The sequence below is a fragment of the Ambystoma mexicanum genome, chromosome 3p (assembly GCF_040938575.1).
Source record: "Ambystoma mexicanum isolate Mex_15411 chromosome 3p, UKY_AmexF1_1, whole genome shotgun sequence".
In the NCBI taxonomy this organism is placed as follows: Eukaryota; Metazoa; Chordata; class Amphibia; order Caudata; family Ambystomatidae; genus Ambystoma; species Ambystoma mexicanum.
The window spans coordinates 199,925,324-199,997,412 of NC_090925.1; the positions used below are offsets into that span (position 1 = coordinate 199,925,324).

General features: G+C 46.4%; 1 protein-coding gene across 1 annotated transcript; it reads right to left on the reverse strand.

Moving 5' to 3' along the window:
- Positions 1-14,176: 14,176 nt before the first annotated feature.
- CDCA3 (cell division cycle associated 3) lies at positions 14,177-56,290 on the reverse strand. Its single transcript, XM_069650635.1, has 6 exons — positions 56,056-56,290; positions 35,937-36,118; positions 27,827-27,962; positions 26,764-27,657; positions 23,762-23,892; positions 14,177-15,190 (listed from the first exon to the last, which is right to left on the reverse strand). Exons 2-6 carry the CDS (start codon positions 36,054-36,056, stop codon positions 15,056-15,058), a joined length of 1,416 nt encoding a protein of 471 aa, XP_069506736.1. The 5' UTR covers positions 36,057-36,118; positions 56,056-56,290; the 3' UTR covers positions 14,177-15,055.
- Positions 56,291-72,089: the final 15,799 nt, after the last annotated feature.

Genomic DNA, 72,089 nt, shown 5'->3' on the forward strand with positions numbered 1-72,089 from the left:
CGAACCCTGCTTCAATATTATGCAGCATCCCAAAAACAGCATCATATTTCGAAGTGGTCGATTTGAAAAACGCATTCTTCTCCATCCCCTTGGCAGAAGAAAGCAGATACCTGACAGCATTCACATTAGGGGGAAAGAGATACGAACATTGCAGATTACCACAGGGATACTGCGAAAGCCCAAGCATATTCAACCGCATACTACACGAAGACCTGGGTAATTTATCAGTTGAAAGCACAATCATTCAGTACGTAGACGATTTGCTCGTCTGCGCGCAGAATGAAGAAACATGCAGAAAAGACTCAGTAACATTCCTGACGCTGCTGGCGAATAAAGGGTACAAAGTGGTCAAGGAAAAGCTACAATACTGTCAGAAAGAGGTACTGTACCTGGGGCAGCTGATATCAAAGGACGGAAAAAGAATCATCCCTGACAGAATGGAAGCAATAAGGTCAGTGAGAGAACCCACAACAGTGAAGGAGATGCAGAAATTCTTGGGAATGTGTAACTATAGTAGAGCATGGATATTAGATTATGCAGCCTACACCAGACCATTACTGCAAGCACTCAAGGAGGCCCAACAAGAGAACAGGAAAATAGAATGGTCAGAAGAGATGAGCGACTCATTTAAGTCACTAAAAGAGTTGATTGAGTGCTCCAGTACTCGCCAATCCTGATTATGAACGCAAATTTTACCTGTTCTCACACTGTAAGGGAACCCTTATGACAGCTATACTGACACAAAAGACATCCCTGGGACACAAACCATTTGCTTACTATAGTGGCACATTGGATGCGGTGATGCAAGGACATTTCACGTGCGAGCATTCTCTCGTCGTCGCCGCCGCGTTCGCCATTGACAAAAGTGCCACAATAGTAATGGGGTGCTCTGTCACGTTGTTCGTGGAACACTCATTATTTGCGATACTTGAGAGATCAAAAAGTACACCGACCACACAGCGAGCAACTGCCTATGAAATAATATTGTCCAGCGCCAATATCCACGTGGTACGGTGCAGGACAGTAAACCCGGCAACATTCATCACAGAACCATGCACACTAGAGGACATGCAAGAACACAATTGTGCAACTTACACAGGGGAAATAGGGGAGGACACGGTGGTGTGCGAGAACGCCCTGAGCGAGGGAGAAGTGTACTTTGTGGATGGGTCAGCATCGATTGACATGGACACAGGAGAGAAACATTTGGGATTGGCAGTGGTGAGGTTAGAAGAAGGCGAGTATGAGATACTAGTACAGTATCGCCTTCCATCACATTTCTCAGCACAAGCAGCTGAACTTATTGCCCTAATAGAAGCATTACATGCAGCTAAAGGTTGTGCAGTAACAATATATACAGATTCAGCTTACATGACGACAACAGTACATGCAGGTCTAGCAAGATGGGGGCGGAGAGGATTTTGAAGAGCAGATGGGACCCCAGTGCAACATGCAGAACTACTGAAGGAGTTGATTGAGGCCCTAAAAGATCCAACAGTGGTAGCAATAGTGAAGTGCCAAGCACATATGTCCAACACAGACGTTGTCTCTTTGGGGAACGCGGCAGCGGACGCTGCTGCCAAGGAAGCCTCGTACTTTGAAAAACATGAAGCAGGTGACATGAAGCATTACAACACAAGACAAGCGAAGAGCTCCCAGAAGGATACAATGCCATGCCCATATCACAAATACTAGAGCTGCAGGAAGGGGCAAGTGGTGATGAAAAGATGGTGTGGGAAAAACAAGGGTGCAGCCAATAGGCAACAGACTTAATATGGTGACAAAATAACTCAGGGAAAGTAGTAATGTCGGTCAAACTATTAGAGATAGCATTTCAGCAATTACACTTTCCAGCACACAAGACCAAACAACACATTGCAGCAGAGATACAAGACTACTGGTTTGTGCCCTGTCTCCAGGAGCACATATCCAGATTGACAATGGAGTGCACAACGTGCCAGATATATAACTCTGGAATGACGCTACGTACACTCAGGGGAACAATTCCAAAACCGATAGAGCCCTTCAGAGAACTGCACATTGACTACGCGGATATGGGGGAAAGGTGTAATGGGGCACGCTACATGATAGTGGTTGTATGCCCATTTCCGAGGTGGGTGGAAGCAGGCCCATGTGCACGACCTGATGCTAAAAGCGCTGCAAAGTTCCTAGTAAGGGAAGTGTTCCCGAGCTGGGGAATTTGCGACGTAATTCGCTCAGACAACGGCACTCACTTTGTGAACGAGCTCTTCAAAGAAGTGACCACATTATTGGGAATAAAACATAAATTGTGCTCAATTGATCATCCTCAAAGTAATGGCGTTGTAGAAAAGATAAACGGACTGTTAAAAGGGAGACTGTCAAAATTGTGTTCTTCATTAAAGAAAAACTGGATCTACCGTTTGCCCCTTGCGCTGTTTGAGCTGAGGAATCAGCCGAGCAAGGCCCACCATTTGTCCCTGCACGAAATCGTGACAGGGAGACGGATGCACACTGCACATTCCCCACTATGCCAACAATCAGACGCACACAGAAGCGCCACGATATTGGGAGATGAGTTCACAGAATATCTGAAGAAACTAACTAGGGCAGCGTGCGCAATCTCAAAGCAGCTCTCTCCACCATTCACAAGGGAAGAAGGAAACACAACAGGATCACATGTAGAACATGAAGTACAGGGACAATTAATGCCAGGAGAGTTCATTTATGTCAGGAGCTTTGTGCGCCTGTGGAATGCCCCACGGTTCCACGGACCGTACAAAGTGGTATTTTGTACCCCTACAGCTGTAAAAGTAAAGGGGCTCAAATACTGGATACATTTGACGGATGTGCGAAAGGCATATAATAGTGTGCAGGAAGAGGTGGATGAGGGGGCACAGACAACAGCAAACAATACTAATGAAAATGAGTGAACATGAACATGTGAATGGAGGAATGTAACTGACAGATAAAATTGTTAACGAGAAACATATTACAGATTATCGATAAAGATAAATGATTAAAAAAAACAATTTAAGTGTAAATAATAATGTGAAGAAGATGTATATTGTCTGCTCCCTTCTCTGTACATCCCAACCTCCCTCCCCTACCCAAACCCATCTCCCTTCCATGACCTCTTGGCACTGGTAGTGCCAACAAAAATGTTAACATACATGCACTTAATGCACTTTTATATCTCAAACAGGAACTACCATGGCAACTAACGGGCAGCCTGCAATGGATAGATTTATTAGATATAGAGAATTTTTAGCTGAGAGATGTAGATATTCGTATGAGTGTGGATTGTCTGTATGTATTACATTATTTTTTACAATATTGTTTGGCCTGGTTCCGTATTGGTTTATAGCGTTCATCTCTATCGAGATGAACGAGGGGGGAGGGATTAACGGGATTAATATGACAAATGAAACAGCAATTGTAAATACTAAAGAAGGTGATTTTTTTTGGTATGGGACGGATCTAAACTGGTATGGGGGTATTACACGACACCACCCAATGTTGCTATCTCGCCAAATGACAGCACAACTTCCCCGCCAAAAGTATCTAATTACAATGCCCATAGTTTAAATGATTGTAACCCCTCTGTTATATCATGGTTATACAACACCCCCACCAGCGCGCCCACTCCCACAACAGAAAACACACTGCTAGATAGTAGGAAGAAAGAGAATGAAAAAATGACAGTGAGATATGAAGCATTATATGATGACTGGGCAAAGGGGGGCGAGAGGGAGAAAGGGGGGCCCACACTGTCCATCGCCCATGAAGCTGGGAAATACCTTAGAAAAAGAAATAACAGACAGAAAAGGGAGGCAGGGAGGAGGAAATATGATGAATATTATGGGTTGGGATTGGACAAAATGGAAGACCCACGACACCCCACCAGACAAATGTATGCGGACATGAGTGCAACGGCTAAGCAAACAACAAATGAGAGCTGTTATGTCTGCTCCCTCATTCCCCATGCTTCAGGTACACCCAAAGTATTGTTACCCAAAGAGTTGCCTATTGTCGATGCCCAGTGTCTCCTTCATCTTACGCTGTGCAGAATTAAGAACACCTTCCAGGCACATGAGGTGACTTTTAAAATGCTGCAGAATGAGAAGACCTGTTATCCGAAGGCGGTAGGAGTGGTATGTTTGGAGGAGCCATTTTTTATAATACAAGGGATACTTCTTTCAGAAAATAAGTGGAAAGACGAAGAGATAATGTGCAAGGCTGAAGCACTGCGAGGTGTGGCACCAGAGAAACTGCAATGGATAGAAGAGACATGCACACCAGTATGGAAAGAACACATCTCAAAATTGACTTGGGTAACGGCCATTGAAAAACCCTTCAAGCTACAGAAAGAAATAAACTATGAACTGTGTTTCAAGGGAGACGGGAAAACCATCATGGGGGTAAACAAAAATTGTAACAAGACCCTCACCATCCCAGATATGAGAAAGGGGACAGCAGCCCTCATGAACACTTATTGGGTATGTGGCAATCAGGCATACCTACACCTCCCACAATCCTGGGGTGGCAGCTGCTCATTAGCCACCCTACACTCCACACTAATGGTGATCCCGGAAAGCCACATTGATGGGAGCAAGAAAACGCGAGAAAAACCTCAGCAGAATGAGGCCCAGCCAACTGCAGAGTCACAAGTATATGTCCTATTTTCCGGGAACAAGGAGGAGGTGCTGTCCCGAAACAAACGATCATCGAACTACATATCAAAAGCATCATCAGAACTGCTGGCACAGATCCCAGATAGATACCGATTAGTCAGCTCTGCAGAAACTTTCTTTGCCTCACTCATCCCAAGCATCCAGGCGCGAGCAAACGCAAAGTGGCTCCAAATCACACGCTGGGAGCTGATCCAGCTGGCAAACGACATTGAAGAAGGGTTGAACGTCATAAAAGTGGAACTGCGGCTAATGACCATGCAAAATAGGTATGTCTTGGACCTGTTGACAGCAATGGACGGAGGTGTTTGCTGAAAAATTGGAAGTGTCTGCTGCACTTTCGTACCTTCCGAAGACGCAGATAACGGTTCCCTGTCCCATGTGATCGAAGCAGTACATAACCTAGGAGAAAGAATGAAAATGGAAGGTGGAGCAGAAGAAAGTACATGGTTCGACAACATCTTCTCCTGGGTCCCATCGTGGCTGGGAATGACTTAAATTTTTGATGCCGGCTGTTCCTCCTTTTTATTTTTTTGCCTGTGCCAGGTGGGTCTTCCATGTTGTGCTAACGCAGTACCGAATGGTGCAATGATGATGGTGACGATGGGCAACGCCCGCGGTACGATACAAACTATGCAGGAAGTACAGGTACAAACAGGAACAGATTACACATCAAGATTCCAGATGGTGCCCATGTACCACGACAAGGATATAGTAGATAAGTTATGGCACACTACAATTAAAGAGCCCCGTATACTTGAATGGTATGAGGAGGTGTGGGTGGACTTAGAACGGGAGAGCGGTTGTATATACCTGACCTGCACCCCAGATGAATATGCCAGGAGAGGAGAAAGCCTGCGAGGGGTGTGCAGGGCATGGATGCCCATAAAAGGCACCCCTGCATGGGATGACGCTATAGCCGACGAGGAAGAGTGCAGGAGATTGGAGGATTTAAAGTATTCGTTACTTAAGTAACAAAAGGGGGAAATGTATGGGAGGAGTGGTCCAAGAGACCCCCCTCCCCTGCATCCTCTCCCCCCAGTGAAGTCCATGGCTCGCCAGGGGTCCCAATTTAGCTAGGCCCTGGAAACCATTTTGTGAAATAAAGATGGTTTAAGCCCTGTGCACCGCAGCGCGGCCCCCACCCTTGGAGAGTTTCAATTATCCCTGTGGCCGCAGCTCTCTGGCAGATCCGCTGAGAGCCCGTTCCCACGAACAGACGGACGTGAGCTAGTGTTAGATACCAACACTAACATTTCACCTTCTGCAGTGTATCGCTGTTTCCAGTATGACCCGGCCAGCAGGGCCTGGGTGGAAAAGAACTGTAAAATGGTCCCCTGACAAAAGCAGAGTCCCCAAATACTAATTAGCAAACCACGTGTGATGAAACTTTTCTCTCCACGACCTCTCTGACTAAAAACCTGTAACCTCCATAAAAATGGCAGAATGTGTGCTTATATGACATTAGGGATGAAGAACCCACAACCCTGTAGCTATGCGCAAACAGTAAAAGTGCGGGGGTTTTTCATGTTTTGTGTTTTACCAAGAAGCCTGCACCCCAAGGTCCCACGCCATAACTGAACTAATGCTGCTAGAGTGCAAGGGAAGACAAATGCAACCCTATTGGGAGCTCACGGAAGGGGTGCATGAAAATGCACCATATGTATGTCCAAGCTCTCCATGTGTCACTGCCGTCAGTCTTATTGGCGGGTTGTTCCTGCGCGTTCCACCAACCTTACTACTACCGCACATGTATAGACATGTAACAAAATGTTGTGGTTGTTAAATACTTAGCGTGTAAGTAATGCGTTCGAATTGGCCATATGAAAGGCACTAACAATGTCAAAAACGTGAGCTTTGAAAAGACTATGAATATTGTATATTATGTAAATGTTTATGTCTCTTCCACCTAAATCTGCAACACACGAGGAAAATACCTTTGTGAGCACATGCAAGGCCATTCCCACTTCCCCCCCGTGAAGCCTGCCAGACGAAAAAGCAGAGGCCTGTGCTGCTCTGCATTACCTCCCCAATTCGGCTGGAGCCGCTTCAAACATTCACATTCCCCCGCAGCGCCCAAGGCCACGGCCGGCCACCTGAATTTATTTACAACCCAGCAGTAAACCCCGGCCTAAAAACACAGATCCAAAGGCGCCCTTTCTTAGGCTCCACGACCCACTGGCTCACCTTAGGTTAATGGCCCCTGTAAAATTAGGACACCCAATATTATGGCAACACTACAGGAACACATCCATAATGACTTCTAACAAGACATAACGTGGACCGCCTGTCCCATGCCCTGAGACCCAACCTTGCGACCTATGATACCCGGTCAACAGGACGCTGGTAACCATGTATTGATGTATCGCCAAAAGACCCCACTCTAGGTGCATGTAGGTTCTTATGACGCATTCTGAAAATATATACGCCTGTCTTTGCTATTGTCAGACAGAGCGCTCTCGGAGTTTGCAAAGTTCTTTGCATGCCCTATTCTGATTGATAAACTCCCATTTAAGCTCACCCGCACTTTGTCCTGGCCTTATTCCCCATCCTGGGAGAGTCCATTATTGTCTCTCATTGTGGGGAGGATCGTGCCATCTGGGGGACGCTCGCCTTCACCTTCAAAAGGAATCTGCATTGTATTCAAAGTCATCCACTGCAAAACTCAATCTTGCCTTCATGGCAAACTCAAACCAATCACTCACACAAACACCAGACAAGCCAGTCATCACCTTCTAAATATTCCACCCTGCAAACTCACAGGCACACAAAAACAAGCATTTACACACTGGGAATCAAAAGGCATGGAACCACCGCTCTCATGACATATGCACTGCATCCTCCATCTCCACTTAGGTCCTCAAAACATACCCGTTTCCCCACACAAAACCCTGCCCTCCCCCCACCGTAATTACTTGTCTATCCCAATCTTCCTATCCTTTTCTGAAAGCATTGCAAATTCTTTTTTCCAATTCCCACCTTTCCAAACATTGAACCATTTAAGTCTCTCGGAGACCCTATAAGTAGGCTTATAACTAAACAAAAATTAAAATAAAACAATAGTATTTCTTTAAGAATAAAAAACAGCAACTGGTGGATCGCAGCTGTTACTAGATAACAATGGTCTCCAGGCATGTAAAACTGACTGCAACTTCTTTTGCGGAGCTATGCATTTTGGGAGCAGTTTTGCTGCCTGGCCTAATACAAAATGGAAAGGAGCAAGAACTACATAAAAAGGAACACGTATCATCTAGCACATTGAACCATGGTCTGGAGAACGAGTTGCTATGTAGGACTATGGCATAATGTGAAATGTTCCTGCTCTAGAATTATCCCCATAGCAGGGATTGGGGACATCACAGGGGCTCAGATGCTTGCTCTTCTAGTGGTGCATGATAACTAGCAGTGGAAAAACTGCCTACATACACCCTTACTAAAAATCAAAAATCAAAATGGATACCACCTCAGCACAAAAGATACCATCCAGACTAAATAGTTCGGGCCGAGCTATGAGATGAATGATTAACTGCAACAATACAAACCCCACTGAATCAAACAAAGACCCATTGCTAAAATTCCTGCATCCCTTCAAACTGGCAGACTTAACTGAAAACTAACATGCTCAATGCACAGAAACTTCGAAACAAGAGCGGAAATCCTACCGGATGAACAGCAGTGTGTCAACATAGAACCTTTTAATTTTCGACATATACCTAGTAAAGTTGTCCAGGCTAAAATGCCAACTTGCTTCAAGGCAGCAATTAGTCTAAGGTAATCCGTTTTTATAATCAAATGCCAGACTTGCCGGGAAATCTCCAGTTTGCAATTAACCAAAGAGTGGCATATCGCATTAATAACAAAAAAAACAAAGGGGATGTGCGTGCTGCAAAGATGGCCTGGGATTTGTCTGCCTTAACATTGGCCTGATCAATAGGTCATAAGTAGCGACAGTAACAGTTAGAAATACTAGCAGAAAGAAGTATCGAGATGTACTCTGTGGCTCTGGAGTACCTCTTTCAGCACAAGTGTGCCTCTTAATGTTGACGAGGATGGGATCCAGGAATCCCAGAGGGAGCAGCACCTGTAATGAAGGACAGAAAGGTGAGACAACTGGAGAGGAGATATCCAACCGCCCCCGCTCCTCCAAAAGGTGAGCTGACCCCTGCGCAGAGTGACACAGCAAGTAAAGGCAGGCAGGCAGGGGCCCAGCTGGGGGCAGGAGCAGAGCATTAAGGACCCTGTGAGTGGTCAGGGTCACCCCGAGGATCAGGACACTCAAGGCGGCCAATGGGCCTGGGAGACAAACATCGCCAAGGAAACCAGAGAGGCTGTAAGGAGCAGCCAGAGGACCTTGAATAGAAATTGAGTCATCTGCAAGTGGAAGTCAGTGGGTCCCATGACCAGTGGGGATGTCCTGCTGAGTGAGGGGCACAAGGAGCAGTCTTGAGAGAGGCCGAGCGCCTCTCTCAAGACTGTGGAGAAAAAAAACACAATTGAAATTGCCTGAAGAGGTCTGGGAGAGATCCATCTGGCGGTGGACAGTTGCCAGGCCTACAAGGGGCAAGTGAGGAGATAACAGTATACAGGGAATTTTTGGGCTCTAAAGCCACTATCCCATTAACGGAGAGTTGAGAGTCCCATTCAGCAGTGTCCTTTGCAAGACCGATGGGAGCAGCATCAGAGCTCTGCTCTCCTTTGCGACCTGGGAGCAATGATGGAGTCAGCGGTGTTGCGCTCACAAAGTATTTCCAGGGACGTTGAGGCACGGTTGGAGCCCTCCCTCGACTTGGCTCCCTTGGATAAGCTCTCTCCCCCAGCTGCTCCTGAGCCTGCTGTTCTGTACGCTGGTATTGCCCCGGAGAGAAGATGAGGCAATGAGAATGGCGTGGTGGTGTCGTGAATTCGCTCGACCCTCTCGTGCCAAAATGAAGTGCGCAAGCGTTTTGTAACGCTGAGCTCTCCGTCCTGCTTCTTGTACGTAGAGTGGACCTATTTGCTTCACTAGTCCGTGGAAGTGGTGATCCAGACCGGCTGCGACCAATCCACTTGTAAGGTAAGTCTTTTGGTTATGATTAATGTTAGTTTTCTTATAATGTCTTTTGCCTTAATTATTAATAGTCATTATTGCAATGTCTGATCTCTTCCCCAATAGGTGTCAAGATGGCCAATCGGAGTCGTGGAGCGAATCCGGGGAGTCCCTTGAGGATAATGGAGCTCCCGAATTAGCTGGTAAATTGGCCTTTATTATGTAACTCTAGACTCCGGTATGGCACGGCCAAGCGTTCGTTATTTATATGGTTTCTAACCTGTTGTGTTCTTTTTCCCTTGCAGGAGAAGACTGGCGGCTTAGAGCGGAGTTTGGAGGCTCAGGAGCAGCTCTGCGGCTGCAGGATGAAGGTACCGCGAAGATGAAGAAAGGAAGTGGAGCTCTGCATTGCTGGAAGGTCAGATCAGGTGAGGAAAGGCTGTGACTCAGATAGCAATGGGATGCAGGTAAGATGAGCGGCTGGAATCAGGTAAGGAGCACCTTCAGCGATGGAGTAGCTGGATTCAAGTAAGGCGCCTTCAGCAATGGAGTTGCCGGAATCTGGTAAGATTCATCTTCCGCGATGAAGTAGCGGGGTCCAGGTAAGATGGTCTTCAGCGATGGAGCAGCTGGAATCAAGTGGATGAACAGGTAAGGATAGCAGTAAGCTTTACGCTGCTGAAAGCAGAATAACACGAAGCAGAGGCATGTGGGTGGGTTGGCCTTAAATAGGCTGGCCCTGGCCCCTCCCTTTGGCCCCCCCCATGTGGCTCCACCTTGCCCCTCCCAGGGACTCTTGCACGTGCCTTCCAATGATAGTCTATTTCCATGCCCAGCCCTGATACACGTGCCCTAGGCACAGAGTGCGTAAAGCACACTTTTCCATGAGCCTGGCGCCAGGACAGCGTCCATTTGGACCCTGGGGGTGAGGAAGGCCTGGACCCTGGTCCAATGGCAAGGATAGCGGTCACGGCACGTCACAGAGGACGTTCAGAGGAACAGTAGTGGAGAAAAGAACCCAGCTACGTAGCTCTCGCAGCATCCGGAATTTTTTGATGTATGGAAGAGCAGTCAGAAAGAGTGCAGGCCCTTGAAGAGGTCGTCAGTGGAATGAGAGTGTGCACAGCAGGAGAAGCAGGCAGCAATGGAAGGTGCTGTTGATGTGCGCATGGAAAGGGGATAGCGAACGACGCACCTTTTACAGGCTGGTGGCAGTAGCAAGCAGCAAAGAAGAATTTTTGTTTTGTGGCAAACGCCACTGAAGAACAGAGGTACTGTGGTATCTTTTAAAGTGCACTGTGACAATTTGGTGGGCTGGCTGTTTCAATTTCAGTTTTGGTATCTTGACAATTCTTTGGATGTGCTAGGAGGTGCACCTCATCTAGAGGCAGTTGCCCTTGTGACATACTGCAGAACTAGCGAATGGCAGCATCAATTTGTTCGCTGAAGTTATTCCGAATCCCTGGCACCCCTGCGTTTTATATATATATGTGCAAGAAATCACTGTTACAGGAGTGCCAGGACTGCCCAGAAACGGGCTCAGTGAAATACCTGGCCCTATTTTATGCCGATGACACGGCTATAATATCAACAAGCCCATCGGGTCTGAAAAAAGGCCCTTTTAACATACACGGGTGGACCTGAAACTTGAGTTAAATACAGAAAAGTCTAAGATTATGGTGTTTTGGCCCAGTCTACGCAAAACGAGGGTCTGTAACCTTCAAAATTAACAAGGTTACTCCAGACCAGGTTAGCCATTTTGATTACCTGGGAATCAAGTTCCAGAACCTGGGAGTTGGGTGCCACAAGTGGTAAAAGCCAGTATTTGTATGGAGCTATAAATTCCTTTTTGTGCGGCATGGTAGAGGAACAGTTTCGCTTGCTCTGAATCTATTCCAAAAATCAACCCAAGCAAACTCGCACGGCGCAGAGGTTTGTGGCTATACGACTAACAAGCTACAATGCTGCAAGAGACATTTCTTTTAAAAAAGCTGCTATTACCCTCAGGTACCCCATCCCGTTTAATATATCTTGAGCTGGGCATTTTACCTGCGACGGTCAGGACGAAGTATGAACCAATCCAATATTGGTTGAGATTGTGGAGCAAGGAAGGATTGCAACCTTATTGCGAGGCCAAGTTACATTTGATGTGCTTGGAGTGAGGGAGAAGTATGAAAGGTTTCATCCATGTAAATACATGCCCATTTGAACTGAACCCGAGTAGCCTTTGGGAAAATCTAACTCCCTGCCAGGCAATAGGGGGGAAAAAGGCTGTTCATTTTGCCATGATCTGCCAGCTAAGGAGTGACTTAATTCATGATGCCTTGAAATACTCCGTTTTTGATTATGTCAGTTGTAGAATGTCCAAAGGTGCTATAGCTTGTGCCGATTTTATCAGCCTGGCTTATGAAAGATCTTTATACCTCCGTTTCACATAGACCGTTAGCGTTTGCAAATGCTACCTCTCTGGAATCCTCAAGAGTCCGCCCTGTGTCTGATGTGTGAGGCGACAACAGAAAATGTAATGCACTGCATGCTGATCTGTCGAAACACCCTGAGGTCGAGCTGGAGTTACTCGAAACCAATTTTCCCCTCGGCTGGGATTTGCCAGACGAGAGGCGCTATCGTACCCGAGCAACCCTCAAAGTGTGTTGTATTGGCCACGCCATGATACATCTACAGAGCATGGCTACAAACAGTCAGAGTGGTTCACAAATGTGCAGGGAGAGGACCTTGAGGCTGCACGTTTTACTCTCCTTATGATGTCACCTAGAGCAATTGCAATAAGAACAAAATAATGTTATGAAGGTTTTACTGTTTTTTTTTTTAAGTATTTAATAATGAGTAATGTATAATTATTATATATGTGTTGCTTTTATGGTCTCACAAGCGAAATAAAGTTTCACTACTGGTAACCATGAAGAATGCTGAAGTACGGTATAGAATCACAGTGTCAAGACAAGCAAAGAGCAAACGTATTGATGCTCGATCAGAAAATGTAAATTTATTTATTTTTAAAAAGGTGTTGGATGCCAGAGAACAACTAATTAGCACTTTGGTGTGTCAGGAGACACTCGCCTTGAGTCACATAAAAAACTAACAGAAGAACAAGCAGGCCTGCTACTTTGCCCAGAGTCTGTACGGATTCCTGTGTCACTAGTCATGCTCAGACTTGCAGAGCAAATTCCAGTGGCACTTCCTCACCCAACGCTTCTTCACCTCTGCTGGACAGCTTGAGCTCAGAACACACTTTGGGGCAGCAGTCCAGTATAGCAGGAAAAAGGTGTTCCGGGATGAGTTAGAGTATTGGGGTCCAAAAGCACTGCACATTAAGCCCCAAATGGAACCTCCAGTAGAGACCAAGAACTTGTACTTGGACTCCCCTTTGATTCTGTCAAGTATTGGGCTTAAATCAAACACTCAGGGCTTTCCAGAGGACATATGCAAGGGTGTTAAAAATCAATTGACTCCCATCTAGCAGAGCCATGGCACACTTACCTGTAAGCAAAAGATTAGATAACAGGGGGGGGGGGGTACCGAGAGGAGTACCAACACAAGGCTTCGATTGCTTTCCCCGATTATGAACTATATGAACTACAAGGTACTGGAGTGTCAGCCCATGTAGAAAGGGGCATTGTAGGAGCCTCTTGGCGGCCTAGAAAGAAAGTGAATTGCAAAACGTGCCATCAAGTGAGCACGTATCCAGCACTGGAGGCAAAGGGAATGCAAGTCAGTTTGGAGAACTGGGCTGCTTAGTTAGGAACAGTCTCCAGCATGCACGGACATCAGAAGGGAAGCAGACCACGATTGGGCAAGGACTGAAGTGTGAGTAAATGCAGAATAACTTCTAGCTAACAAACATCCAGGGAGAGGGGCTGGGAGTCTAAAGAAACTAGTGCAGGGTGTAGGCAGGCACATAGGAGCAGGGTTTTCTCTCCAGTGCATGCGCCATTAACTGCCTTTCCAAATCATCTTGCCAGACAAGCTTTTCTGTAAATTTCTCCTGTAGCCCCAACGTCCCAGAAGTCTGGAGGAACACCCGTCCACCTGCAGCAGTGAAAGTTGTACATAGTACAGACACGTCCTGGAGCACACTGGCGGTATTCGACTGGCAAGAAGAAGACCACGAACCTCTGGTGGGTCTTTAGATCATGAACCAGGACAAGCAAAGGAGCAGCTGAAGTGGAGTGTGACCCGTGTAGCAACATATACCGACAGATCCATCAAGCAATTGCTCCAGACCACAATGAAAGTAAAAGTAGACCAAAAAAGTGGACGCATCATGTCCCCGTAAGAACTACAGGATACAATTAAAACCATGCTTTGGAGTTCACCACCTCCTCAATATTAGAAGATACAAATAGCCCTCGCCCACGTTTTTGGAGCAGGGGTTACTGCATTAATTCCCAACAGACCCATTAATCCATGATAACGGATCTACCACAACACTGTAAGACTTCTTGAACAACAAATACAAAAGTGGATAAAATATTTGTTTATTTAGTTCTACATAAGATCACTTTAATAATTGTAAAATGTAATACACATTTATATTTCATTTTTTATTTTTTTTAAAGTTCCTTGAGAGGTAGTTCAGATCCCCTTAGGACAGGTGAAAGAGGGGATAACGATAGACAGGAAAGAATGGGTATTCAAGATCCCTTAGGGCACACACTGGAACTCAAAACAGCCAGCTAAGCAAACACACCGATTAAATCCGAAATGACACAGAACTCTGGTCCCAGCAACAGATTAAATACAGCCCGAGATTGAAGTGTAATCTAAACCATCAAGAGACACACAATTCTGAGAATGTACAAGAAAGACAGCTGGGGTGGATTTACATTGCACCATAAACAGACTGGCCAAAAGTTAAAGATCTAGGGAGTCTGCAGGAGTAAAAACCATATCCCTACTTAGTGCACATGGCCAGGTTTAAGTTCCAAGAGGTCGCCCCAGGCTATACACAGACATGCCAAAGGAAGGAAACCAGGTTTGGGAGACACGCTCATGAGCAAGAGGGGAGAAATTAAAGTTTGAACAGTCAGACGAATAAATGTTACGAAAAGAGGTGCGAGCATAGGCCATACAGGAGTAGCCTCAAAAGTAAAAAACAAAAAATAAATCACAAACATAAGAGCAGAGGACAGTATCTTAAGGACAGAGTACCTGGCATATAGTGAGCGGGTGTACAGCTGAGACGCACAGGATCGACTATTTACAGAAGAAGGATCTGAAGGAGAAACGATGAGACAGAAGCTAAGAATGAGATGACACACAAATGATAAGGCTAGAGAAAAAGACTCTTCTATACAAGAAAATAAAGGCATCTCTGTGGAATCCCCTGCAGCCCATGTTCTCAGTTCTCCAGCGAGTGGAATGGAGCGTTCTCCTTATTGTGAAAGTCCTCCCAGCCTCGTACAAGCTTCAGGGGGCGGCTCGTAGAATCCAAGCGCTCGTTCACACTCTCGGACAGCACAGGAGGCCTCTTCACCTGGAAGATGAACATTGTGAATAATAATAACATGAGATATTAAAACATTTAAACAGGAAGGCATCAATGGAAGTTAAACAAATTAAAACCATAAAATGGAATGGGACCTACTTATGGCGAATGAGAATATAGAGTGAGACATGCCTCCAGCGATAGCCTGGGAAAGGGGCTGCGAAGCGTCAACTATCGATTATTTCTATCAGAGGATCGGTTTGGGAGTTGCCCTCAGTGCAAATAATGACAGAAACGGATTGTGAAATTTGAAAGGGGGAGGGGGTGCTGGCTTAAATCCTAGCCTGCAATTCTCTTTTGATACTGTTTCCGATTCAGAGTGGAGACTTGTGTGTGATCCCTCAATTTCCCAGAATTTCTATGGCACTTTAATTCTCCGAAGACTAATGGAAGTCAGTAAAGGCTGTACCATACACATATCTTTGATGATCTTATATCGACCCGGAAAGAGTTGAGGCAGGGCATAAGGGCTTTGAAAAATAAATGTCTTGGTACGTCAGTGTTTATGCATGATCTCAGGAAACTGCGTAATGATTACAAAAACTGGTCAAAGTCTCAAAGGTACCTGCACCATTAAAGGAATGGGGAAATGATGTCGAGTGTTGAGACAGGCCAACTCCCGTAATGTTTGGTCACTTGCAGAGCTCTGACTCAGTAGTATGCAAAGCAATGTAGTAATGGAAATATCTTGCCAGGTTTATCTGACGAACCTTTATAGGAAAGCTTTGGCGTTTGAGCTCCCGCCTGGCATGTCATGGTCATTACATCCGACTAGGGAAATAATAGCTGAATTGATTTCTAAATTCTTCTCCCCTAGGGCCGCAGGTCCTAATGGCCTAACTAATCAAATACACAAGTCGGACATAGATCTATGGTCTAGAGTGCTACTGACCTTCAGAGATGGTGAAGAAAAAGCGCCTGCCAAAATCTTGGCGCTTGGCTATTCTGGTCCCCATCTAGAAGGGCAGACCCAGTAAGGTACCACCCGGTCGCCCTTCTGGACACGGACAGCAACATTTTTTTTGCCGGGTTGATATTGGGATAACTGGATTCGTGGTCTGTGGGCAGAGCGATCCTGTACAGACACCAAATAGGGCTTCATAGGCGTCTTTCCACCTCCCTGAATGGTCCGATTATGAGTAATTTTGCAGCAGCTCTTTCAGGTGTGGCCCCATCCTGTTGAAAGCTCGAGACACAATAAATACGGAGGGGCGTGGCTACGAGAGCCATGTAGGAGGACGCGTTCTGGAGGAGCTCCCGAGATCCTGCAATGATCCGGGCAAACAAGTGCGTTAGGACGGACCGCTGACGAAACACATGCCGGTGTGTGAATGTGTGGGCTACGCATGGTGAACTTCTGGATGGTGCAGGAGTGACGACGACGGAGATCGGTGCGGATGAGATAAGGACACCGGGGACGCAGGGTGACACAAAATGGCCGACCAGGGTCCGGAACAAAGGAAGAAGTGAGCCGCACGGTGAACCAGCGGAGGAGGCGCACTGCGCGCACATTTGTCACTTGAGCAGACTACAGATTCCCTGGGTCATGTCGAATAGGACGGTGCGGCCGAAGGCGAAACAGCCCACCCTGGATGACTTCACTAGGACGTCCCCGGGCCAGGACACCACCAAGAGCAAGGATGCGCTGGCCGCGAGCGGCACGATGACTTCGGGCACCAATCAAGAAATCCTGGCGGCGATTGCAGACCTAAGGGCAGCCTGGGAATCTAAGCTTGAACTGGCCGTCACCGAACTAAAAACGGCGCTGGACCTCAAGGTCGGAGAGGTTCAAGAAGACGTTAACCTGCTCCGACAGGATGTCAGGGCCTTGGCGGAGCGCACAGAGTCCCTTGAGAAGGAAGTCGGCCCGAATACTGCGGATTGTAACTCCCATAAAGCCGACTTGCACGCCCTGATACAAAGAGTGGGCAACCTGGAGAGCAGAGCAGAGGAGGCGGAAGGACGAGCCCGTCGCAATAACATCCGCATCGTGGGCCTGCCGGAGGGGATGGAGGGCCGTGACCCTACGGAATTCATCGAATCCATGTTATTACAAGAGATACCCGGAGGAGCCCTATCCCAAGGATTCGCAGTAGAGAGGGCACACAGAGCCCCAACGAGGAGGCCGCCGCCGGGGAACCCGCCTAGGCCTATCATTGCTAAAATTCTCAACTACCGCGACCGGGAGAGGATACTGGAACACTTTCGAAAAGGAGGAACGATCATACGAGGAGCGGCAAACATCACGGCTTACCCGGATTATACCCTGACTGTACAGCGCAGCCGCATGAATTTCGGGTCAGTAAAGCGGAGACAGAGAGGCAGCCCACAAATATATGTTACTTTATCCCGCAAAATTGAAGGTCATTCATGCACATAAAACTCTGTTTTTTGAGACCGGAGGATGCCATGGGATGACTCGATGCACAAGGATGCCCCCAGGAGTCAGAAGTTCGGACGAGGAAGGGCTCGGAAGAGATACGGGAGGAATGAAAATGGCGTCGCAAGATGGCATGGCATTTGGGACTTGGATATAGTTGTTTGTGAAACCTTCGGTAGAGAAGGTCAGATGATTGCACTGTTTGTCATGGGCACTGTGATTAATGTTTACTTAACGGGAGCCTTACGGAACGATTCTTCTTACCCCACGATAGCTTTAGTTGGGTGGCCATTAGGGCGACCTCACCCTACTGAGCTCTGTGCATCGATCGGTGCTTGCGGGGCTAGATGTGGGGGTGCCCGAGCTCCGAAGCTGGAGCTGGGCAGCAGTTGGGGTGTGTGATGTTGGGGAAGGGACGGGAAGTTGGGGTTTTGCTGTGTACATAGTTAAAGGGGGTTTGAGCTGGTACGAGGAGCTACTAGAACGAGAGGCTATCTGTATCACGTGGGCAAAGGGGAGTCGCTACATGGGAAACAGGAAGATACGCATGTGCCATGGGAGACCTTAAGATCGTCACCTGGAATGTCAGGGGACTTAACAGCTATTTAAAAAGGAACAAGGTCATGATGTACCTTAAAAGACAGAGGATTGACATTGCGCTGCTGCAGGAGACACACCTGACCCAACAGAAGTTGGAACTGGTGGGGAAAAAGTGGAGAGGCACAGTAGTGGGCTCTCCGTACTCTGCCTATGCTAGGGGAGTGCTGATCTGAGTGGCACCGCATGTTCCGCTCAGACTCATACAGGAGGTGGTGGACACGGAGGGCAGGCTGGTCATGCTGAGGGCCTTGGTAGAGAACAAAGAGGAGTGCATTATCAATACATATGCCCCCAACCAAAACACTGCCACGTACTTCAGAACCCTATGTACCCACCTGGGCGCGTGTGTGGGGGTAGCGATTATTTGGGGAGGGGACTTTAACTGCGTGCTCGACCCAAAGGCAGACAGGTCTGATGAGATGATTGATCGGCCCACCCCGGCGGCCAGGGTATTACAGGCATTACTGGAGGACTTTGGGTTGGCAGATGCTTGGAGACTGAAACACCCTAATGCCACGCAGTACTCTCACTACTCTGCTCCGCAACACTTACATACGAGATTGGATTATTTTTTTGCCACGCCAGATGTGGTGATAGAGACCACCCAAATAGAATATAGTGCAAGGGTCCTGTCGGACCACTCGCCCCTGGTGCTGACCTAGGGCGCGGATACCTCCGAGGCGCTTAGAGACTCAGTCTTCAGGGAGGACATCAGGGATGCGATCTTGCAGTACTTTGAGGTGAACACGGGCAGTGTGGATTCAGCGAGCACACTCTGGGAGGCTTTCAAGGTTGTGTTGCGGGGTACTGCCATTTCCAAGTCAAAGGGCCTGCAAGGTGGGGTTCTGACAGAACTAGAGAAGGCGGAGAAGCAACTGGAGCGCGAAAGCGACAGGGCAGGAGGGGACGCGGAACTAGTACTCGAGCTGCAGCAAAGGTGTGCGGAGCTTTGGGAAAGGCTCTGCAACCTGAACTATAGAAAATATGTCGAGAGGCAACATGCGGGTGGGGACAAAAACTGGCCGCTTGCTGGCGTGGTTATATAAGAGCGAAACCCCCAGGCCCCCGATTAGGATAATAACTAGAGAGAACGGGGAGGAGGTTGACACCCAGGAAGGAGTCAATGAGGCATTTTTTGACTATTACAGAATACTATATGAGGACAGGGGAGGGGGAAGACCAGGAAGAGATCAGAGAAACATTGAAAGTCATGGAACTACCTAGGATTAGTGACGAAGAAAGGGAGGAACTAGACGCACCCATTACCCTGGATGAACTAGAGGAGGTGGTGAAACAGCTGCCCACCTGCAAGACCCCGGGCACGGACGGATTCCCGAGCGAGTTTTATAGAGTATATAGGGCAGAGGTACTCCCCCCTATGCTAGAGATGTTTAATGAGTCTTTTGAGAAGGGTCGGCTATCGGATACGCTTAGAGAAGCACTAATCGTACCGCTCCCCAAGCCCAACAGACCGGGGCATTGTTGCGGCTCGTATAGGCCGCTGTCAATGTTGAACCAGGACAGCAAGATCCTGACGGCGGTCCTAGCTAATAGGCTACGAAGGGTCATCAGTAAATTGATACACCCGGATCAGACAGGCTATGTCCCCAATAGAAATATAACTCACAACACAGGCGACTCCACCGGGTGATTGAAGAGGGGAACAGAAGCGATGAAGAGATGGTGGTGGTGGTGTCCCTAGACGCAGTCAAGGCTTTTGATTCGGTGAAGTGGCCATGGTTAATGGCGGCCCTGGAGGAATACGGGAAGGGGCCGGGTTACGTTAGGTGGGCGGAATTGTTGTACAGCGAACCACTGGCCAGAGTGCGTACGGGATCAGTGATATCTAAGAGGTGGCAACTCAGTAGAGGCACCAGACAAGGGTGCCCCTGGTCCCCGATGTTATACATTCTAGCCCTGGAGCCTTTAGCAGTGTACCTCAGACAATAATATGACCTGGTTGGCATTGAAGTGGGAGGAGAGAAACACCTAATATGCTGACGATTTGTTACTGTATTTAAAATATCCGGAGGAAAATCTCCAGTACATTCTAGAGGTCATGGAAAAGTATGCGGAACTGTCCGGCATAGCGGTAAACCCCTGAAAATCGAGCATGTTTCCATTAGGGAGCTACACAGGAGTCCCTCTGGAACGATTGCCAGTGTTGTCCGTGCCTTGGGCAGCTGATTCTTTCCGCTACCTCGGAATAGATGTATATCACACTGTGGAGGGGGAACACTTGCACAATACCGAGGTGGCTGTGAAGGAAATCCGCACGAACATGAAGTTTTGGGAGAAGCTGCCGCTGGCGATGATGGGGCGGGGGGCGATGCTCAAGATGGTGGTCCTGCCTAGGCTGTTGCACTTTTTCAGTAATATACCATACCTGATACCCAAGAAGTTCTTTGCCAAACTTAACAGCATGTGTAGGGACTTCCTGTGGCACGGCACCCGCAATAGAGTGGCGCTATGGAAGCTACAGAACTTCCATGATAAAGGGGGCATCAAGCTGCCGAACTTTGAGGCCTATTATGTAGCCAGCCAATTGCAATATGTAATTAAATGGCTTTCTGATGAAGAAACTCCTGCATCTACGCTGGTTGGGCAGGACTGCGCCCCGTTTTACAAAAGAGATCATCTGGGTTCCTAGACTTGAACTGAATGAACACCCGAGTAGGTTGTTGCTTGGGTGGAAGATGTGGCGCAGAGCATGCCAATTGATGGAGAGCCCGTACCCGTGTTCCCCACAGGTGCCGCTAGTTGCCTTAACTAAGGGCGACAGCCAGCTTAGGATGATAATCAGGACCTATTGGGAACCGGTTGGGCTGGCCACATTGGGAGATATATGGCAAGAAAGGGCTATTAAAGAATTCGAAGACCTGGGAGAAGAGACAGAGTTGCATGGGGGCCAATATGTTACGTATCTTAGGCTGGTGCAGACCATCTGTAAAACCTGGCCGGAGACTGTGCTGGCGGAAGAACCAGACGCTCTAATTGGAACGATATATGACATATCGGAGGGAGGGCACGAGATCTCTAGACTATACGAGGTGGTGATGACCCGGGTGGGGAAGGACTTTATGGACTTGAGGTTGGACTGGGAAGCGGAGGTGGGGGCGCAGTTGACCGATGGGATGTGGGAACGGGCCATGGGATACCATAAGAAAGTGTCCAGGAATGCTAGATTGCAGCAAATACAGCTATACATTACGCATAGAGCCTATATGACCCCAAAAAGAATATCCAAGTTTGCCAACGCAGGAAGACAAGCAGGTCCGAAATGCGATGAGGAAGACGCAGACATGACACACATGTTCTGGTCCTGCCCAGTGATTGAAGCTTTTTGGGGGGGGGAAGTGGCACGGAAACTAGCAGACAAAGGGGTCCCGCTAAATATAGATACGGCCTGGGCCTGCCTGCTGGGAGGGTTTCCCAGACCACGGAACACAAAACATCTTGGGAAACTGAGGGACCTGGCGTATGTGCTTGCTAAAAGAAGGATAGCCATGAGCTGGAAGCAATGCCACAAGCCACGGATAGCGGTATGGTGGCGGGACTTGCAAAAATGGGCGGAGGCTGAAACGGTGGTATGGCAGGAGGCATGTAGCAATTGCGGGGAGGAAGATGTAGGTAACCTGACGGCTTGGAGGATGTTAATTACAGGACTGTTTGGCACGGCAGTTGACTCTGCAGCTTCGGAAGGAAGCGACACCCAGCCACACGTAGCGGATACAGAACCGAAAGGTTGATAAGCTCTTGAGCGGGGGGGGGAGATTGGGGAGCAGTAACGGGTGTTAATTGAGGTTTACGGTTCTATTGTACTTAATGCTGCAAGTTTGGTTTGTATTGTTTATTCTCAAAATAATTTTTTTAAAAAAAATAAATAGGGAGCGCATGTAGGGAAATTGAAACAATGGGGCTTACCCAGGTCATTGTTGGCGATCATTGTAGATCTTCATTAACGCTCCCAGCTGCAAGAAAGATTAGCTATGCAGGGGAATCTGTCTGCACCATTCTTGACAGAGAGGGGTGCGGCTGGGGTGCATAATTGCCCTGTCGCTTTAACCTGCATTTAGCAGTCTGCTCTGGTCGGTCTGAAGAGAAGTACAGAAAGAATTAACTGGATAGCCTATGCAGACATAGTCCTGCTACACTATCGACCCCACCGCTCCCCCCATAGGTCTCCAGCACATGTTAGTAGCTCTAGGAAACTAAGCAAGGTTAAAGGAGATAAATCCTGCCAAATCGAATATAGTGAAATTCAAAAGACCTCTTAAGCATGCACCAGTCTTCAGCTGGACACTGAATGAGCAAAAGACTCCAGTGGTTAATGAACTAACATATTTAGGTTTCACTTTTCCCACAATGGCTCAACTAGTCTTGGAATTTGAGGGTAAACTAGTCCCGTTATCTTGTCAAATGAAGAAACTATTCCAGGTTTATTGCAAATTATCCTTGGCCCCCTCAACCCCTGGTACAGTTCTATATAGGCAAGGTAATCCCATGCTTGATGTATGGATTGGCCTCAAATCCATAAGCCAGAGTAACAGACTGGACTGGACTAGATGGGAAATTGTGGAAGTAGGTGTTAAATCTGACTCAGTTTTTCCATAGCTTGCCTGGGGTCTGAGTTAGGCCTACAGTCCGTGTGATTTCAAATAGACTGGATGGTTATCTCACTATATAGGCAGATACTTGCTCCGCAAAAGCATTCTCTGTATGAAGATATTAGAGACTTTCTAACAGGGTTGAAGATGGATGTAATGGGGATCCTGCAGAAGTGCGAGCGCACTGAAAATGATCTAGTTATGAATCCTTTAAACTAGAAAGAATCTCTAAAAAGGATGGATTGGATTTATAGAAATTCTGAGATGAGCAGCCCATCCCTAGCACGGTCGTGGTCTTTACACGATAAACCCAGAGGCCATCTGCCCACATATTTCAGGCGATTCCGTAAGTCACGTTGGCGAACAAAACTTCTAAGATTTCGTCTGAATTGATTGCCCACGCGAGAATCCAGTTCATACGATACAAGCATGTATGCGAGGATAACCTTTGCCTTTTGTGTGCCAAATCAGGAATTCAGACACTAAAGCACATAATGATCGTCTGTAGTGGCACTTGGGGCCTGGGACTTCGTGGACAGGGGTCGTGGTTGTCCTCCATGAATTTCTGGGAGAGAACGATACCTGGGCATGAAGTCCGTTTGACTATCGAGGTTCTAAAGTGTTGAAAGAGCAGGGTTTTGTTTCTTTATAATTCAGGAGTCACCTTTTTCTACAAATGTATTTAATACTATTTTTTGTAATGTGAAAAGTTGAATGTTCGTCTAAAAACAAGAAAATGGCATTTTCTTTAATGATTTAGTCCCTCTGGTTACGTTTTTTGTAAGCTTGTTTTATCCAACTCATAAAGAACAAACAGAAAAGGAGTCGGACCACTCAGATTGGAAACGGCGAGCAGAGGTGTACACACTAGTTTCAGCAGGGCGTGCTCAATCCATTGGGATTGTAAATCCTGCAAATTTACTACAGATCTCCACCGGCGGTTCTCCACAGAGGGATTACTACATAGATCACCTGTCTGTGGGCGATGGTGCTGGGGGAATTATCATCTCCAAGGATCTTCAAGGGGGACCGTCCATTGTTCGTCGACATCGAAAGCACTTTTCCAGTTGCCTTTCGGGGTCTTTGTCGGAGCTGTTTTCCGCCTGCAGAGGGGGGAAGGAGGCAAGAAATCAGAGGTCAATAGCATCCCCTACCACCAGCTACTCCTATACACAAAACACCCCTCCGCCCCCTCCCAGTGGGGTAGACAAGTAAAGGAGTAGCAAGGCTCCATAATCCACATTAGGGTATGTGCTCCTCTTGGAATTTAATGGACAAGAAAGACATGACTACCATATAAGAGGTGCCAGTCATTAGCCCTGCCCCGACTTCCAACCTCATTAACAAAACGTATAAATTAAAATATCCAATCATTTCTGCACATATTTTGAAAAATATGAACATTAACAAATATGCATGGAGTAAAGAAATCCCTATTTGAAAAAGTCACTGAAAACAAAAACAAAAAAAAAACTGCTAAAAAGATTTATTGCAGTGTCCTCGAATTGCAGTTTTACTTTTATGTTGGTATCAAAGTGGCAAGCTGCACTGTACAGACTTAATCAGTTCAAAGCCACCAATGTGGAGTCGATCAAGTGGAATAGGCTGTATGGACTGATAAGAGGAAGAAGGAAAAAGTAGGCTACCCCCAGGAAAAGTGAGCAGAGTAGTCATCTACCTGGCATAGAACCATCACTCTCCAAGCCAGTACAGGTCGTGAATCACTGGGGTGCCAGGGAAAGGAACTAGGCCATGGAGCAGCGATGCAGAGGCTTTGCCACAACGCACACTCCAGCAGGAGAGGCAGAATCGCAGGGTCCCCCCCCCCCCCAATCATCTGTAGGAACTACCCTCTAGATGGGCTGAAGTCAGCGTACGTTATAAACCTCCGATGCCCAAATGGCACCAACACATGGTTCTCCTACTCTGCGTGACAATCCTTTGCCCAATCAGCGTTTGAAATACAATTTAACGGTTCACCTGAAAATCTCCCCTTCCACCCCCCCACCCCCAATTCTTTCATCCTTCCATTTTACCGTTGGTCATGCTTTTTAGCATGGAGCAAAAACACTTTTTAAAAGAAAAACTAAATTAACATCATGACTGGACTTTTCTGCATTTACTGTTGGTGTTTTTCAGTGTGCTAATTTGAGGACAAACCCGTCTAATGAGTTAATCTAAATGGTTCAACCATCGCCCTCCGCAAGTGATCACAGGCTACAAGGAAGAGAGGACAAGGAATCTTAACTAGCCCGGCAGTATCCTCAAACCAGAGATGATTTTAGGTGCCTCAAATGACCACAATTATAAGGCTTTCCGGACCATGTTCAAACAATGGTTCAACAAACATGACAATCTACTAGAACTGGTCTACCTCAAATTATAGGGGCCTGAATCAACTTTAGATAATGCATGCGAACCCATATCAATGTGTGCAATTGCACAACACATTTGCAGGTAAAAGGCTTTATGAATTAGATGTTAATTTTAGGATTACTTAAATTTGTGGCCCTCTCCCGCCGGGCTTCCTTTTCCAGATTGACCGGCTAATGCCGTCCTTCAGTTCGAAACTACTCCAAACTGGTTCATCCCCGGCTGTGTGGCCTCCAGCTCTTCACCCCTCCTTGATCACCTAAGCGACCAGCAACACTATATTTTGTTGTGTGTGCGCGCGCGCCATATAGGAATTTATAAATAAAATTACACAATTCTAAATGCATAGTTACAAAAGAAACCAAACAATTAGAGGACGCTACTACAAGCCATTTTCTGTTGCTTGCAGTCATGGATTAGGATTAAACAAGGGGCAGGTTGGGAATTAAAGATTGAAAAACACTAGTTTCTACTTTAATGCCTTTAAAGCGTGTTATACGATGAAAAAGTCAACTTTTCTTTCTGTAGGATTTACATAGTTCAAGAACACAGACCTTTTGGCCACATGCGTGCATGTCTGCCCTCCATATTAGTTTTGAGACCTACGCAATAGCAGGTGCAAGACAAGGTGAATTTACAAAGGGAATCGAAGATGATCTTTTTGCAGTGAATAGACGAACTTTCGTTTAAGGACATAATCCTGGTCATAGGACAGCTTGCCCCACCTGACCTTGGAAGGTAGTTAAAATGCAGCTCTCATTGTTCAGAAGGGTTTAGAAAAAACCATTCCTTGGGGCGGGCAGAGCAGGAAGCAATACCATTAAGCCCCTTTCACTCACCCCACACCTCCATCCCTTGCCCTCAATCCCTCATTGCCACCGGATCAACTAAAACTGAAGTGATCTGCAAACATCTATTCTATTTATTTTGAAAAGAGATGCAGGAAGAGGGGAAGCAGAGACGAAAGTGTGACACTCACCTGATCATGGAAGTGCACCTACTCAACCTTGGGAAGAGCAGACGAAACCATCTTTGAGTTCTGGATCATCAGGGGTGCAAGGCTCTGTGCGTGTCCATTTCTGGAGAGTCACCCTGCCACTTTGCTGTGGAATCAGACTGAACTTTTACTGGACTCTGAATGCTTTCCTCCATACATTCTGTAGTGCACTGAAAAGGATAGCCAATCTTTTTCTGTCTCCACATATTTTTTGCATCCAACCCCACTACCTAGTTTTAAGTGGAATGTTTAAAGGCTTTTTGTATTAACTGTTTCCGCCCTGAACATGGAGCCACTGCTTTGAATCCCAACGGAATACCTGTGTAGGAGAAGCAATGTTCAAACAGCGACATAAAGTGGGATGGCGGGAATGCAGAATGGTCCCGTGCCAGAAAGACAGTGTGGTCCTAAGAAGCCAGAATAGAACGGGGTCTGGGCAACCAGTTGCTCTGTGGGTAAACGGTGAGAAACTGTGCAGAGGGCAAGAATGTATGGTCGTAAGGACTAGTAACTAAACTCTTTACCTCCACGGATGGTAATTCCCACCATGCCCCGCCCCCATGGAAGGTGCCCTATGAATTAACAAGGATAAGAAATGACGTACCAGTAGGCCTGCTGCTGGGTGAGGATGGTAGACGCGTTCGAGGCACAGCGTCAGTGTTTTTCCACTCCTCTGCATCAATGTGTATGCTTTTCAAGCCTTGTTCCTGAGGCATCGCCTTTTTATCTTGCCCACTGATGCAGATTTGTTCCACAAACCCTGCTGCAAGGGTGCATGGCATCTTTTTGGCTTCGTAGGCATCTTCTACCACACTCTTAGTTTGTACAGAGACTTTTTCACACAAGACATTGGGATCATTTTCGTCAGCTAGTTTGCTCACATCCGCAAGCCTCAAAAGGCCGAGAGCCAGTTCCACCTCTTCCTCCCGCGAAATCTTCCGCTTGCTTTCCTCGGCAGCGAAATCACTGTCTGCCAGAGGAACGCGGTCGCAGGCCTGCTCCACAGTCTCTAATGAGAAATCAGGCTCCATGTTCTCAGCTGGTAACCCCAGATCTACCCGTTGCAAGCAACTTATATCTGCGATTTCTGCAGAGGCCTCAGTGGGCGTGTCCTCAACTGATCCAGCAACATCTGCAAGTCGCAAGAGGCCCATGGCCAGCTCCACCTCTTCTGGGGAGGCTGTGGTCTGATGCTGTTCAGCTCTGCCCTGCAATAATCCTGGACTGGTTCCGGTGGCTTGTTCAGCAGCCAGCTTCGTGCGGTTTGAAGAAAGTGTGATCTCTTCAATTTGTTGCAGGTCTGGGGCTTGCTGGTCCTCCGACGCTTGCAGAATTCTCTCCACTTCCTCCTCGGTCTCCAGTAGAGGTTTTGAGTTCTCATCAACCTCTGCCTCAAAACCATGCAGGGGTTCCTGGTCCTCTTGGTCTATACCGAGCTGAGCCTCATCCTCGTAGGCAAAAGCTTGACTGAGTTGCTTGACTAAGTTTTGCAGGGTTTCTGGAAGGGGAGAGAACGAACGAGTGAATAGAGAACCAAGTCATTCCCATCAACAGTGACACTAGGATAACCAAAGGAAGCCACCACCCTTTCTTCGTTAAGGGGGTACGTGGGGTATGGGGAGATAAACAGCGGTATAGATAATAAAGTGGAAAGAATGGACACTTACCAGTCACAGTGGGTTTCAAGGGAGTGCGTTGGATGCCGTGGGTTGGAGAACGAGGGTCAGCGGTACAGGGGCCCGATACCTCTTGGCCATCTTCCTCAGCAGCCCGAGGGGTCACGCGAGTGGAGGACTGCTCGACCTGGGAGAAGATGCATGGAGATTGTGAGTGAAGCCATATAATAACCTCCAGGATGCAAGCACATGCACATTAGATCACCCTCTTCAGCAGAGATGAGCAGAAAGCATAAGCACAAGGCGAGTCCCCAAAGGACCACACACACACACACACACAAAAAAGGCCCAGGAAGGCTTAAGCGGGTAAGGGTGGACATAGCCTAGTAGTCCGGTCCCATGGGTTGCAGAATTTGCATATTGTGCCCTTCTGATTCACAGTTGAATACAGGACAAGCTATAGTTAGTATATAAAGGGATTTGGGTTCAGTAAAGAGGCCACATAAAATGAAGGGGCAGATGAATAGTTCACCCATAGTTTATAGCCCTCCCCCAGCTAAACATGGCACAGGTGAGAAACGTGACTCACAGACATCCGTACCACCCTTATCCCAGACAGGTACAGCAGGAAATGGACACAATCTAAGCAGAAGATGGCACGAGTAACCAAACTAATGTTATGACAAAACATGTGCATGCACCGACTAGACATGAAGCACATATGCCCTCACCATGAAGGAAAAGCATTAGGTGAAATATGCAGTTATACACAAAGAATATTAACGGCATCCATTTATACATGAAGAACATAACATAAGCAATATATATGCTGAATGCAACACTAATAGCATGCGGGTATAGCTCACCAACATAGAAATGCAATAGTAAGGGGCAGCCATCTTTTCCAAAATGGAAGCTACAGTAAGCCTTTTAAATTCATAAAATCCTCAAGACTTACAGAAGCATGCAATGCTGAAATCACAGAAATAACAGATCTGTTCATAAATAGTAGAAAATACAATCTCAGCAGAGCTTTTTTATAACTAGACTTGGCACAGGATTAAGGGAAGAGCTAGGGAGTTACAGGGAACCAATCAGAGCGCAGGCAGACAATGGTCTAATGTGCACGGGCACGAGTACTATGAACTGCCTCGTTTTATTTTCAAGCAAAACAAAATTCAGGTAAATCTTAGCTTGCAGCTATAATGCGGTGATGCAATTGAGGGGAGGGAGAGGTCAGGATGTCATGTCAGAAGTGGGTGGGGTGGATTTCAGTTTCAGGACCCATGTTAGCCAGTAATATCACGCGGATGTACGGAGACTATAGATCTTCGTATCAATTAGTTGATTTGATGTGCCCCAAAATGTAATCAATGAAGAAGTTAATGTGTGTGTCAAGAGTATAAAAATGAAACTCCAGTTCTCAACTCCACACAGAGCAGGGCTGCTGTTGAATTACCTCTCACAGCTGCAAGGGGTTAAATAGACGTTTTTTGTTTCCTGCACGGTGTCTACTGTTCCATGGAGTATTTATTATCAGGTTGTATCAGCAAAATGAGACCTCAACAATACTATGCAAAGTACAGTAATAGCCTTCAAAATGGTCGACATGTACAGCAGAAAATAACGGATGTTGAAAAAGCCCTCTTTTGTGCAAGCGTAATGCAACAGGCCGAGCTTTTTTAATCGCAAGCTTTAATCAAGGGAGTGGTCTCAGACATGTGTTGGCTCACTGCCCAGTACGGATGGGTGATCTACATCCTTGTGTGCTCAGGCAGAGCATTGCGGTAGTCTCCTCTGTCCATCAAATACAATCCTGGAGAATCCGAAGCTATGGAGACAACTGCCTCATCTTTTGCTTCAATATGTCGATATGGATTGGTCAGGTTCCACCCACACACATTCACGGTAGAAATGGAAGCATATCCTTGCGGAGAGAAGAGCCTCTTGCACTGGAGTTACAGACCTCTGGACACTGGCCTAGGTTTCCTCTTTGTTCGAGTGTGGTGTATGTTGCTTTGGAACCCGATGGTCGGGGATTCCCGATTGTTGGAGGGGGTGCATGGGAAGGGGAGTCATGCTGAGCTATACCCCTGCCAATTGCTGACACTTGCTATTGTAGAGCAAATGCTATGAACAAGTACATTTTCACTGGTTGCAAAAGGCATTCCTACCAACACAGGGAACTGGGCCCACGGGTTAGAAGTGACCGACTAGAGACTTTCTGAAGCGAGGTCTTCCCACTCCTACACAGGCCCTGACTCAGGAGGAATATTGGGCCATTAAACCGAGAAATGTGCATGTCAAAATAAAAGGCTGCAGGTACGACTGAGGTTGGGGAAACGCCACCCCGAGGGGGAATGGTTTCAGCAACAGTGCACCTTAAATCTAGGCCTCGAATGCATGAACAAAAGGCACGCGGTACCATTGCTCTGGGGAACAGATGCTCCATCCAGTATCACAGAACATAAAAGCAAAGGAGAGAATGTTACTCTTGTATCCCTAGAGCTAAAGCTACTCCCCACCCCAATAGAGAAGAGGGCTGTGCTACTCTTTACAGAAGAAAGTGGTAACATTTGAACCGATTTTTGTATGCCAGAAAAACAAAATGATATTTTCTGCCCAAACCCTGCCAAAACACAACCACTATCCTAATCGCGGCAGAGACGGCAGTGGTGAACTAGGCACGCAAGGACATGCCCCCCTTGTCGTTCCTCTGAAGACTTCCTCTAGGCCTCCAGCTTGATAACCAAATGTAGGATGCTGCAACTGCATAGCACTAACTGATTAAAACATTAACGTAAAATTGAATCCGCTTGTCTCTTTGCCTTCTTAACAGCTTCATCACCTCCATTGATGAGCATAGTATGTTGACAATTCTGCCAACTCCTCAAAATGTTCTTCTTAGTAGATCATGGATCTCACCAACAGTGTTCCTCCACCTTGTGTTCCACACCAGCACAGACGCATTTGTAATCCATGGAATGCAACTGAATAATTCTGCAGATATTCATCATCGGTTGTGCCATTGCCCATTTTAAGGGGGTGAATTATACATGCTTTGCCCAACGTATTTATAGAAACAATGCCACTGCCAGGTTGCTTTATCGAGCAATATGGTGGTTTCCACGTCCGCTTTGACCACAGAAAGAGAACATGTTCATTTGAAGCCAACTGTACACAAATTAATCTAAGTTGATTCTAAAGCCAAAGAAGTGTCAGGGAAGTAAGGCATCCAATTAGCTTAGCCTCACACCCTACAGATCATTGCCTCTTGGCAAAATCAAGGAACCAAAATAATAGAACTAGAGTGAGTGTCCCATTAAAGAGCCTTAAGATCTAATTGGAATCATCATAAAGAATGGACGCCCCGCCCCCAAGCTGGCAGCCAGTGCATAGGGTTTACAGAAAACAACGGTGGTGCAGTTCATGTGGAAATCGTATGGTGCTAAAATGCCACAGATGATGGGGTGTGTTGTGAATTCGTCGCATCAAGTAGTGTCACTTATGGTCGCATCACGAGAAAGCCAGAGAACCAGCAGAGCCTGAAAAAAAAGGAAACTGGCAAAGCCAACAAATTTGTTTTTTGTATAGGCATGACAACGGTTTGTAGGAACAGGACTTTAGTGATAATAAAGCGAGTGGGCAAAGGCACATTTAGTTAGACATTTTTTATTTCACCAAGAGCACATTTCCAGAAGCCATAAATTAATTACTTCTCAGAAGACTACTTAGAAAGAATACTTGCAGCTCCTCCTCCTCTGCCATCATCTACAAGCCACCTGGATCTACCACCCTCTTCCTCTCTGAATGGGCCGATTTCCCGTCCCCTCTACTCACAACCACCTCTAAACACCTTCTCATAGGCGATTTCAACATGCACCTCGACGCCTCAATCACAGCAACCAGTCTCTTCCATGACCTTACGATACAGTTCACACCAAGTTGCAGTTCGGGTCTCCCTTAAATCGGGCTCAGACCACTTTCAGATGTCAAAGTTTTTCGAATGTGCGTGTTTTTTGCTTACTGACCACCGCAGGACCACTCTGACCTCAACGTTCACCATTTACTTTCACTCTTGCCGTTTGGTCGCCCTTTTAGCTTCAAACAATGCACTTTTCACAGAGACTTTTGAATGGGCTACTTGTTTCACCGGACCACTCCGTTACTTAGTATTGCTTATCTTGCAGCTGTATTTCAGTTTGGGTCTGCCTTTCCGCGTGTTCATCCACACGCGTGCAGCCTTGACTTGTGATAGTATGTGCTACTTGATTCAGTTTAACACACACACACCGGTCTCTCAGGTCGTTTGCCATCTCATCAGCTGTGTGTGCTTCTTTCTTGTTTGGCGCTTTCAGAGTCAAGGTTAGTACTACAGGCTTAACCCCACCTCCTCACTCTTCCGTTCACCAGGGAGTGTCGCTGGCGTCCTTGAAACACAATGCAATCTTCACTTGTGGGATCTGGCCTTCTCTACACGTCTTTCACTGTCCGTCAGAGGCAACCACCTCCAGTAGGAAAGCCTTGGTGTTTAGGGTCCATTGCCCTTGGCTCTGCTCAAGTAGTTGTGCCACATCTGAAAATTGGCTCTCTCACACCCACACTCCCTGAAGACTGTCCAGCACTGGGCCCTCAAGGGCTGGGGGTGGGTCTGGGGAAGAGAACGAGAAAATATTTATCTTCCCAGGGACTAGCTGGTGAGATACCCTAGGTTTCTCACAAAACCAAGACAATGGTAAGCACCATCCAACAGCTCATTTTAGTAGGCAGAGTTCTGACTCAAGGTAACCAGAAGGGGAAGCACAAGGAGACGGAGGCCGGATACTCTGAGAATGGCCAGACAGAAGAGGTTTCATCCCCATAGGAGCGGTGAGCCATCACAAACGGGCTTAGTAGGAGAAGGAGTACAACAGGGCAGAAACCAAGGCGCCAAACCGGTCCCAAGAAAAAGCTCAAGAGAACAGTGCAAGAATCCTGAACCACATCCCCAAGACCGCAAAAACGACGAGAGCCTGGAACTCGTGATACCGAATGGGGACAGAGATCACTAGTAACAATTTGGAGAACCAAGATAAAATTGGAAGCATGAGAGGAAAGGTTCGAGGACGCACCAAAGACGTTGGCACGGTTGCAAGGTGAAATACTAGGTTAATAAAGGGGGGGGAGGGGAGTGGGGCGTCGTAACCCGGTAGAAGACAAATGAAACAAAGAAACATTGACATGCAAGGAGATCAAGTTAAACATAGAAAAAACAGGGAAGCAGGAAGGAGGGGGGGCGGATGGGTGCAGTAACCACAGTTTCAAGGAAATCACATTGAAACAAATGCAACTGCGGGTAAATCAAAGCAGCAGTGGTAACACATAACCAGGTAAATATATGCTGGGATTTGTAGTACATTTAATGAAGCAGCAAAATGAGAAAAGAACAACCCTGGTGCAGACTGAACTCACAATCTATTAGTGAATTGTAGGAACGGATGCAGAGAGACCAAAACTGGGCAGGAACCTAAAGAATCCATACAGGGAACAAGGCGTACGCACACTCCTCACCACCACCACAACAACAACAACACACAGGAAGCAGAGTAATTGCATGCAGGGAACCGTAGGGAATGCAACAATCATTCAAAAACATTATGTGCAGGCTTTTCTTGTGAAACAGATACAGCTGCAAAGACCAAACTGCACACGCATCAAGCGAGCCAGGCTGTGGAGAACAGCACATTGAAAAACTCCCTAGAACGTGGGCAATATGCAATCGTGAGCCATATGCTCAATGTGCATAAATAAACAACAAAAAAAAAAATGTAAACTTCCAGCAGATGTTCTCGAATCTGAAGTCGGATTGGTGGCATTGCTAGAGAGACAATACGTATTTCTGCATGGGTGGACGCTCTCCGGCAAACAAAAACACCTCTTCCTGATCAAGAACCAAAGGGACAAAACTCCAGCCAGATATTCATACCACACTGGTAGTTATTGCCTTGAGGTCTAAAGAATCTCCACTTTCCAGAGATGGGGGTAAGAGGTGTCCTCAGAGTTGGCGTTTGCCAGTATCCCGCAAAGGAAAGCACGGGTTTTGTGGTCCGTCATCGGAGTCGGTAAACAGTGCAACTACTCAGATGTCTCCTTTCAGGATAACAAGCCTCCTAATCCTGAGCAGCAACAGCGTCCCAGACTTAGAAGGAAGCAGCCATACTGCAGGGCACTTATGCTTGACCACCATGTAATGGAAGTCGGTTCAGGTAAAGTGGGCACACTGGGGATGCGGGTACTACAAAAGGCAGAGGGAGTTCGAGCTTTTCCCAGTGCACTTACCCGAGGTGATGGCCCATGCTCTGGAAAGGTCTTTGGGTGTAATCCGGGTTCTTTGGACACCACCCCCAGGACCTTAAGACTACTGTTGCAGTGGAGGTTTGGGGTATGGGAGTAGGTGGGATGGGGGGAAGAAAAAAAAAAAAATAATCACTTGTTGCCACAGTAAACCTGCAGGGCTCAAGGATCCAGCCCCACTTAGCTGGGTGGCGGCAATCAGGACTTTTGGCAGCATATTCACCTTTGCGTGGATGCACGGAAGCAGAATGAGGTTCCAGGGTACTTCAGCAAAGCCCCTGTAGGGGGGGGGGGGTCTCCATTCCTAGAGCCCCATGAATCTCCAGTGACATAACAGTTCAGATCACCAGTGGCCAGCAAGATGAGAAAAGAACACGCCAACTACTTACACACAGCCACTGTCAGAGCTTGGTGCTCCTATGGAATCTCAAGGCCTGAATGAAATAGGACCGTTCCTCACATGCCGAACAACTTCATTTTGAATGTGTTCCATTTCAAGCCATAAGATTATTTCTTTTGCTATGGAAATGCAGTAAAAAAAAGGTATTTGGATGCATCTGGATGACAAGCCAAGCTGGATCAACAGTTACCACAAAAAGATTATGGATATCGGTCACGAAATTGACAATAGGCCATGGCATACTCCACTTGAGAGGTTCAGGGACTCTAAGGCATTCCATAACGATTTAGCAGCCAGTTCCAAAAAAAAAAAAAAAAAAGATGCCCTTCTTTGCAGATGGCAGCAGAGTTATAGGACCAGACACACTGCCCTTTTCGACCGTGGTTTTTATCCGGATTTCTGGTCTCCACGCAGAACTTGGTCACAGCTGCAATTTCACGCTAAGAAGAGAACATGTCCATACTTCACACTTGGGATGGGTGCCCCCTTAGCTCAGTAATGACAGGAGGTAGATCAAGCCTTTGAGGAATATATATGATACGATAAAATACGCCTGTACACAAGTGGTTCTAGGCGCGAAAGGGCGACGAGCCAGTTAGGATGCACCTGTAGGAGAACCACCGAGAAAAAAAGGCGACTGGCCTTTTATAGTTTGTGCAGTCAGCCATTTTGATTTCAGTGGCATCCATTTTGTAAGGTATGTGATGTTTCTTTTGGGAGGGCAGCTGGACAACATCTTGGGTTTTGCAAACACAGCTGTCTTCTGCTTAAACAGAGCACTAATAAAATGTCCTCGTTGAACAAGGTTGTGTAAGTGAAGGAATTAGGTGGGGGAATGGTTAACCTACCTGTATAAATTGCTTGCAGAATTATGACTTCAAGACTTTGTTTACAGCCCTGCATGGTTGTGCAACACCTCCAGGCAGACAAAGGGATTCTTCTTTGAGCAATTGCCTCAGTCGTATATTCTTTCATTTTTCTGATTATTCACAAACCCACCACAGGGCGAACTGTAAGTGTAGAGCACTTAAAGGACACGTGGGCTATGCAGAACTAACCACTGTGGGGGGAAACTGGGATTTTGAAATGTTTAACAACCTTTTAACATTGCGTATTGTTGTAGCAATCCTCAAACAATGCTAACTGTCATGTTCAACTAGTGCCTTATTGCCATTGCTCGGTAAGCACCGTTTGGTTAATTTATATAGCACTCCAAACCCAGAGGTATCTAAGGAGCATGCCCCAAACTTGAAGGCTTTACCGCCAAGTACCTAGCAGAGCTCACTTGCATAGTTCTCACCTCTGAAGTTTCCCTTCTGGCATATAGAAGCAGTTTAGGTCAGACAAGCAACTACATCACTTCACCTCACCATTCCCAACATCACCCCATCCTTCTCAAAACCAGCCACCCCCAAATTGAGCACACACCTCAATAGGAGTGCGCGGAATGCCAGAAGTGGGAGAGCGAGGATCCGACACATGAGAGAGATGCTTGTTACGCAGAGGCCTGGCAGGGGTAATTGGCTGCTTACTGCCGGCAGAACCCATAGCGTTCCTGATGTTTGCGACACGCAAGATGACAAAGACCTTCGGGTGCTGCGTCCAGTGGCCTGAAAATGAGAAAAGAGCAATTAGAACTTATAGGGGTGGGGAGGAGTAGCAGAAACAAAAATCAACACCTTACAATGAAAGCAAGGCGCAGCTCACCTCCCACACACTAGCGCGCTGGCCACTTCTCTTGTACATCAACTCAAGCAATGTGTTGATCCCACTCTGTGGGATGGGAGCAGCATTTCAAGACGCAAAATGGGTGCAGGAAAATTGTGATGGCTCCAGCTTTATGGTCACCCTTGCATTGTCCCTCCACTCAGACTGTCCCTCCTCCCCTCCTTGCACTCTCAACAATCTTAAACCAACAGCATGTAAGGGTGATGCATGCCCTGCAATAGTAATAAAAGCATGCTCTCCCTTGCCGATTGCTATGCAAATGCCTCTTTACGAATGCTTGGATTACTTCCCCTACTTACGAAGCCTGGCATGTGCCCAAACACACCAGCAGAAAAAGGCGTATTAGTGATAGGCCGGTAATGTGTTGTAAGCCAGGATCGTGTGGCATAGAGGCAAGTTGTGACATCTGAATGCAAATGGGATCTTAAATAGGTGGCAGTCCGGTTTTAGGGAGAGCCATGGCACAGAAACGGCTTGATTAGATTTGAAATCTAGACGGCTTCAGATTATGGGCAAGGGGCAGACTGCTCTACTTCTGTGGTTGGACCTTTTCCGCCGCCTTTGACCTGGTGGACCATGTCTTGTTGGTCACCAGGTGGAGGGAAGTGGCTGGTTTCTCAGATAGTTATTCTCTTTGAGTAACCAATGGTGCATAGTCTGCAGTAAGGTTGCCTCATGGGGCCTGTTCAACACTCTCTAACATTTTTACTGTGCCTTTAACCTACTGGAAGATAATAATGTTGCTTTTACCAATAATTCTGATGACACGTAACGTGTCAGCCCTCAGTCTGGTTAAGTATAAAAATGATGAAAAAAAAACATTCATAAGATAGATGGATCTATCCAATCCTGGAAGCTTAATAATGGTCTGGAACTTTATTAAAAAAAGACTGAGTTGAGACAAACATACGTAAACTGGCACTTCCAAGTTGCTGGATGCAACATCAGAACTAAAGACAGTCACAACGTTGGGGGGTGCATTTGTATCAGAATTTGAACATGAGGGCCCAGGTGAGTAGCCTGGTCTCTTCTGCATATTATATTAAACTGCTGGTACAGCTTCGTCCATTCATCTCTAGAGCCAATTGTGAAACTGTGGCAAGAGCTAGAATTGGGTCAAAAACGGATTATTGTAGCAGCTTGCTTGTGGGTATAGCCAAATCAGAATGCACTCCGCTTCAAACCATACAGAATAATGCGGCGAGAGTGATCACAAGTTTTCAGAGGGGAGATCAGGTATCCGACGCCAGGCGTAATCTACACTGCCTGCTTATAGGAGGCAAGAATTAATTTCCACCTATTGCGGATTACGCATATAGGTTTGCTTGGGCTCAGCCCTCTATATCCGAGTGACGTACTGGTGAGTAAAGAGAGGAAACACCAGTCAACTCAAAATACCAGCCTGCAACTAGCCCAAGTGAAGAAATGTGCATTCTTTGTGGTTGCTGCTAGGGCTTGGAATGCCACCCCTCCCGATCTTACGGAATTAAGATCGATTGCAATGTGCAGAAAGAAGTTGAAGACTTGCTGGTCTGATGATGCTTTCCTACGGCTGCACTGAAGTACTGGTGCTTTCTTTCATTGCTATAGACTATGTGCTCGGTATTGTAGGACTATGTTATTTTTACAGTTTTATTCTGTCTGCGCCCTTATGCCCCAGGGTCATGTGGTACGCTTTATAAATATATTAAAGTAAAGGGAACATTAGCACATGAAAATCGGCATGACATTAACAAGCCAAAAAAACCACAAGCAAACCGCCACACTGTTTTGTGACCATTCTCAGAATGCTTAAAAAGGCAAGTTATCACAGCGCAGGCAAAAAGGACAAGTCAGATTCCAGTTTAGACACGTGTGAAAACTGCAACAAAACATTCAGGAATCATTCAGATGATGGCGTGGTAGCCCACCTTTCATGTTCAACATCGTTCTAAAAAGTGAATCTCCCATTGAAATGTCAATGCGGCATGGGAAACACTTGAAAGGACATGGGAGCGAGAGGAAAGGCCCACGCTGTAGCTTCAGCGCCCTCTGGGCAATTATTAGAAAACGCATTAATGGAAATTAAAAGACAAGGCAACCTTTGAGCTCTTTCCTGCTAGAAAGAATGTGTAGACCACCGTTACCGCTTCCTAAACAGGTTCCTGTACCAGTGATTGAAGGCAGTTCATTTGAAGAAAAAAAAAAAAAAAACTGTACATCGTTAAGATCGTCGCGGGGAAGAGTTTTTGGCTGAGAATCATAAGCAACACGGACAATACGCACATTAATAGGAACATAGGGTCATAGGTTACCCGGAAAGAGTTCTATTGCCACAGACATTTTGCCAAGCCCTTTAACAATGTTATTCGTCACTGGCCCCTTAAGAGCACTGCCCCAGTAATAAAGAGCCAAACCATTTAGCAAACCCTTCATATACCTTCATCCCGCTTGCCAACATCAGCCAAAACATCACGACTTCCCTACACACCCGAATATAGAGCCCGTGAACAAAAACAGGGTTTACACAGAAGCAGGCCTCTGGAACCCCACCTGCATTGTCAAGGAATGTGTTGGATTGTAGACTACTACAGCTTTTGCCCTTTACCTAATGGCTGGCATCCCATCTGAGGCGCTCGTTTGTACTAATGGCACTGTCCACATCAGCCTCTGGTCGGCAGCAGTGTGCCCATGCAAATCTGCATTCCCTAAAATCGGCATCAGGCACTCTGCCCTCCAAGCCTCTTGGCGTAGGCCCTCCCAGACTGATGTGCGCCGAGCATTCAGGAGTCACTCTGCCTGCCTGCCGTATGCTTACCCTAAGAGGCGCTTAGAGGACTTGCAAATAGCATAATTGTGTGTGTTTAAAATAGCCATGTGGCCTGAAAGTGATGCAATGCACAACACTAAAGATTTTGCTTCACACCAGTTAAAAAGATACAGTGGAGCAGGTCCACATTGCAACTCGCTGGATAAAGTTTTTTGCTACGTGATCTGGGCCGATGAAGATTTAATTATAAAACAGATTCTCCGTGGATGTATGTGCATTTGGTAATTATAAGCTTGAAGCAACAATTGTTTGGTGGCGCTGGCTTTGGCACAGAGGAAGGGAGGCATTGCCAGTTGTTTAAAGGCCTCCTGAAGGCACAGCTCGGAGCAAGACCGATTGATGGTGAAGTTCCCTGGACACAACCACCAGCAGCAGTTCAAGGGGCACCTGGAGCACAAGCATAACCCCAGAACAACGACTTCAGGCGTAAACGCCAGACCAACTGCTACATGGTGGGGTTTGGGGGGCGAGGACCCCTAGCGGAGGCTAGCCAAGGTTCCATGGGAAGAGCCTCGGCATAGAGGGAAGGTAATCCACTTGGAGGTAAATACAAAGAATAATGCAGTGTCGCCAGACCTCAGTGGCCACATGGGGCGCTCTTTGTACATTCCCCACAGGCCAGAGCTGCATGGTCTGCAGTCCCTGCGGCATCCCTAGTTGTTGCAGCTACATCCCTGCCCCCTTTCTCTGGCAGGCAAGTAACAGCGCCCCCCCAATGTTGAGCCTTAAAATAGATATGCAAATTGTTGACCTTCAAGTATAGTTCGCGCCGAGTTGGCCGAGCAGATGTGTGTATCTTCGTGAATTCGCTAAAATGTTCAACGATTTACAAGTAGTAGTTTGTCATTTATATAGCGCCTTTATCCCATTAATATGGCCTCAACGTGCTTGTGGTGCGAACGCCCTTGGGGATCGAAGTGCAAGGTATGGGGAAATTGACAGAGGCTTAGAATGCATGTATACATTTGGCGGGGATTATGAAGTTAGGTGGGCTGGCCGAGCTCCAGTAAGGAACCCATGAAGGTCAGGCATGTGGATGGGTGCGGAGGTGTTCAGGAGAGTGTTCGAGTTCAAGAGAGACTTGTTATGTGTCCAGCTAGACCACATTTTGTCGTAGGTCATCGCTGCATTCCTATGTGCGTGGGAGGGTAGCCATTCGTGCGGCAGATGTCCACCGAGGTGGTGCGTGAATGGCCCAGATGGAACTTTGTCTTTGATGTAGCCGTTTGGTCAAATCGTCTAATAGATAGCCTACCCTCAAATCCTTCAAGTGCAATAGACAGGCTACCAGCATATATAATTCTAGGTGCAATTTGAAGGATGCCTGCATATATCTTGTACGTGCAGTTAATTGGCTGTCCTCATAAATCTTAGCGCAATGGATAGGCTAACATGTAGTCTTGGGAGGATAGCTCAGGGGCAACACGCTCGCCTTAGAAGCAAGACGACACGGAGCAACAGGTTCAATACCGGGGTCATCGCTTAGACTCCTCTGGGGAGTAAGCGCATTATAAATATATCTTCTAGGTGCAATACCAAGGCACAGTGAAAATAGACAGGCTTTCCTAATGCATCTTCTACGCACAATAGAATGGCTGTCCTCACAATCATCAAGTGCTGTACACATTCCGTCCTCCTATACCTTCTAGATGCAATAGGAGTCCCTATACCTTTCTAAGTGCTGTAGACAGGGTACAATCAAGAAGTCTTCTTAATGCAATGCAAGGCTACCTGCATATGCCTTGTGTGTCATTTCCTTGGCTAACTCAAATCGTCTAAGTGCAACATATAGGCTACTCTCATATTTCTAAGCGTAATAGGCAGGCCATCCCTAAAAGCTTCTGGTGTCATAGACTGGCTATCTTTGTAAAGCGCAACACATTGCCCAAGCTATTCAAGTGCAAAACCGGCCTGCCCTAAAGGTTCCTGAGAGGTGCACTTAAATTTAGGCCAGCGATGGGGCAGCATGGTGGGGGCGCCAGCGTGTCAGGGATCGAACAAAGCTCCTCCCATTTCTGAGAGCTATCTTGACCTTGAGAGTATCCACTGAGCTCATGACCAATTACCAGGTGCACCATCAGGTGGTCGAAACGCAAAAAGGAAGGCCTTTTAATCTAATTAACTAATTGTGTTGCTTGGGTGTGAACTTGTCGATGCCAAGGATCACGAGGAAGATCGACACAAGCAATAGCAGCCAACCTGGTTGTCAATAAGGGGCTGCCATTTTGTACATAGGGGCCCCAGCCATGAGAACGAGGAGATGATATGGTCTACTGTTTGCGTCATGAGTGATGTGGTGGTTCCTTAAAACGCCTTTAACTACGTGGCAGCAGGGTTCGAAACCCTCTGCTGGCATTGGTTTTTTTTTTTTGGAAGAAAAACAAAAAAAATAAACAAATAAACGCTATCCTTGCAAAAGGTCAGGGCCATTTGCACGATACTGGCCCTTGCTAGAGAGTATGGGGATGTTCGAAATGTATTTTCCATTAACTGCAGTAAATGGCAAATGCGAGTTTCACTGTGCATTCCAGTCCCTTTGGGGGCGAATGCATTTTTTCTTGGGTCGATTATGTAAACTAAGGAACTAGCCCTACAAGTCTAGTGGGATTTTTAACAATTTGCAAGGCCTGAAGGTGATGAGCTTTTTTTTCTTCCTAGGGGGTTGCATTTATTCTGTGTCTGGTTGCCAGGATGTCTGCCACACACCAATGCTTGTTCAATGTGTGCAGAGTCGGAAGGTCACCACAAGGAGAAAGGGAGGAAAGCTCTGCCTGATCAAGCAGGGCTGCAACTTGGTTTCAACAGCACCCATTCCGGGCTCTAAACTCAGTAAATGAGCACATTGACGGTAGTGAACTAGAGAACAGAGTGCAGGTTGCCAGTTCCTTGCTTGTAATTGAAGTTCCACGTTGCTAGGAAGCAAGAGGCTGCTTGCAGGACCAGCACAAACAGCCATCTGCTGCTGACGAGGAGCCCCCCCCCCCCATGCTGGGCCTGCCCACATCTTGCCCATGCTAGGTTTGGGCCTAAAAATTAAAAAGCAGAGTTATAGACCTGTGCCCATGTTTTAGCTTTCTCCCTGTGCCATTTCCCCCTCAGTCTTTCTCCACTCCTCGATTGCCTTGCTCTTTTCTCCATCGTGACATTTTCACTCAGGCTTTTGCTTTCCTTTCGTCCCCTCCTCTACCCTCGACAGCCCTTTTGATTTGTCTCTCAAGACCTGTTCCCCTCTTCCCCATATAAACTTGTTCCCATGTGTTCCTGTCTCCACGTTTCTATTCCATCTACCTTTCAACCTGTATGCCCCTCCATATGTCCCGATCTAGACATTTCTCATTATCGTCACAGAAACCCATGCAATTTAGAAATTGTTTATTTTATTATTAAGTGTCCTTGCGAGATCCTCATCGGTTGAGTTATGTGCTATGCAGCTACGTTGCTCCGCTCAGACTGTGGGCCCTTGTGTGCGAAAGCCTTGCGTTTGTATGCACCTGAAAGATGGAGGAGGTGCTGGCTGGGATGTGTGCAGGAATGGGAAAGGTGGTGGCCCGAGTGCATGTGAACGGTTGTGCTACTCGGGTATGCGAGGCTGCAGCGTTTGTACATGCCACCACTTCGGCTCCATCAAGGCATCAACATCCAATATTGCGAATCCTGGTGTTTACAGTCTAGATGAAACATAAGGGTAATGTGTACTGCCAGGTAGTGGGACCTCAATATGGTTCTAGAATTTCACTGGTAGGGACATCAGTTTTTGAGACTCCAAGGGAGCCTCGGATGTTGCAACAAGCAAGCCAAGAGAAATACACTTCTGATGTGCAATGTAAACGGTCACTGATACAATGACTATATGTGGAACAATATTGCGTTTTTTCGTGCAACTCTCGTGGCCAACCGGCCCGTAAAAACAATGCAGCTCCTGTGCATGCCTACAATAAAAGACTTGCACTGGCGAAAACAGAAAACAGATGGAGGTACGGTTTATTGATAAATAGGACTTTGCTAGGGAGAATTTCATTGGGTTAAAAAAGAAGGTTAAGAAGCGATATTAAAAAAGAGCTGCCGTGCACACATTTTACAACGGGATGCTGAATTTATGCTGGCAATATTGCAGGACACAAATATGGGGGCGTTTTGGGAAACAATAGGCCTGATCATGGGCAAGCAACCACCCAGATAAATGCAGTTTCAGAGGCGAATTGGGTGGATCGTGTCTCAGCTCTATATTCTAGTGAAAGTACATCTGTGGAGCACTGGGTTAATTGTGGCGAGTTAGGCACTAATCAGTTGGAGAAAGACCAGAAAATGGTTATGGAAGTCATTCGTAAAGCAAGGGACTCCAGGGCACACGACCCTAATCATTTCACCAATAAACTATTCAAGAAGGACCCGGTTTTGCGGTCCTTAGTTTCATCTATCCTGTTAAGGGAAATTTTATGGTGTGAAACGATACCCAGAGTACTGCCCATGTAATAACTGTGTTTAAGAGAGGTTTGAACACCGACCCAAAGAATGACCGCCCTATTACCATCTTGGATGCAGATGGTGAGGTCTTTGCATCCCTCTTATTAACACACTTGGAATCTTGGGGTAGTAGGCTGAATAAACGTCAGACCGGTTGTAGAAAAGCATGAATCTTAATGTAATAACTTCAGACCCTGCTTGGTCTGGTAATTACAACTCGGTATTCGTGTTGTCATTCTACCTGCCTGCCAAGTTTGAAAGAGTAGACCGTCATCTCCTTCGGTCTAAACAAGTCAAAAGGAAAATTCCTGATGGGCTATTGAAAAAGATTATTGGGTTTCACAAGAATAGCGCAGTCCAGGTTGGATTGGACCAATGTGGACAGACTTCCAGGAAGATAGAGACTCGTTCTGTTTTGAGGCAGGGTGCATTTTGTCCCCTGCCTCTCTAATTTATATGTTTCAGATGTGTATGAATATTTAGATCCTGTATACATTTCCCCTCCAAGAATTGACCAGTTTGGCATTACCTAGATAGCTTATGCTGTTTCGCTTTCATTTGATTGTACCCCAATTGGCATACACAGGCTTTTAAGTGCTTTCTTGAAATTTGCAGAGGCTACTTCTTTAGTAGTACTCGCAAAGACTAAGGTTATCCAGTTTACCAAGAAAAGGAAGGTTCTGATGGAGGTTGGAGAAGGCTAACTCGACACCGGTTCACAACTTGGTGCATTTGGGCTGTGCTATTTGTAGTAATACTCATAAGTTATTTATGGACCTGCAGTGAAAACAGAAGGCTGTGGTATTGTGCAATCAAATGATAAAAATCAACCGACAGTATGGCCAAACAAGCCTTCACTGAATATGAGGGGAACCTTGCTCCAAAACTGGTGAATGGGGCGGAGCTTCTCTGCCCAGAGGTTTTGAGCTTCTTTGAGAGGACAGATTGATGCATGGTTTTAAGAGTTTTGCAGCAATTCACTTTGAATTGGGACTTGGTTCTCTGCAGGCTTTTAACTCTGTATAGAAGTATATTAAATTCTGCAGGTAATACTTTGTATGAATAACTGTTTAAGGGGCTGCATAAAAAAAAATAAAAAATAAAAAAAAAGGTACCTTGGCGGCATTGGAAAATGTATGTGACTCGATCCTTGTGGAAATAAGTACAAAGTTGGAGAATGTTCTGAACAGGTAAAGCGATCCCTTTAGCAGTGGCATTGGGTCTCCACTATAAGTAAATTACATGAGTTCCCATCTACGCAACATCTGAATTGGGAGCATAAGCAATTGGGGGTGCAGATGAGTTGTGCCCCCTACCTGAATGCATTCCCAAATCATTATTAGACAGGACTTTTGATGATTTAGAAGACATGTATTCCTCACGAGGGAAATTCTACTGCAAGGCTCCATGATTTCTGAGGAGGAAGTCCCATGTCGTTTTTGCAGGGACAAGACAGAACTGGTAACAATGAAGCATATATTGGTTTACTATGAAGCTGTAACTACACAGTGCACTTTATTTTTCAGCAAGATGGTGAAAAGAATTAGATTTATGGATGGCGACTCATACTGGTTGTACAGTCTTGGTGAATTGGTTTTATAACAAGTTTTATGTCCTAAATGAATTATTGAGTTATTACATTTTAATATGATATAAAACGTCTAAGTATTTGTTTATAAATGACACATTTTCTTAGGGCTGGCTAGTTGACAAATTGTATTTGATATAATCGGTTTGTAAAACATTGTTTATGGTGTAATCCAATTTGAGGAGTTCATGAATATAGAATACCATGAGTGAGCCGATTTGAGTAACCCAGACTGAACTGAATCACTAGTTAGGACTTCGAATTTTGCCAAAAATTAAACTGTAAAAAAAGAAAATAAAAATTGCCCAGATCACACACTTTAGTTAAGTGCTGAACCTGGGATGAGAACAGTCTCTGCAAAGCAGGTACTTGGATCAAATATCTGCCCAATAGGAGTTGGTAGTAAGGTGTTTGGCCTTCAAGAACGTTCCTTTTTATGGATTGGACATGAGCACTGGAGAAATCAGAAACCACCTAAAGGGATATACACGTGCATACCAGTTAACTATGCACATCACCATTTATCACCTAGTATCAGCCACCTACTTTATCAGTGTGAGATTAGAGAAAACTATTGCATATCCCCAAGACTCATTGCCAGTTCTCCTAACAAAGGTTATGCCACAAGCCGCCAATTGGCAACTGTTACTGATATAAAGGGGCTGGGGTAAAATTGTGGTACCACAAGCTGCATCCATCCACCTGGCATCATGAATAATAATAGTCGGCCTCAAGCAATGCAAAGGATTTAAACATCACAAGACAAAGTGTGGCAGGGTACACTACCAAGGCGCCAGTAGAAATATACAGCATCCCTACTCCCCACCTACCCAGTCTCAGGGGTGCTCCACCTTCTGCATCAGCTACGTCATCAAAAGCAGAAACACGTAGGGGGGGGGGGAATCTGAGATTCAGGTAAGCAGATACATCTTCTTTATTAGTACATTACAAGTAAACCCAACCAGATACTTCCAAGGCTCCTTCTCAGCTGACCAAGGATTATACATCACCTTCTTATTCTGCATTCTGCTCAACAATCCCCACATTCTTACCTTAACATTCCACAATGGTACACTGCTCCCTTTTTTTTTTACAATGTAAAAACAAAAACCTAAAATGGTTAATTAAAGGAACGCTCTACAGAAACAAAAGCAACTGTATATAGCACAAATGAAAAACAGGTAGGGGAGAATGCAAATGAATAGGGAGCAAACTATATACAACAACCAGTACTAAAAACAAAGTTGGAGAAAATACAAAGAAACAGTGTACACATGGAATGCTGTACATTGAAACATGGTGCATGTTAAAATAAATGTAGTCTTATTCAACACTTCCACAACACCGTACTGGGCGAGTACTAAGTTCTCCCTGAGCCTTTTCTTTGTGGACCAAGCATCTTGACCAATACCTTTTTGTGGACATCGCAATTTTGCACAACGGTAGTCTTCCTTTCACAAAGGATCTCGGAACTCACTCCTCTCCTGATCTGCAATTCTGCAGGTTTTACCAGACACTTGACATTCCAGACTCTCCCATCCACTTACTTTACCGCACCATGGAATCTTTTAATGACCTCCATTAGCTTAGGCCAGCTTGTAGCTCCTTCCAACCTAATGCGAGGGAGTTACTCGTACCCAATCCCCTCTCTTGACCATACAGTCCTTCGTGGCATTTCTGACATCAAAATAAGCCTCATTATTAACATGCTTCTTGCCCTTGATCACATTCAAAATCAATATTTTTCAAGCATGCTCTACCTAACAAAGCTGGACAAACCCTGGAATTTGGGTTCCTCCCACCTTAAAACTTCAAAGGGGGATACGCCAGTGGTGGCATGAGGGGTAAACTCATAAGCCACAACCGTGTCCTTAGCAGCCTTCTTCCAGTCACCACCTTCTGAAATGGCAGACTTTATGCTATCCTTGATAACCCCATTAAATCTTGACCATTCCATTAGTTTCGGGATGATATATGGAACTGGTTTTGTGTTCCAAGCCATTGTTTTTCAAAAACACTGCCATTTCCTCAGAAATGACCTGAGCGCCATGATGTTACAATAGTAATGGGATAACATTGCCTCATGAAAATCTCATCAAGAAATGTAATGTCTTTGGTACAGATATTTGCACCCAAGCAATGTCTGCCCAATGTGAGAGCATGTCTATTAATACGATACAATAAACAATGACATCTCACAGGTCCTATAATATCTAAACCTACTCGTTCCCAAGGGATAGAAGGAATGGACATGAGCGTCATGGGCTCTACCCTTGCAACACAACCTTTGGCAGTGCTTTCACACTCCGTGTACTCCCAGCCACCAATTATCCTGTCTTATTAGCTGCTTTGTTTTGGACATGCCCCGATGTCCTTCGTGTGCCACCTCGAAAGTTCTTTCCCGAACATCTCCGCTCAGTACCAAACCATCTTTTATTAGAAGCTCATCAAAAACACATATGATTGCATCCGGGACCAAACATTTAATTTGGTTACTCTTCACACCACCTTCAAGCCTTTCTTTGAAATTAATCATCACTGCATCAGTTAACATGGCTTCGCGACACTCACTCTCCATTGCCACCTCTTGGAGGACACTCAAAACTTGATCTTCCTCATCACCGTCATCACTCATCGTCTATCGCATTCGTCAACCTTGAAAAATACTGTACGCTGCCTTGTTCTTTACACCCGGAAGATACTCCATCTCCCAGTTGTATTTTTGCAAACCTGCAATCCACTTGCAGATTCTGAATGACACCTTATCCAAGGCCTTCGTGGTGAGAATCTCCTTCAAAGGTTTGTGATCAGATCTCACTATAAATTTCACACCCCACAGAAAATAAAACTTTTCAATTGCCCACTATCGCTAGTAACTTTTTCAGTTGGGGAATAGTTATTTTCCGCACTCAACACCCTAGATGCAAAAGCAACCGTACACTCTCACCTCCCCTCACACTTCTGAGCGAGCACAGCGCTTAAACCGTGATTGCTGGCATCTGTTGTCAGCACACTTCTACTGCTTTGGATCAAAACTGCTCAACGTGGAAGCTTTTGCGTAGGCCAATTTTAACTCCTGAAATGTTTGTACACATTTTGCAACTTCACTGAAACTGGACGTCTTTCTTAACCAAACTTCTCATGTGACTTGCTCACCATCACTGGAATACATTTGGCACCCTATTCAGCCATGGCAAGGAAAGAAACGATCTTCTCCTTGTCTGTTGGACTGGGGAAATTCACAATATTGTTTACCAAATCCATTTTCAGTCCAATACCTTGTTCAGAGATTTTGTGGGCCAAGTATGGAATAACTGGTTTGCTAAACTTCAATTTGTCCTTGCTCAAAGTTAAACCTGCATTCATGAATAAGTCCAGCACTTTTCTCCAGCATAGACTAAATCGTCATCTTGAAAGCACAGGACTCCTTTGTCATGGAAAGGTTGGTACATAAAGCGCTGAAAAACAGCTGCAGGGGACACTAAACCGGAGGGCATGCAGCTACATTGAAACAGGCCCTCTGGAGTAATGAATGCTGTTAACATTTCTGGAAGAAGGGTGTAGAAAGATCATGTGATACGCAGACTCCAAATCGAAGGTAGTCCTAACTTTCGCCCTTTTGATAGTTACTAACACTTTAGATATATTGGGTAAAGGATGCCTGTCTGGTATCACATCAATTCACAGACCCAAGATCAATACAGAGCCTTAACTTTGTTAGGTTTATGCACTCCCAGCAAAGTAAAAACCTACTCCAATGCCTCAATTACCCCTAGCATTTCCATTATTTCCAGTTCAGCATTTCCATTATTTCCAGTTCCTCCTTTACAACAGCTCCAACAGCCAATGGCAAAGCCCTCAGTTTTTGTACAACCGGGACTGAATTAGCCTTCACTCCAATTCTGTGCACGAAACCCTTCAGATTACCAAACTCTCCACGAAAGACATTGTGCTGCTACAATGTGTTCACACTTTCTATTGCGTAAACCGCCTCAACAGCATAAGGGTTTAGCTTCAATCGTCTCTGGTATGACCAACAAAGAAGTGAATTATTATCTTTCTTTGAAACATAAACTTCCCCTTGGCAGACCTGTCCTTAAATTTCATAATCACCCAAAACCAATCCTCAAGCTCCATCCTTTCCCCTCCATATGCAACTGAATTGAAGTCCACAGAATCGAGGAAAAACTTTCCTTGTAATTGGCAAGTAAGTATACTTTGCCCGAGAATCAATCACCATACTAAAACCTACTCCTTCAATTTTGATGGAGGACATTGGTTTCTCAACGTCAGCATCATCCATCATGGTGATAACATCATTGTATTCTACACAAGGCATGTACATTCATCCAAATTTTCACACAACTCAACATTCTCAGCCCTGGTTCTGCAACAAGATGTAAAACGGGTTCTCTCCTGTTACATCTCTTGCATACAGCCTTGACAGATGGGCATTTGTCACTACTCGCAAGATGAAATTGACTGTCACAACAAAAACATGTCTTCCTCTCATCTCTCCTGTCAGCTTCCCTTCCTTCTTTGTGTTTTCCAATTCTCTTTTTGCCTCCATTCTTTCTCATGTTCTGTTTCTTCTAGTCAGTTCTTTTGGATTGTACTGCCGAGAGTTCCATAACATCCTCAGTTCTTTTCTCTAGCTCCTTCAGACATTTATGTGCGTGTTCTACCTCCTTTGCTACTCTGAGTGCTTCATCAATTGTCGGATTACTTTTGGACCACAAAGCCTCCCACACCTCTTACTCACTGCACTCATAAATTGGTCACAGTCTTTCATTCAGAGTTCTGCCAAATTCACAAGAGGCTGCCAAACCTATTATTCTACTGATTGTCCATTCTGTGAAAACAAGTTTGCAGCGCATAAGCCTTCGAAATTGATGGAGGTTGCCACGACAACCAAATGCAGTGCGTGTACGTACATTTAGACACCTTTGTGGCGCACAGTCGACAGAGGGTGCCACGACAACCAAGATGGCGGCATGTTAACTTACGTACTAGGGTCCTTTCCTCTGAAGGAGGATTGTGTTTCGATCGCATAACTTCAGTTCTTACGTAAAAAAGTAAGGGAAGTTTATCTTTGTGCTTAGTTTGTCTCAAATAATGTATTCTGCATTGTCTGGTGCGAGTGTAATGATGAGGCTTGTTTGTGCTCGACTTCCCGAATTGAAGTTGTTGAAGCTGTGGAGTGTGCTTATTCAGCACAGGCGTCGGGTGTCGACACCCAGAATACTTTGAGTGCTTTCTCAGTGTGGTGTTGGTTAACCGAGTACCCTGCCGTGCTGGAAATGGTGCAAATGTTATGGTGGGCAGACAGTAAACTGCAATTGGAATGGTTAACATATTTGGGGGCAGAGTTTTGTTTATGGTAGAAGTGTATGGTGTACTGTGTTTTGGGAGATCCGCTGCCTGTGCCCTGTGGGGTACCCACGTATGTTGTAATTGAGAGGCAAGGCATGTAATAAGCGGCATCGCAATTTGCGATATAATACTGCTGATTTGCTGTATATTTAATCAATCATTTCGCACCAACTGCGATATGATTTCTACACTACAAAAAAAAAAGTTTTAAATAAATAGTGCCCAACACAGCAGGCGAGGCAGAAGCACCCGGGCTGGCTAAAAATATGCATCAATGTTATGCCGAGCCCGGATGAGGCGTCATCACGCAAGAGGTGGATCTCAGCCCCCCTCTCACTCTTGGTTCAAAGGTGTAGGTGTGCTTAGGGGAGATTTGGGTTGGGGAGCCAGGCCCTTTTGCAGCAAATGTGGTGCTGGGTGTTAGCAAGTGGCTGACAATATTTCTCCTGCCCGTTCGGGGGGGGAGAGTGGGGAACTATTATTGCCAGCCACTCACTAAAACCAGCACTTCCAGCAATAACGCAGCCTGCTGCAAGAAGGCCTTTTGCTTTGAAAAAGGCTTCTTTGAGCAGCAACAGGCCCGGCTGAAGATGAGTGCCTGTGCTGCCGAGGACGGAAACAGTGGTGCACAGTCAGACTGGGGCATACAATTGTCTCGGGCACCAACGGAAAAGTGCTCCACAGTTGCAGATGGGAGTTAATTCTTTTTGTGACGCTATTTGAATAACCCAAGGGGGAGGTTTCCGATAAAATGTGATGCAAATTGTACATTTTAGAAAATACTTATTCAGCAACACTGGTCAAACCTATTAGCCACATTGAGTAAGCAACTCAAACTGGCCCACATTGGCAAAAAAGGTGGGCCACTTTAACCCAAAAAACAGGCCCACACAAGCATTTTGCGTTTTTGGTTAAGCCACGGGCCTCTTGCCCTATAGGCCGGTCAGAGTCTGCAGTGGTGCATGGAGGTTAGCTGCCGAATTTATCATGAGGCAGGCAGCCAGAGCCAGTAGGAAGCTTTACACTGGCCATAACTTGAGCACTGAAAAGCGCATATTAAAAGCCCCAGAACGAAAATCGTGACTTTTTTTGCTGTGCTTTACAGACTAGAAACATGGGGGCTCGAGGCCTCTCATTTGCAAGGATAGAAAGGCCCTGATGCAGTCCCTAAATGCAGGGCTGGGTGTTAGCCAAGTGGCTGGGTGGGAGGAATATTATTTCCAGCCACTTTCTAACACCCAAGCCCCACAGTAACAACAAAGGCCTTCTGCAAGCAGCAGGCTTTTCAAAAGGGCTTCTGCAAGCAGGCTTTTATGTGCAAACAGGCCTGGCTGAAGATTTGTGTCCCCCGGCACCCCTGCTGAGAGCGAAAACAGTGCAAGGAGGTTAATAGCTGCCAAATATCACAAGGCAGGCAGGCACCCAGCAGGGAGCATTACAGTAAAGGGATACAGCTTTTTTTTTTTAAAAAAAAAATCTGAGCACTGCAGAGTGCATATTTTGGCCCAGAACGAAAATGGAGACCATTTGCTGTGCTTAAGTGACTGCATACTGGAAACATGGGGGGCAGTTGCTGGACCCCCTCCCCCAGAGGCTTGCAGCCTCTTTGGTTTGTAAAGGAGAACAAACCATTGATGATGTCTATTCTCTCTCTGTAAATTGTGTTGTTGGGTTTTTGACTCATGCAATTACAACATAAAAAATCCTCTAGAGATCTTTCTCTATGATAACAATTTCGAAGAGTCGTTTTTTCAAACCAATTGTGGGAGCCCTTCGTGTACGAGTACCCTTGAACCTATTCATTGGTGTATTTTGTTTCAGTGTCATGCTTTGCCAGGAACCAAACTTAACACGGATCCTTTATAAACAAGACAAATAATTTCCAGGCTTTATCCTGGGGTTTTAACTACGACAACTGTAGCCGGACCATAACTTTTGTTTCCTTTCATACAAAACACAACGTTCTTTCTATGGTGTCCTGCTCAGCCAGGGTTATAAAGCACTCCTTAAGCCCCTCCTTATTTATACGCCAAGCTTTGTGCCGAGTTCCCTAATTGTTTGGCAGGCAAAGTTGAAAACAACTAGGATCCAAGCAACTGTGCACCGCTCAGTAATCCTTGTAGTGCTTCCTCGATCATCTATATGTGGAGAGAAAGATCATATAAATAAAAGTATGCCAAGAAGCATTTCTCCAGTAGATGAGAGCAACAAAGAAGATGGCACAGTTTCTTTTGTGATCTGACTTCCTCAGACCCTTTCTCCTCTTTGTGGCAAATCTTCAAAGACTCATTGGTTCACAGTTAGCCCACACCCTCTGAAAGTTTCCCACAATGCATAAATACTCAGATCCCTTTTTAGATCTGTAATTTATGTTAGTATGCATTTGTACAGCGCTGAATCACCAACATAGTAGTTTGAAAGTACCAATTGCTTATCCAAGCGATATTGTGTCACTGCCTTGGGTCACCTGACCACAGTCTCCTAGGAAGACTAGCATGAGCAAGGGTACAACCTTCTGCAGAACCTAGAAGAGGGGCTGAAGAAACATGAGGGAGAGATGGTTAACTAGCAGACTCACTTTGAAAGACAATAGTATTACGGGGTCTTGTTAACAGAGCTACATAACCTCCAGGACTGACCTGGAGACTAGGTTCTCCACAAGACAGCGGGCGATCTATAGGATTCCTGGCAAATATTTTATGGGGGACAGGAAATAATCCCTTCACTGGATTCGAACCTGTGTATCCTATGAGACACCAATGGTGTTAAAGACCATTCTGTTCAGTGAGCTATCTTGCAAACTGAATATTAAAGGGAGTTTTTTTTTTACCCGACAACCCACCCTTCACTACCACTGCCACTGCCACCCTGCTTTACATTTTTTTACAATAGGTTGGCTTTTGAGGGGCTGTTCAGTTGTGGCGACACTAGATCCATAAAGCTCTCAAAATAATGTACTTATTTGTAGGTTGAATGTTCACTGAATATGCTGCCGCGTCCTGAGTATGGTGGTAACTGAGCCTACTAAACCACCTGTAACTCTACTGTCGAGTTTTTGGTAGATATCTGCTTTACATATTTCTATAGGGGCTCATAGATTTGTCACATTGGTTTATTATGATTTGCCCACCTCAAGTAAAACAGAATATTCTTAATGAAATTCATTGAACATATTTTTGCCAATTAGACCAGAGAAAACATTTTGTCAATTCCCTAAATTGTGGGCTGGTAAGTGTGTTATCCTGGGCCAAACAGTTGATGCTTCTACGCCTCGAGTGCCAGACACACACTGTAAACAGCAGCAATATCACGGTCTGATTGCTAATCACCACCCAAAATACAATCATGATTCACAAATATAATGTGACTCGTGGGCTTTCCTGTCCGTCAAAAAACATTTGGCAGCAGTTCCGGAGATCGCCTGCTTCTCCTGGGAAACCTAGGGCCCAATATAGAGGTCTGTGTAAAAATAGAAATGTGTTGTTCCAAGTAAAAAAAAACAACATTTCTTTAACTGCACCATATTCTGGGACCGATACAGAGGTTGCGGTGAACAACATGTAGAAACATGAAATGTGCCCCCCCCCAAAAGCACCCACATTCCTTCTGAGGATGACGGGAGGAGTGATTCGAAGCAGCCAAGAAAACAAATATAAAAAACGTGTAGATTTAGTGCTACAAGGTTACCATACACAGAGCACCTACGGCCCAAATGCAAAAAGCACAACGCACATGTCTACAGTACAGAAAGTGACGAGCTTGTAGATCCTAAGTAGCACTTTCTGTAATGTAGAAATGTGGCACTGAATGGGATAAGGAAACATTTCAGCCAGTCCTCGCGTTAGACGGTCTGCTTGGTACGCGCGCAGTCTGCCATCTTGTAGTCTTTTATTTTAATAATTTTAAAACATTCTCTGCATACAAAATTTCATTTTTTTAACGGAAAAGCAAACATTTCCTAATTAATGCTGCCCGTTTTCTACACCAACAACACCTCCAGGGCACTGTTAATTAACACCTCTTTAGGCTGGGGTAAAAAAGGGCGCTTTTGGCCTCAGAATACAGTCCTTGCATGCGAGGTGGTTGGCAAGGCTGTTACCATGCCATAAATTTGCAGGAGTGGAGGACTTCGTGTATTGCTGCCACTCCCGTATTAGCTCAGAATCCATATCTTCATGGAAAAGTGTCTTTATGCTGAGACACAACACTTTCCATGTAAACACGTACCTCTGAATCAGGCCCTCTGACAGGGAAAGAATGTGGTGCAGTGGCCTGAAAGCCCCGGGTTTTGCATGAGCCTGATTTACAGCTTGACAACAGCCCTAGCCACCATGGGGAACGCAGGGCAGCCACAGCGAGTGTATTGTCCTCCCCACAGCACATCAATAAAGGGAGTTAAAATATGATATGGCATTTATAACGCACCTATACACAAGTGCTTCAAGGTGAGATGAGGCAAAGGAGGGGAACAGAGGGAAGACAGACAACGATCTTACTAGGCCAGGTGACATTGAGTCGTGCAAGTGCAAGGGAGGGCAGTACATAGGATAATCAGTAAATAAATAAAATACAGTAAATAAGAAGCATGGCCAACGGGTGGCAGGTGCAAGGGTAAGTGCAGACATCAGGTGTCAAGTGCTGGTAGGGGAGTGTATGGATACAGAGAAAGCCCCAGAGTGCAAGGCTTGCCAGGGGGTGCAACTGGCGGGGAGGGGACCTGGGCCCGGGAACAGAGGGTAGCCAGGAGTTCATCAGGGAAGAGAGAAAGCAGAAGCAAAGAGGAAGGTCTTGAGGTGCTTCCGGTACTGGAGATGGTGCTCCTCAATTTGCAGAGGCAGGGAGGCTGTTCCAGAGGGAGGCCGCAGCCGAGGAAAGAGATCTACCACCAACTCGTTCCTTGGAGAAGCGACTGACCCTGAGGGAAAAGGAGGCGGATGAGCGAAGAGCTCGAGAAGGAAAGAGGAAGAGAGAGTTGAAAGTATTGAGGCCCCAGAAGGCCTTGTAGACAACACAGAACTTAATCCTCACAGCCACTGAGAGCCAGTGCAGAGATTTCAGTCCTGAGAGAGACGATCCCTGGAGGCGACACCTCTGAGGTGCCATTAAACTCCACTGCACACTCCCCCCACTCCTTTATAAACATTGCATTTCTTAAACTGCAGCACCACTTTTCCAGTTTAATGAGAGTTGAAGAAAACGTTATTGAATTAGAAAAGTGTCAGTCTTTAAAGAAAGGCTTGCCGTGCCACTGGAGCACATGTTAACTCCACAACGTGTGATTTTAGCAGCTTTTGCTGCTGAAATGCACGATATCTCGCCTCCAATAGTCCCAGCCACCTCCGAAGGATTGGTGCTGGAAAGTGGACGGGAGAATGTGGCATTTCCACGGGCCCCTAGAGTCTCCACAGAGCCTGTAAACAGCAAAACAAATCGACCAAGAGACATTCATTCTCATGCAAACCTGATGAAAGGAACAAAACATATTCAATACGTAAGCATTTGCACCCGCAATACACTACCCGCGGACTCCCCGTTATGCACCGTCCTTTCGCAAAGCAGGGGTACGAGACAACAACCCTTCATACCTGGCTCTATCTCGGCTCGTCTGAGAATAACCTATCTTTCGCCTCCGCTCCGTCACTTTAATGCATTCTCTCTCCAGCTTTCTAGTTTGCTATTTTCAAATCCCGCGCTACAGCCAATCCCTGATGATAGGGCTAAATTCCTACTAGAGGAACGGACCTAGCTACGCGCCCTCATCACGTGAGTTACGCATTCCGACCCACGCAATTTGCTTTCAACATAGTCACCCGTGATGTGTCTGTCTTCTTTCGTGTGCTGTTTTATGCTGTCTGTTGGTGCCCAGCCTTACCTCATGACAATTAAGGAGCGGCAAAGCCCGAGTAGTAATAGGCATCTTGCATACAGTTGATGCACGCTCAAAAGCTTGTGAGATGATAGGTGTGTCCGATGGGCTTTCCTCCAAGAATGAGAGGGACCCATCCAGTTCATAATTAACCTCTCCAGGTGGATTATTGGTAAACCCGGTTATATCACGGAATATTGATTTTAGAGACGTAGGCATAGCAGAATGTGAATACGTGAAACGAACCTGAAGTACATGTTAGTACCCAGTGAGTCTGAAGGTGTTCAATAAGGGCAGAACCATCTCTTTTGACAACCCGGAGGACGCTCATACATGGATGTATGTAGCCCTGGTGTTTTTGCTCTGGCTTCTGCACGCTCCTTACCACTTGTGAGGGATTGAAAGGTACGCGGGTCCTTGCTTTAAGGCATTGTTATGTAAAGAGGAAGAGCATACATGCCAACCCTCCCAATTTAGACTGGAGACTCCTGACTTTTCAGTGAAAAATATTGCACATTTTTACGTTGTTCTGCTTAAAATAATGTAATCGCCAATATATTCTAGTGCCAGTGCTTCCGTGAAAGTGCGGGCGGGTGCCGTTCTGCCCACCAGATCTGACCCTGGCAGGCAGGACGGCACCCGCTCGTAGACTCATAGTGTACCGGTCCAGTAACAACAGTGCCGGTACACTTACCAGCACCGTTGTAATGAGGCCCTGTGTGTAATCTGAACGTGGCAAAGGCGTTTCTTGCTGAGCTGAAGGCAAATAAGGAACACGTCTGAAAAATCAAGGTGTCATAAAGATGGCGGTGGTCGGGACCTGGAGGAGGCGTTGCTAACAAAGCAAGTCCGGGTGGAGGCAGAGAGGAGCCGGGACCCAGGTGGAGACTGTGTGGGAACGAGTCAGCAGAGCGACCCGTGGCACATACCAATACCATAACGGGCTATGAGGTGTGGCGGATAAAGCAGATGCTCAATGAGGGCTGTGGCGATAAGCCCTGCAGCCGGAGGGGGACTGAAGTGCTGGAGTCAGCTGGCGAGGTGGCTGAAGCAGCCGCTCTCTGAGCGGCTGTTGATGGCAAGCCTGAATTGCAAAGGTGAGCTAGCTGCTTGGAGATTGGAGGGGACAGTCACACTGCGTGTGGGACATATGCTCTCACGGACTCTGCTGGAGCAGTAGATTCATGTTGCAGCCCGACCCCCCCTCCTCCTCCACACTGCTTGCATGCAGAAGCGGGAGATGGGTAGGAGAACAATACAGGCACCGGTCCGGGAAAGAAAGGAGCAGCCAGAAGGAGGCATAGAGCAGCCCCGACGCGAAGGCCCGGGTGCAAATACACACCCACATGACATCATAAGCGTGACAAGGTAGTGCAACCTGCGGCCTAAGCAGTGACGGCCCAAGCGGGACGGATGCGCTGTAAACGCTTAAGCACATGATACAAAATCACATTGGGAACGAACCCGCGCTACATAATCTAAATCACCAGGCGATACTGCAGGCCGCATGAGGCACGGCAAGTAGCTACTCCGCACGGGCCAGCTTACAGATGAGTGCTATTAGGCTTCCCTGTCACTTGAGAGTGCATGACTGGATGACTGGGTGCACCCCCCGACCCCTGGATATAATGTAGGGAAGCACCGCCGATTGTGAAGCAATCGACAGTCATACAGAAACAGCCCAGTGGGGGATGGCAGCGCTGGAGGGATCCGTGTAAATAGATCTTTGTCACCCCAACAAGAGATAATATGAAAAGATGCTGTATTCCTTGGGGTGGTGGGCGAGCAGCTGGCCCAAATTGGCCATGTCACCAAATAGCGGCATCAAGTAGCCCGGATGTGGGAGAACACATGAAAAGGTGTACGTGCATAACGAACGAAGGCACCGCTGACTGAAATGCAATCCACACCCATATAGAGACAATCTCGAAGGAGACAGATGCACCCGAGCGCACGGAACATTGCCTAAACTACAGAACCTACGCTGAATAGGTGACAAGAACATGTAAGACAGCAGGCCTAGAGGTGAACAGGAGGGGCAGATTCAAACTGGCTACCTCAAGAAACAGAAGTAGGGCCCTGAAGGGTGAAATATCCTCAGAAGAGTGAGACTGTACACACTCAGGAGGCAGACAAAGGCATTCTGTGGACAGCGATCAGTGGAGAAACCCATATGGTCATGTAGACTACAGCCTGCCAACCATAATCAAACTGCAGGAGTTCGCAGAACCACAAAAAGGGACCCCACTGTGGATATAGGCCCTATGTGACACACGCAAAGGGAACAACACCGTAGTATGGCGAATTTGATGGCGGCGAATTAAAGCAGGTATCATAGCTGTCTGTACACTCGATGTAGGCGACTATCTCCTGGAAGGGTCAAGGTACGGACACCACAGCAATACAAAGGACACCATCCAGCAGCGGGATCTGATTGAGGCACCTGGGAGGCAACTCAACTATCCGGGTACTAAACGAATAGCCCTTAACCATCAACCATTGGCATCCCGCAATAAGATACAAGTAACGAAGTAGGAGGACGGGGGCGGACTTGCCGGTCTAGTAAATTCACCCATGGAGTCCAAGGCACAAAAGAATAAGTCCAAGCAGCCAACAGACACTTTTGCAAATCCACGACCCTGGTGGACAACGCAACAGCAGAGGCCCTATACTCACAAGGAGAACAAAATAGCCCTAAAGGAGACCAACGGGTCCTGGATGCCATGGCGGCTCTGCAGATTGCTTTGGAATCCAAAATTTACGCCATTAGTCTGGACGTGAACCTTCTGAGGCAGGATGTTCGGGTGCTCTCGGAGCACACGGGAACACTCGAAAAGGAGGTAGCAGCGAATGCAGCCGGCCAGAAGGACACCTCCAGGGATGTATCAATGTTGCAACATCAAGTGCGGAATTTCGAGGGCAGAGTTGAAGACGCTGAAGGCCGGGCCAGACGCAATAACGTGAGAATTATCGGACTGCCTGAAGGGGAGGAGGTCGCAAACCCCACTAACTTTATAGAAAATATGCTATTGCAAGAGATCAGCCCAGGCACCCTTACTCAAGGCTTTACAGTTGAAAGGGCTCACAGGTCCCTGATGATGAAACCTCCTCGCGCCCCACTAAGGCCCATAATAGCCAGGATACTCAACTATAAGGATAGAGAACGGATCCTTGAGCATTTCCAGAAAGGCGGTACAATACATCGAGCATCAGCAAACATAACCGCATACCCTGACTACAGCCTGCAGGTGCAAAAACAAAGGATGCAGTTCACATCCGTCAAGAGAAGAATGCGTGAAGCGAACCTGAAGTACATGTTACTGTACCCAGTGAGTCTGAAGGTGTTCAATAAGGGCAGAACCATCTCTTTTGACAACCCGGAGGACGCTCATACATGGATGGATACAGAGAACTTTCCTTCTGAAGAGGTCCAACAGACGACAGGCGAAGGAGACGCACGTTGATAATCCTGCGGAGGACCGCTCGGACTGAGCCGGTGCACCGGCAGGCTACAAGCGACAAGGGCTGGGTGCACGGAATACAGGCATCAATATTGAAGCTTAACAGGAGACAGCAGTGCGCACACCATCAGAAGCGTGCTGTGGAGAAGTAACCTTCCACAAGTGTGGATTTGTTTTTCAGATACTAGTTGCCAAGTATCCACCTGCCACACCCCAGCCCCCAGGGCAAGTAATAGGGCAGGGGAGAGAGACGCAGGGATGCCTGAGCACAAGGTATTGAGCTCGGCAATTGTTGGTGAGGGGGTGGGTAAGGGAGTTGGGGTAGTTAGAGGGGAGTTAGTCTATAGATCCACGCAAGGAACATGTGATTGATGCATCGGACTGTTGAGGTATGCAAAATTGCTTGGATGGGATGGGGGACCTTAAGATAGCCACATGAATGTTAGAGGGCTCAATAGTTACATTAAGTGTAACAGAATAATGGCATACTTAAGACGCCAGAGGATTGACATTGCACTCCTTCAAGTGACACACCTCACTAAGGACAGACAAGCTGTACTTGCTGGGAAATGGAAAGGCACAACCCTGGGCTCGCCGTTCCCGGGGTGTTTGTAAGAGGAGTTCTGATATGGGTAGCACCGTCCGTACCATTTAAAGGCATAAAGACCATTGTGGATGATGAAGGCAGGATGATTATTAACCATGGGCTTGTGGGACAGAAAGAGCTATTTATTATTAATACTTATGCCCCAAACTATGATACCACAGCCTATTTTTGCTCATTATACCCCCAGTTTGGTAAACACAGGGACAGTACAGTGATATGGGGAGGAGACTTCAATTGCATTCTGAACCCCAATGTAGATAGATCGGATGATAAATTAACATATCCAGGCCCCCCAGCTAAAGCCTTGAATGTGTTGTTGCAAGCATTCAAATTGTCAGATGTATGGAGGGCCCTACACCCGCACTCCAAAGGATATTCTCATTATACTGCCCCTAAGGACCTATACACCAGATTGGACTATGTATTTGCAGGAAAAGAGACGCTAAAAGAATTTAAAGCAGCGGAATGCAGGGCTCGAGTGCTGTCAGATCATGCATCCTTAGTAGTTACATGGCAAATCCACCCCCCAAAGCGTGCATCCCGACCTGGAAGCTAAGAAGTGAGTCCCTCAGGAATGTGGGGCTCCGGAAACAGTTAAGTGAGGGGGTGGAGGACTACTTTATGAACAATACGGGATGTGTCGATTAAGCCGGCACATTGTGGGAAGTTTTTAAGATAGTGATCAGGGGACTGGTGATAGCCAAAGTTAAAAGCATGCAAGCTGTGATTGAAGAAGATCTAGGTAAAGCCGAAACTAAACTAGAGGCCTGGATCACTCAGATGAGCTGTCCAACGAAAGAGCCCAAGAGATAGCCCAGCTACAGCAGGAATGTCTGGTACATTGGGAGAGTCTGGGCAAGCTGAACTACAGGAAATATGTGGAGAGACAACATGCTGAGGGTGACAAGCCAGGACGCTTGTTGGCCTGACTATACAGAGTTAAGACCAAACGAGAACTGATACGGGAGATTGTGGGAATGGACGGGGAGGTGTGTGTAACACAAGAAGGTATGAACAAGTGCTTTTATAACTACTATAAGGAACATGGGCGTAATTTTAGGGGGGGGGGGCAGGGGTGTTTGTCCTCCCCAACTTTCCTGGCACACCATTTTGTCCCCATTCATTTGGCTAGGGCACATTTTCTTCACATGTCATGTCCCCCCCAACATTTTCAGCAGTTACTCCACTGATAAGGAATTATATACAGAGACGCCAGGAGCAGACTCGTCAGAAATAGACTAAGCCCTGGCACAGATAGATCTCCCCAAGCTGGACGCAGCCGATAGGCTTGAGGCCCCCATAACCACAGATGAGCTGGAAGCCACCATAAGAGAGTTGCTGACTGGTAAAGCCCAAGGGGCGAACGGATTGCCTAGTCAATTTTACAAGGAATTCATAGCGGACGTGGTGCCCCCGTTACTAACCATGTTGAACGAAGCGCTTGACACAGGTGTACTGCCGGCGTCGCTGAGGAGTCTATTATAGTTCCACTATTAAAGTCCAATAAGTTGGAAACTGACTGTGGATCGTACAGACCTCTCTCGCTGCTCCATCAAGATGGAAAAATCCTCACGGCCTTGATGGCTAATAGGCTTAATCCAGTAATATCTAAACTCATACACTCATACTCATACCAGGCGGGCTATGTACCAGGTAGGAACATCATGTGTAATTTTAGGAGGCTGCACCACATCATAGACAGTACCCACGGCAGCACACATCGATACGCAGTAGCCTCGCTTGACGCAGTTAAAGCATTTGACACGGTTAGATGGGCCTGGCTAAAGGATGTGCTGCGCAGCTTTGGCATGGTGCCAACTTATATAAAATGGGTATGGCTGCTGTAAAGCAGTCCACAAACAAGAGTCAAGACAGGAGCCCACATTTCGGATCAGTGGGTGTTGGAGAAAGGTACCAGACAAGGCTGCCCGTGGTCACCTATGCTGTTTATACTGGCCTTGGAGCTGCTGGCAGTGTACCTTAGGAGGGAATACTACGAAGCAGGCATAGTTATACAGGGCAACATTAATTTAATCTCGCTATACGCAAATGAAATGCTTTTGTACTTGCAACACCCAGAAACCAACTTACAGTATATTTTGGATGTGCTGGAGAGGTATGCAGGTCTATCAGGCAATAATAAACTCAATAAACTCTTAGAAATCATGCTTGTTTCTGGGACCAACATCATGTCCCTGTTGCTACACCACACATTCCAGACGGATGCCCCAGCAGACCCCGTGGCCACCACGATCAGAGCATGGAATAGGATTTTGAACCCGACACAAGAGCATTACCCATACTATAAATGGTTAACCATTCGACAATTCCCATGACTCTCCCCCACGCACGACGATCATTTCATTCAACACTGGGAGGCCCTGGGATATCGAGCACTAACTGACCTATACCCCAACGGTAAATTCATCACCCCCAAACATGGTGGCCCGAGCACTCTAACTCGGCGATTGAGCTACTACAATACTTCAGACTTAGAGCGGCGGTCTGTGCACTATGGCCATCCTACCCAGACGAGCCCCCAGACTCACCAGAACTCCAATACATAGCAAACTCCACAGGTGGCAGGGGCATAGTATCCTCTTTATACAAAATGCAGCTGGTAAAACGTGAGAATACATCCCTCAAACCACGGGAAACTTGGGCTAGAGAGCTGGAAATAGAAATCACTGATGGTATGTGGAACAAAATGTGCGCGCATACGCACAAAGTCTCCCTTAGTGCCAGATTCCGCTGCATACAATATAAACTACTCAACAGACTCTATTACACACCGCACAGAGTAGCGAACTTTACACACACCCCGAACCACACATGCCCGAAATGTAACTCTGAAGAGGCAGATCACATGCATATGTTTTGGTCCTGTACTGCGCTGAGGGCGTTATGGCTGGCAGTAGCGAAAGCGCTCACAGAGATAATTGAGTCCCCAGTAGACCTTGACCCGCTGGCCCTACTGTTTGGAATATGGTCCGCAGAAAATGCAAAAAAAAAGGCTAAATTTTTAAATGTAAGTGCTATTGTTGCGAAAAGATGTATTTTACAAGATTGGAAGCGTCACTCCCCCCCACCCTCGAGATATGGTTGAAAGCCCTCACCTGGGTACAAACCTGTGAGGAGGAGTATATTGGATCCCTGCCCACGCCATCTCGTCCAAAGAATGTATGGACAGAATTCTGCAGTTATCTGAACAATAGAGACGAGATTGAGTGGAGCTCCACCCCCCCGCCGGGTCCGCCCGACGCATCACCATAAGTACTGAGCACCTTGACACCCCCCGTGTTGTCAACACTCCCCCGTTCTTGAGCTCTCTCAAAAAGTGCATGATATAATGCCCAAATGCGACATTGTGATGACTATGTATGTCTGTGCAAGATGTGCTATACCTGTCTTAATTTTCTGCCAATAAACAAAAGTTTTAAAAAAAAGAAATCATGCTTGTTTCCCTTAGCAGAGTACAGGAGGACTCCTCCTAGTGCACTGCCTATGCTACCGGTAATGTGGGAGGTCAACTCATTCAGATACTTGAGAGTTGACATATTTCATGACCCCAAGACGGAATAGGTACAGAACACATTAAAGGCAGTAGACAAAGTAGAAAAGTCCATGGCTTTCTGGGTCAGATTGCCACTCTCACTGATGGGGAGAGCAGCGTTATTGAAAATTGTGGTACTCCTGGGGCTTATTAGTTTCTTCTCCAATATTCCGTATAACACCCCTAAAGGCTTTTTTAACAGGCTCAACAGCATTTGTCGAGGCTTACTATGGCACGGCACAAGATGCAGGGACGAGCGTGGAGGGCGGACGAGTGTGGAGAGCGGATGAGTGTGGAGAGCGGAGGAGGGTGGAGAGCGGAGGAACATGGAGAGCGGAGGAGCGTGGAGAGCAGTTGAGGGTGGAGAGCGTCTGAGTGTGGAGAGCGCGGAAGCGAGTGTGGAGTGCGACTGAGTGTGGAGAGCGCAGAAGCGTAGGGAGCAGTTCAGTGTGGAGAGCGACTGAGTGTGGAGATCGACTGAGTGTGGAGAGCGGATGAGTGTGGAGAGCGGATGCATGTGGAGAGCGGATGAGTGTGGAGAGCAGATGAGTGTGGAGAGCGGATGAGTGTTGTGGAACGGACAAGTACGTAGAGCGGACGAGTACGTGGAGCGGCCGTATTTGTGGAGCGGATGAGTTGGTGGAGCGGATGATTGTGTGGAAAAGGTGAGTCTGTAGTGCGAATGAGTGTGTGGAGTGGATGAGTGTGTGGAGCGGATGAGTGTTTGGTGCGGACGAATATGTGGAACGGACGAGTGTGTGAAGCGGATGAATGTGTGGTGCGGATGAGTGTATGGAACAGATGAGTGTGTGGAGCGGATAAATACATAGAGCGGATGAGTGTGTGGAACGGATGGATGGACACGGATGGACACGCAGAGCATACGAGTAGTATTGTCAAGCGGATGAGTAGTATGTTGTGCCGATGAGTGGGTGGACCAGATGAGTGTTGTGGACTGAACGAGTGTGTAGACTGGACGAGTGTGTAGACTGGACGAGTGTGCGGACTGGACAAATGTGTGGAGCGGACGAGTGTGTGGAGCGGACGAGTGTGTGGAGCGGACGAATGTGTGAACCGGACAAGTGTATGTGGAGCAGACGAGTGTGTGGAACGGATGAGTGTGTATGGAACGAATGAGTGTATGTGGAGCGAATGAGTGTATATGGAGCGGATGAATCTATGTGGTGCTAATGAGTGTGTGGAGCGGATGAGTGTACGGAGCAGATGAAGGTGTGGAGCGGATGAACACATGGAGCGGATGGATTTGTTGAGCAGATGAGTATGCTGAACGGAGCAGTATGCTGAATGGGTGAGTCCATAGAGCTGATGAATAGTATGTTGAGCGGATCAGTGTGTAGACCGGATGAGTGTGTAGACCAGATGAGTGTGTAGATCAAATGAGCGTACTGAACGGATGGGTATACAGAGCGGATGAGTATACAGAGCGGATAAGTGCGTAGGCAGACAGAAGTACGTGCGCGGGGTAGACTGGAGTGCATGCGCAAGAAGGACAGGAGTGTATACGTATAGAACACATGAGAGCATGCGTGAGGCACACTGGAGAATGAAGAATAGACTAGAGCACGCAAGGTGAACCAGAGTGCGTGAATATGTCGAGCAGACATGAATGTGTAGGACAATCTTGAACGCCTGAAATGAACAAAAATGCATAGAACGGACCTGCCCGCACGGAATTGCGTGACACATAATATGCTTTGGAATGCAGAGAATACATCATACCACACCCCACGCTTACTCTCTCCCTTACACTACCACTCAACTAGAACACAGAGATACTATGACACCATTCAGTATAACTGTTCTCATATCAACATCTCCCGCTCACTCCCCATCACTCTAAGTAAACATTGCTGGTTTCGCACCCCCAGCCAGGCGTTCTCCTCAGGCCTAACGCAGCCACACTCGATCTGGGTAAAGCCAGCCAGATCGAACACATACTCCTGATCTCTCAACCACCACACCTACCGCTAAGAAGCAGCTACCACTTGAATTCCGCACCAGCTGCACACATACCTGGTGCGCACACGCACTTTTTGGACTCTCCCTACTCTCTCTACTGACCCGAACTTCGGTTCCCAAGGGCGTTCAACCTACCAGCGCCTTTAGACCATACCAATGGTATATAAGGCGCTTTATAAATGCAAAATAACATAACATAACATTAACTAAATTGCATAGACCGTACAAGCAAGGTGGTATAAAGGTGTACAATTTTGAGGCATATTATGTGGCGAGTCAGTTGCAATTTATCACAAAATGGTTGTCAGATGAGCAGACTCAACACACCTTAATGCTGCAGCCCTCATGTGCCCCATTTTATTTAAGGTAGGTGATATGGATGATAACACCGGGGGCCCTGAAGTCCTCGCTGTTGCTCAAGCTCTGTGGGACGATTCGACTCCGGGCCTGTCGCTTGCTAGAGAAACCGTCACCTTATTCCCCCCAGGTCCCATTAGTGACATTAAAGGCGGAGGACTCACAATTTAGACTAAATGTGAGGAAATACTGGGAACCCATGGGTGTGGTGACGGTGTTAGACTTATTACAGAAAGGCAAACCGATGGACTTCAGAGTGCTAACCACAGAACTAGGCATTCATGCAGGACAATTTACGACACACACTGCACTCCTCACTAGATTAAAACAGACGTGGCCAGGCACGGACAGGGTGTGGCAAGAACATGACACTATAGATACGCTTTATGATGTTTCCGAGGGTGGACATGCAGTGTCTAGGTTAAACGAGCTACTAATGTCACAAAGTGGAGACATGCTGAGGCAAACCAGGTGTAGCTGGGAGGCAGACTTGCATGAGCAACAAACAGATGCAGTCTGGGGTAGAGCACTGGCCTATCATAAAAAGGTATCTAGAAATGCAAAGCTCCAATTAATATAATTGTATATGACTCATAGGGCATACCTAACCCTGAAGACGATTGTTAATTTCAGCAAGGCAACAGAACACATCCGAAATGTGGATTGGTTAATGCAGATCTGGTGCACATGTTCTGGGCTTGCTCAGAGTTCCCATGATACTGGGACAAAATCGGGCAGGCCTTGGGCAGGGCAGGTATAACACTGGACATGGGCACCCCGGTGGCCTGGTTGCTTGGCAGTTTTGCGCGACCGAAACAGGCGAGACATGTCAGTAAAGTGAAGGATTTACCATACATCCTGGCGAAACGAAGTATAGCAGTGGGGTGGAAAGCGCGCAAGAGACCAGAAGTGCGCCTATGGTGGAGTGACCTCCAAAAATGGATGCTTGTGGAAAACTCAGTATGTCGGGAAGCTGCCCGCCGAGGCCAAGATGAACCCAGTATTGACCTCAACTCCTGGAAACGTATGGTGCAGGAATTGGGGCCTTATCACATAGCAATGCCTGAAGTGTAATAACTGTCCCAAGTATTCAACAGCAATGGCGAATATATATTCCTAAAGTCAGTGTAGGAGGTTAGCATGATGTCAGTGGAATAGGCTGGGAGGAGGATGGGGGGAGTTGGCGGTGTGGAACATACAGACATAATTGACTGGTCAGTGTTATGCAATGTATATAAGAGTCTGTAAGCTATGTTTATGTGTTGTGTAAAATCAATAAAACTTGTTTCAAAATAAATACATAAATCGTTCTTTAATACATTTCCAATGCAACTTACCCAAGTTTTTCTCACTTTAACACATGCGAAAACGACGGCTGGAGTACCGCCATCTTGTTATCCATTGATCTATCATTCTAAGTTCAAAGGTCCTTGCGGCACGATTAGATTAGGTACACCCGCCCCTAATGCTGACATCACTAGACGCTCACGCCCCATTTCCCAACCGCTCACTCCCCATTTCACAACACCAATGCACGTTTCATGTGAACGTCCTCTGTGCGCAATCTATTGACTTGTCTCCATGGAAATGCCAAGATGCCTCGTTTCTTAAAGTGTAAACAAACCCTTTCTAAGCACACACCTTTGGAGTTTCTCTTTCCTTCGTGTCAATGTATTTAATTTTGAGCTTCCCTGACTTGTTTCTGTTCTGTTCAGCTCTCTGGCAAGTACGACACACTGAGAACAGATACTTCTACTGCCTACAATCAATTAACCCAGTAGTCGCTTTTGATTTCTTATATTATGTACAGAGACTATTCATCTTGCCTTTTTACTATGTGCTTTTGTGACAATGGCAGTTTATTTGCTTGTCTTTCCTTAGCATTCAATGTTAATGGGAAACCTCTTTTAATTTTGTATTTTACATTTTTTATCTAAGGTGTCACATGGTTAATTATAACCTTTAACACTATAAAATACAGTACACACACATGATTTATGTGTACATATAAATAAGATTCCATATATACAAATAATCAAATAGCCAATGTCATTTAATAAATACATTATATATAGCAACAAGATAGAAATTAAGTAAGTATTCATTCTAAAGAACTCCTAAAAACAGATTACCTCCTCTAAATATGTAGCTGCTAAACGTCTTAAAAAACTATCTATTATTTAAGATAACCATATCTTTATAAAAACTGAATCTTTGCTTCATGTACAAAATTTGCATTAGAGTAATAATTTCATGATTTCTTCCTACATATAATAAACAGTAAAACACAGTGTTTCTACCTTCATAAATCACACACCAAAATTGATTAATGTGTATAAAATTCATATCATGAACCAACATTGAATATCCTTTCTCATGTATGAACCTTAAGCCAGTGCATTCGGTCAACACATGTTAAGCCGTCTCCAATTGTTCACTGCATTTCTACATGCTCGTTCCTGCATGCCCCTATTAGCCAACACTGGGAGCTGTTTAAGCCTTAGTAGAAGGATGAACCTCCTTACCTTCGTGTTTTGTAGGTTAAGGGTATAAGTGCATGCAGTGTCAGGTGAAAGGCTTGCATAGAATATAGCTTATAGCTAGATTTCCCAGCTAGGTAAGTAGTTTGCATATCCCGATCCCAGATCATTGCCTTTTTTTAATTTAAAAAAATGTAGTGGCTAGGTTATCATCTGGCAAAGGTGTGCAGCATATTTCCCCCAGAAAGGGTTTCATCTCACTATACCATATCTTCAAGGCCGAAAAGGTGCACAATTTGCAATATTGATCACAGACACAATGCAGGCCCTCAAGTGAATTGGTGTGATACGACTTGAAGGCACGTACATAGCCACATGGAATTTAAGGGGACTCACAATTATGTCAAGAGACTAAGAGTGTATACATGGTTGAATAGAATGAAAGTGGGGGTTGCGCTATTACAAGAAACACACCTGACATGTGACAAACAGGCCACGATTGCAAGAAAATTGGGTGGGGGCAAAATATATGGATCAACCTATTCTACCAATGCCAGAGAAGTGTTGGCATGGGTGGCTCCCAATGTTCCCCTACAACTTCTAGAGGTCAACAAAGATAAAGAAGGAAAGTTGGTGATAGTGCATGGCCTATTGGAGAACAGAGAGCTGTATTTTATAAACACATATGACCCAGACCATGATGCCACCGGTTATTTTTGGTCCCTAGGCCCCCAGATATCGCCATACACAGGAGCTGCATATATTTGGGGAGGGAGACTTCAACTGTACACTTAACCCGCTATTAGACAGGTCAGACGCCAAATTTAGGAAACCAGCGAAAACCTTAAACACCCTCCTTGGAGGGAGAGGCATGGAGTGACCCATGGCAACTCCCACTTCTCTGCCCCACAAAGCACACATACATGAATAGATGATGTTGTCAAAGGAGCAGAGACCCTAGGCGAATTTATAGGAATCAAGTTTAAAGTAAGAATCCACTCAGACCTTGCCCCAGTGATGGCAACATGGGTGCACACTGCCTCGAGACCCCGATACCAACATGGCGGCTGTGCGCAGACGCCCTGTTGGATGAGGGTTTTCACAGTCACTTGTCGGCCCGTGATAGAGGAATATTTTCAGGCAAACACAGGGAATGTCGACAGAACAGGCACACTGTGGGAAGCCTTTAAAGTAGGGTGCGGGGTGCAGCGATTGGAAAGAAAGGGGCTTTAGAAAAGGCTTGCTAAGGGAACTATCAGATATGGAAGAGGACATCGCTCTGGAAGAAAGGGAAGCAGGATTGACCGGGGTGGAGCTGGAGGGGCTGTTGTCAATGCTTGGGAAATTGTACTACAAAAAATACTCACAAAAGTTGCATGCTGAGGGCGATAAGCCTGTCAGGCTGCTTGCCTGGTTGACAAAATAAGAAGCGCATAGAGACGCGATTAGTGCAATATGGATTCAGTACGGAGAGACTACCAGAACTCAGAAGGGCATCAATGAGGTATTTTCCAAATTTTATGAACATTTATACTCGCCTATCCAGAGTCTGGAAGGAAGCGCTGTGGCCGAGGCCTGAACACAAATTGATTTTCCAAAACTGGTAGCGGAGTATGCCTAAATGCTTGATGCCCCACTGACGGTAGACAAGCTTGAAACAGTAATCGCAGACCTCCCGACAGCCAAAACCCCGGGCCCAGACGGACTCCCGGGGGAATTCTATTAAACATGTAGAGAGATAGTGGCACCTAAACTCCTGGAAGTTTACGATGAGGCATACGAATGTGGGAGACTACCTGATGCCATGTGAGAATCACTGATTATACCAATTCTGAAACCAGGGAAACAGCCACTCAATTGTGGGTCATACAGTCCTATTTCTATGATAAACCAAGACAGCAAGATCCTGACGGCGGACCTGGCAAATAGACTTAAAAAGTGAATAGGGACTCTAGTGCACACAGATCAGACAGGATATGTCCCGGGTCGCATAATAACGTGGAATCTGAAGAGACTTCACCACGTCATCGACCAAACTAATGAGACGTCAGGAGAAAGCGCAGCCGCTTCCCTAGACGCTGTGAAGGACTTTGACTCAGTCCGGTGGCACTGGCTGCGGGAGACCTTGGCACACTTTGGGCTAGGCCCATGATTTTTGCGATGGATAGAGCTGATTTACACAGCGCCCAACGCTAGAGTCAAAACAGGCAGATAGTTCTCTGCAAAATGGGAGATCCACAGAGGCAAGAAGCAGGGCTGCCCCTTTTGACCGTTGTTTTATATATTGGCCCTTGAGCCCTTGGCGGTCTTCCTGAGGAAGGAATATGTTGATGCAGGAATAAGGATAGATGCTGCAATCCACCTGATCTCTCTGTACACAGATGGCATGCTGCTGTACGTTAGTCAACTAGTAGAGAATCTGCCACACCTGCTAACTGTCAGAGGAGAATTTGGGACCCTATCTAGCATACAAGCCAATAGGGACAAGTCCTGCTTGTTCCCTCTGGCAGCGGTGGACCGGTAATTGCAGAGCCGGCATTCTGCTACTCCCCATTCCTGTGGAGTCTCCACGGGAATGGGGACAGTGGAAACACAGGTACCATGCGGTAATGGTGCCGGTGTTTCCACGTCCGTGTGCAGCCTGTGGCGTTATGCCTGCCAGGTCTGACCTGGCGGACGTAACGGCACACGGCCACACAACTCGGAGTTAGCCGGTCTAGAAAACGGTGCTGGTACGGTTTTACAGGCACCGTTAAATCTGGACCGGCTAACTCATAATGAGACCCGGGTACAGAAGCATTACTGAAAATGATAGTACTCCCTCACTTATTATACCATTACCTTATAATATACCCAGAACATTCTTTCAACAATTAAACACAATCATCTGAGAGTTCCGGTGGGGTGGGAGCAGAAACAAAGTTGCTCTAGACACACTGCACAGATATTATGAACAGGGCAGAAGGAAACTAACACGGTTTGAGTTATACTACCTAGCGGGCCAGTTACAGTTAGTCATGAACTGGCTAGGAGATGAACCCTCCCAGGACACACTACTCTTACAACCAAAACTGCGTCACAGTTGGAGGCATGGCTACATTGCCGTGCTGTAGGACATACTCTTCAGATGCTCCTGCGGATCCATGATCCGTTGAAAAATAGAAGCTGCGGGGCGTTTCAGCACAGAAACAAGACAGCAATCACATAACGCTGCAGTGCATGTATGTGAGCAGGCTGAGATCAGGACATGGAGGCAGGACGAGAGGCATGCTGAAAGAAGATTGCAGAAAACAAAAAAAGATGGCAACTGAAAAG

Coding starts and splice junctions, on each gene's coding strand:
- CDCA3 (XM_069650635.1), bottom strand. CDS start 36,056: ATGGGTTCTGCCGGCAGTAAGCAGCCAATTACCCCTGCCAGGCCTCTG. Junction 27,658..27,826: donor CTTGAAACCCACTGTGACTG/GTAAGTGTCCAT, acceptor CTCCCCTTCCAG/AAACCCTGCAAAACTTAGTC. Junction 15,191..23,761: donor GCACCATCGCCCACAGACAG/GTGATCTATGTA, acceptor TTCATCTTCCAG/GTGAAGAGGCCTCCTGTGCT.